This window comes from Scyliorhinus canicula, chromosome 1 (assembly GCF_902713615.1).
Source record: "Scyliorhinus canicula chromosome 1, sScyCan1.1, whole genome shotgun sequence".
In the NCBI taxonomy this organism is placed as follows: Eukaryota; Metazoa; Chordata; class Chondrichthyes; order Carcharhiniformes; family Scyliorhinidae; genus Scyliorhinus; species Scyliorhinus canicula.
Window position 1 is genome coordinate 123,648,519 of NC_052146.1, and position 56,154 is coordinate 123,704,672.

At 48.1% G+C, this 56,154-nt stretch overlaps 1 protein-coding gene across 8 annotated transcripts; it reads left to right on the forward strand.

Moving 5' to 3' along the window:
• Positions 1–9,371: 9,371 nt before the first annotated feature.
• LOC119967100 (fatty acid-binding protein, brain-like) lies at positions 9,372–47,990 on the forward strand. 8 transcript variants are annotated; one of them, XM_038799188.1, is made up of 6 exons: positions 9,372–9,520; positions 10,533–10,705; positions 10,879–10,958; positions 22,265–22,366; positions 40,497–40,581; positions 47,934–47,990. In XM_038799188.1, exons 1-5 carry the CDS (start codon positions 9,451–9,453, stop codon positions 40,573–40,575), a joined length of 504 nt encoding a protein of 167 aa, XP_038655116.1. In that variant the 5' UTR covers positions 9,372–9,450; the 3' UTR covers positions 40,576–40,581; positions 47,934–47,990. The 8 variants fall into 8 exon arrangements, with proteins under 8 accessions (XP_038655116.1, XP_038655106.1, XP_038655125.1 ...); XM_038799178.1 differs by lacking the exon at positions 47,934–47,990 and having other exon boundaries at positions 40,497–40,667; XM_038799197.1 differs by lacking the exons at positions 10,879–10,958; positions 47,934–47,990 and adding an exon at positions 18,162–18,199 and having other exon boundaries at positions 40,497–40,667.
• Positions 47,991–56,154: the final 8,164 nt, after the last annotated feature.

The window sequence follows — 56,154 nt, forward strand, 5'->3', positions numbered from 1 at the left end:
TGGACAGCCATCCAGTGCTGAAAGAGGATGAACAATCTTCTCTTTTCTGTCAGGGTAAGTCACTCTTCTTATCAATCTGAACACACATTTACAGATCCATCACACATCCATGGGGATCTCGCCAGCACAAGGGACACCACCACTCACTCTCCCGCACACACCTTCATCTCCCCTGCAGGTCATTCCTCATCTCACCCATGTCCCCACTCATCATCCCTCATGTCAGGCATCCTCATCATCTGGCCTTGCAGGCATCCTGCTTACACTCACTCCATGTGTCTTCATTCAGGTCAAGCTGGCACACAACAAAAGGGAGAGGTCCCAGATTGGTGGAGGATGAGTTGAACTCTAGACTTTGAAGACAGCTGGCGGGCGATGATGTGTGCTAATGGTGAGGTCAGTGGCACCCAACCAAGTGAGGATCCTGCATTGTTGCAACACACCATATTGCGAATAATGGCTCCTGTTTTACAGACCCCTGCAATGCACTAATGATCTCTCCTTTCTTTCACAGGCACTTTAGGGAAGCTGTCTAGGGGGTCCACAAGCCAGATCCTGGATTCCAGCACCGAGAAGAGCACGAACAAAGAATCCACGCATTGTTGACCCATCACAGTGCTCACCCACTCCTTCCAATAGCGCAGAGACAGACATCTTGGTGGGATCTAGTTCTGGAGTAGCCTCAGGGGTCACAACCTGATGAGAACATCGCACTCTGATCCACAGCATGTGGAGGCAGGCACATCCAAGGGTACCAGTAATTTGAGGATTGCTGCAGGCGAGGAATCTGAGTTGGAGTCAGATGACGAGCCTCTGGACTCAGTAACTCTGGTTTCTGGAGTTCCAAAGGGAAGGTCGGGAAAATCATGACGGGATATATGCTGCACTCCTCAGATTGCAAGACTTGATGGAGGAGTCTGTCCACCTTCAAACTGAAGTGATAGTGCTGGCAGATAAATGCAATGAGATCAAGACTAGTAGGATGGCGGCAGCCAGAGCGACGTTGATCCAAGTTGTCAGTCCTGCACAGTTGCAGGAGTTGCACGGATGGTTGAGGCACTTGCAGGCATCCATCAGTGTCAATGCCGGGGGAGGGTGGGGTTTCTCAAGCTCACTCCAGCTGCCCCTCCCCCTCGTGGAGGCAGCCAGGGGCCGTCGGTCACCCATAGATAGGAGGATCAGCTGATGCACACCTCTGGTCCTGCCCATCCAAATCCCATCTTACTGTGACTTCAGCTCCAGCTCCACAGGCCAAGGAGGCCGATACTGCCAAACAACAGGACCCAGAGTTCAGGCCGGGGCCCTCCACGTCTCAACCCTCCAAAGGACACCCACCAAGGTCATCACAGACAACATGGCTGAGCAGTCAGCGGGCTGCCTCCACCTCCTGTGGATATTGTAGATGCACCAAGACATAGCGGCAGGGTAAGGAAGGTTAAGGAGTTGTAGTTGCACAGTATGGGCACTGGTATTAATCACTTGAACATGATATTCACTTCTGTAAATAAGCTCCCAGTAATTTCACAAGTTCTACGGCTTCTTGTTATGATGAGCTGTATTCCTCTCAGTCTGAAGTGAAAATTTGATTCTTGAACAAGGTAAAGGCAGGGTTTGTAGTCCAGGGCTTCTTCCCTGTGCTTTGTTATGGGGCTGGTTTAGCACAGGGCTAAAGAGCTGGCTTTTAAAGCAGACCAAAGCAGGCCAGCAGCACGGTTCAATCCCCTTACCAGCCTCCCTGAACAGGCGCCGGAATGTGGCAACAAGCTTTTCACAGTAACTTCATTTGAAGCTTACTTGTGACAATAAGCGATTTTCATTTCAACCTTCCCAGGATATTGATCGTGTTTCTTCACAGTGAGTGAACATCAGCCATGCCTATATCTCGATGGGAATTGTAATGTCTGCCAAAATGTACTAGGCTGGTGGCACAGAGTTCATTCAATCTCCCTATGCCTTTTTGAGATGCAGCTATCGGCCTCACCCTTTGCATCAGTTTCTGCCTCCGGTGACACTGTGGTCTTCAAGGGTACAGCTCATGAACAATGCCGTAGGATCAGGAGAGGTTAAATTTTACCCACTGTATTGCCATGATTCATCCTGGTCGTTGAGAGCAAGCAAGCTGTCATCAGCCAGACAGGAGTCAGATATTCAGATAAGGGCCGGGATTCTCCATTCAATACTACAGCGATCTGGATTCCCGAACTTCAGAGAATGGAGCGGCAAGGAAAAAAAAAATCAGGTTTTGCGCCACTCTGATCCCCCGCCGGTGGCCTCAGCAAGCTACCCGCCCCGGGCCAGCGGGAGGATGCAAAGCAAGCATTTAAATAAATGTTGTTTTTCAAAATGTTTTGTTATTGAGTTTTCATATTTTATATCCAACAAATTATAAATTAAAACATATGATCAGAAAAGTAACATGCAAAACCAACTCTTTTATTTACAAGTGAGCATCTTCATAACAACAACTGTGGCCGTGATTTCTCTTTAACCGACATACAGATTTTCCATTCCCCAATATGACCAAGACACATATATACAGGCATTTGTATACAATTTGATTAGGGCTTGAGCTTGTCATTGGACCGGTCCCTTGCGGCTTTGCCCCTGCTGCACGTACCTCGTGTTCCTTTTTGTTTGCCTTCACCCCACCCCACTCCCTCTCCACCAACCCACCCCAGCCCCTCTACTGGTTGCTGGCTACGATCAGGTCTTGAAACAAGTTGGTGATCAGCTTCCACATCCTATGGAAGCCTTCTTCCAATCCGCGGATGTCAAATTTTATTTTCTCCAGCCTGAGAAATTCCACCAGGCTGGACAACCCGTCTGCAGCCTTGGGTGGTGCTGCCGATCGCCAGCCGAGCAGGATTCTCCGGCGGGTGATCAAGGAGGCAAAGACTAAGGTGTCAGCCACCTTCCCCATGAAAAATTCTAGCTAATCTGATACCCCAAAGACTGTCACTTTTGGGCATGGCTCCACCCTCACTTCCGCAAACCTGGACATTGCCTCAAAGAAGGAGGTCCAATACCCGACGAGTCTGGGGAAAGCCCTGAACATGTGGGTGTGGTTGGCCGAGCCTCCCCTGGCACAGTTCGCATTTGTCCTCCACCTCCAGGAAGAACCTGCTCATTAGAGTCCTGGTTAGGTGTTCTCACTACCTTTAGCTGCGTTAGGTGCGAACCAGAGTCCTTCCCTATCTCTATGCCTAGTTCCTCCTCCCATTTTTCCTTGTCTGGTCCACTTCCACTTGCAGTTGCCCGTAAATGTCCCAATAGTTCTCCTCCCCTAGGTCGCCCGCATTCAGCAGTCTTACTACTAGTGAGTGTCCTGGTGTCTGAGGGTACGTCATTGTTTCTTTGCGGGGGGAGTTTTGTGACTTGAATGTATCTCAGGTCATTCCCTCTTGGAAGCTGGAACCTCGCCATGCATTCCCCCAGGGTCACCACTCTATCGTCCGTATACATGTCTCTACCAGTCAGGGTCCCCGCAGCCTGTATCCACCTTTTAAAGGTGCGGCCATTATTGCAGGGGTGAACCTGTGGACACACACACACACACACACACAGGCAGCACATTCATGCTGATCGTCTGTATCCTCCCTGAGAGGGAGAGTGGGAGTGGGCCCCACCTCTGCAGATCCTTTTTAACTTCCTCCACGGACTTGTCAGGTTCCATTTATGGATCTGTGTCCAGTCGTGGGCTATTTGGATCCCCAGGTAGCAGAGTTTGGTCTGGACCAGTTTAAAAGGCAGTCCCTCCAGTTCTGCTCCTCACCTCTGTGGGTTCACATGGAAGATCTCGCTCATACTCAGGGTAAGCTTGTAGACTGAGAAGGCTCAGAAATCCTTTAGGAGTTGCATTATCCCTTCCGTGTTGGTCCGAGGGTTCGAGATGCACAGGAACAGACCATCTGCATAGACTGAGACTCTATGCTCTCTGTCCTCCCCTTTGGATACCTCTCCACCCCTTCGCCGCTCTGAGGGTGATTGCCAAAACAAACAATACTGGGGACAGTGGGCATCCCTGTCTTGTGCCTCTGTGCAGCCAGAAATATCTAAAGCTGGTAAACATACGCTGGCCACGGAAGCACTGTATAGCAGTTTCAAGCAGGAGGTCAATCCTTTAATTATCTTTATTGTCACAAGTAGGCTTACATTAACACTACAATAAAGTCGGGCAGCATGGTGGCGCAGTGGTTAGCACTGCCACCTCACAGCGCCGAGGTCCCAGGTTCGTCCCGGCTCAGGGTCATTGTTAATGTGGAGTTTGCACGTTCTCCCCATGTTTGCGTGTGTTTCGCCCCACAACCCAAAGATGTGCAGGTTAGGTTGAGTGGTCACGCTAAATTGGCCACGCTAAATTGGCCCTTAATTGGAAAAAATGAATTGGGTACTCTAAATTTAAAAAAAACACTGCAATTAAGTTACCGTGGAAAGCCCCTAGTCGCCACATTCCGGCGTCTGTTCGAGTACAGGGAGGGAGAATTCAGAATGTCCAATTCACCTAACAGCACATCTTTGGGAGGAAACCGGAGCACCCGGAGGAAACCCACGCAGACATGAGGAGAGCCTGTAGGCTCCACACAGACACCGGCTCAGGGTCACTGTCCATGTGGAGTTTGCACATTCTCCCTGTGTTTGCATGTGTTTTGCCCCACAACCCAAAGATGTGCAAGTTAGGTGGATTGGCCACGCTAAATTGCACCTTAATTGGAAAAAATGAATTGGATACTCTAAATTTTAAAAAAATACTGCAATTAAGTTACCGTGAAAAACCCCTAGTCGCCACATTCCGGCGCCTGTTCGGGTACACAGAGGGAGAATTCAGAATGTCCAATTCACCCAACAGCATGTCTTTTGGGACTTCTAGGAGGAAACCGGAGCACCCGGAGGAAACCCATGCAGACATGGGGAGAATGTGCAGGCTCCGCACAGACGGTGGGCCAAGCCGGGAATCAAACTTGGGACACTGGAGTGTGAAGCAACAGTGCTAACCACTGTGCTCCCATGCTGCCTGGCTCAAACCATTCTAATACTTCTATGAGGTACTTCCATTCGACCCTGTTGAAAGTCTTTTCTGCGTCCAGGGAGATGATCATTTCTGGTGTTCTCTCCACAGAGGAGGTCACTATCAGGTTCAGCAGGTGCCTGATGTTCGATGTTAGCTGCTTACCCTTGACAAAGCCCGTCTGGTCCTCCGCGACTACCTCTGCCATGCAGCTCTCCAGCCGTCATGCCAGGGCCTTCGCCAAGATCCTTGCGTCCGTGTTAGGGAGTGAGATGGGCCTGGAGGACCTGCACTCCGTCGGGTCGTTGTCTTTTTTGGGTATCAGCGATATTGAGGTTTGGGCCATGGTTGGTGGCAGGGTGCCCCTTACTAGCGAGTTTGTGAATATCTTCCGCAGGTGTGGTGCTAGTGCTGAAGCAAATTTTTTGTAGACATCCGCCAGGAATCCATGTGGCCACGACTCATTCCCCGTCTGCATGCAGATGATACTCTCTATGACTTCTGTCAGTTCTGGTGGTGCTTCCAGGCCTGGTCTCTTTTCTTACCCCACAACCGGCATGCCAGTCGTCGAGGAACTGCTTCATCTCCTAGTCCGCCTCCGGGGATTCAGAGGTGTACAGCCCTCAAAGATAATTCCCACCTTGTAGGTCCAGTGCAGGCCATTACAGATTACTTTAGCATGACCTGCTTTTAACAAATCTATGCTGGCTACCCTTAATTAACTCAAACTTCACCAAGAAGTGAATTTTCAAAGATTTATTGGAGGAAATGAATCAAAAATGAATCAATATAGCACTGACCAATCCGCATACAATCAGTATTGAGTGGAAGTAAAAATATTTGGGATCTTGCATTTAATTCTGTAAATTATACAATTAGAGGGTGGGATTTTCCATCCCTTCCTGTCGGCAAAATTTTCCGGTCATGCTGAAGTTGACCGTACAGCGGGTTCCCCGGCTGCAGGACGGGCAAGTCATGCAAAAAGCCATGGACTTTGGCGGAACTGGAAGATCCTGCTGGTGACCAATTGCGAGTCACCGTCTTTGTGGAAAACCCCCCACGGGAGGTGCTGGAAAATCTGGACAGATAATCACTACAAAAATCAAACAAGTGTGGTTAAAAATCAGCAGACTGTTTTTAAAATAAAAGTTACATTCCAGAAAATGAACACATTCTTTTTAGCCATCAAGTCATGAGGTGGGACTCGAAGACAGAGTTTCTGTGAGTGATTTAAGGACAGTTTATACCATGGGGCAGATGGTAAAGGTAGGGGGATTTCGAAAAGGCAGGGGTGGATAGCAAGATTTGGAAATTGTCAGAGGTATCCTGGTTGGCAATTAACTTGAATTTGCTATTCGACTGTTAGTCTTTTACTTCATGTTTCATAACTCTGAGGGAAAGTGAACAGAGCAAACAAATATATCACATTCCATATATAGAATTCAGAGTTGAAGATTACTTGACAAAATATTCTGACAAAAAACTTCCCAAATTATCATCTGCCTACTTAGAGCATGTCTGTGCTACCCTCAATGAAAAATGTGTGTTACATCTTTCTTGGTTCATGGTAGGCTCTTGAATGTCCATAGCCATGAAGTTAATAGGGGATTAATAATTAATAATCTTCATTGTCACAAGTAGGCTTACATTAACACTACAATGAAGTTATTGTGAAAAGCCCCTAAGTCGTCACATTCCGGCGCTGTTTGGGTACACTGAGGGAGAATTCAGAATGTCCAATTCACCTAACAGCATTGTGGGAGGAAACCAGAGCCCCTGGAGGAAACCCATGCAGACACGGGGAGAACGTACAGACTCCACACAGACAGTGACCCAAGCCATGAATCAAACCTAGGACCCTAGTGCTGTGAAGCAACAGTGCTACCCACTGTGCTACTGTGCTAATTCTGAACATTACTGGATTTTTAAAAAAAGATTTCTAGATTATTATATAATGCTGGAGACAATTACATTTGCTTTGGCAGGCTAATATAGTTCATATAATTAAATTTAAAAATGGATCAATTGAAGATTATTTTAATGCATTGGTTAACTCTACTATTTGTTGGAGAAGCTACATATCATTAAGTTTGCTTTCAATTATGTTCTGAAATATTGCAACATCATCACACCATCTTTGTATAAAAGATGCATGTCAATGATTTTGGGCGCAAAAACAAGCCTAAACTAGCCAAATAGTTCATTAGTATAGATCAGTATTTTTTCAAACTTTTTTTCCGGGGACACATTTTTACCAACCGGCCAACCTTCGGGACCCAACACGGCCGACCTTCGCGACCCACGCCGGCCGACCTTTGCGACCCACGCCAGCCGACCTTTGCGACCCACGCCAGCCGACCTGCGCAATCCAGCATTTTCTCTTACTTGGTTTGCTGCTGACAAAAATGGAGGAAATGGTTTTGAGTCCCTTTGGCCGTCATACACGCTCTTCCAATGGAACCTGCTGAATGAAGGTGAAGCCTTCCGGTGTCGGAAAGTACAGAGTCTCCATCTGTCCAAAGTTCTGCATTTTCTTCCTGTAAAGTTTTATCAAATAAACCCCTCTCCCCCTGAACTTGTAAAATAAAATGAATAAAATAAAATAAAATGAATAAAACCCCCCCCCCCCCCCGAACTTGTAAAAAAAAAAGCTGTGACCGTTTAAAAAGCGGCCTCACTGCTCATGCGTGCCCGTTCACCGGCGGCATGCGCATAGTTTTGCCCATGTGCACCGATGATATGGCACGCATGCGCAGTGCTGCCGCTGTTTTTTAACGTTAGCGGCTGTTTTGAAGGCCGTTTGCAGCCGGCGTTATTAAAAGCCGGCTGTTGTGCGCAGATTTGCGCGATCGGGAGCCCGCAGTGATGCCGCTTTTTTTTACGTTAGCGGCTGTTTTGAAGGCCGTTTGCAGCCGGCGTTATTAAAAGCCGGCTGGTTGTGCGCAGATTTGCGCGATTGGGAGCCCAGGGACAGACGGCTCCGCGACCCTCCCGACACCCGCCCACGGCCCACCTGCGGGTCGTGCCCCCAAGTTTGACAATACCTGGTATAGATATTCCAATCAAATATATTATACTAATTACATTTCAATCACAACTGTGTAATTAAAATTACTGTATCCAGTAAAATCTAGCATAATTCTTATATTACATGCCATATGAGGGGCTGTTATCTTAAATGTCAATTCATAGTCAGTTACACCCACTACCATTGTTATTTACACTCCATTTCTCAGCAGATTTCCTGTCTGTATCAATACTAGATAATATAGCCTGAGGGAAGAAGAGATGTTTCTTTTGCTTGCCCATCATTTTTGAGCATTTACATGTTAATATATTAAGCCTCATTAGGTTCAATCTTAGGAGAAATATTTAATTTCTCACACAGCAGGGAACATTTTGCACTAACCTCAGAAGGACAAATCTTGATGTATTAATGATATGTGTTTTTCAAACTAGTTTCTTTTGGTCTCTCTTACAATTATAATTCTACATAATTATTAAATTAAAGCAAGTTCTGTTTTATGAGCAGTCATTAATTTAAGACAATTAAACTCATTTCACATAAAACAAAGATAGGGCAGAATTTTAAGACGGTGGGATTTTATGGTCCATCAAAGGACATAAATGGCTCGCCACATTTTATGCCTCTGTACCCACCCACAACAGGATCATAAAATTCAATCAGCTGGATAAATTTTAACACAATTCCCAGAAACAAGACCTACTTTTACTTATAAGTGGCAACAGCATTGTTGCTCAAATGTGTCATATTTATGAGCAAAAAGTATTCAATTAGCAGAAAATCTCATGTTCTTTTCATTAGTTTAAACGATCCAAATGATTCACGTGACAGTTTTCAATTTGATCTTCTACTAGACAGAAAACCCTGAGGTTTTGGATCTTCTGCCTATTAGACCAACATCTATAATGCAACCTTCCACACTTCTATTACAATAAAATGAAGGATCATTTTTAACCTTGAAAAAAAAAGCTAAAGTGAGTAAGATTGGAGGAAGGATTGGTTTAAGAACCACTTCTTGAGAAAGGTTTGTAATTGGCAATTAATATCACTTATGGGTTTTATTTTCCAGCAAAGTTCTGCTCCTTTTCCTGTATGGCACTTCACAGTTTCAATCTATTCTGTTTGTATTTGTGCTCTTGAAGAGAGGAAAGGAACGAGGGGATGGGAAGGAGGAAAAGTGTGGGGAGATGTTGGGGGAGGAATAGGAGGGTACTGGAAAGGAGGGGAATGGGGTAGAGGAGGGCTTAAAGAAAGGGTTAGGACGGTTGAAGCAAGGGGTGAGGGAAGTAGAATGGGGCATGGTGGGCATGAGCGTTTGAGAAGAATGATTGGTTGATTGAGTAGATGGTGGGGACCACCCCTCTTTCAATCTATTCCAGTAAGGAGGCAGATCCCGCCCCTCATTTTCTGATGTGGGATCATGGATCCGTTTGTGGGCAACTGGAGGCTGGTCGACACTCAGAATTACGACAATTATATGAGGGAGCTGGGTGAGTGGCGGCAGAAAATCAAACAGATCACGGGGGCAGGGGAGGACTAAATTGCAACGAAGCAAACTGGAATAAATTAGATGTTTGGTCAAAATGCAGCTGATTAGACGCTCCAGACCATGTGTAAACGAATTCCACGAATAACAAAGATTAGATGTACAAAAATAAAAGAAACAAGAATATTGCATCACAGAAAGGTAAAACCCAAACTGCAATCCAAAATAACGATTCTAATGTAAAAGAAAACGACCCATGAGTGACAAATTACCTCAGCCAAGCCATGTCTCTCACTCTCTGTCACGGGAGTTATCATCGACCGGCCACCAGTAAGCGCGGCTCCAACGGTTCTGGCGTTTGCCGCCTCCAGTGGGGGAGGAGACCTTTCGCCTTCTTGTTGCCGAGCATTAACATTAATAACCATCATTCCCGGTAATGCGTGTCAGCAGTCACACATTCTTTTAATTCACGTTCTTCAGTAACACTTGCATAGCATGGTGAATATTTTGCGTTTTAAAATAATATTTCTGCTGCCATTAGTGCTAATTGATCAATGATGATTATTTTACTGATGTCGGATCATTAGTAGCTACATACCGGTTAGTTTTTGAAGTATTAGCTTTATTCAGGGGGTATACATTGAGGATGTACATTGAGTCCAGTGCCAATTGTAGTACACATTAACGTGTTTATTTATGTAATAATTGCTATGTTTATCGGCCTCAATATTTGATTCTCCAGTTTAGGCCTCCCTTTCCTGAGCGCTTATAAGGACTTGCTTCAGCCCTCAACACTGAACTCGTATCTGTGAGCATGTAATGCTTCTGATTAACAGCAATTATTTATTTATAGCTATATTTATGTAAATTATACATACATATGGCTTATGGTTTTCTCCCATAGTTTCAATCTGTCACATATTTATGATACCTGTTTATTTGGGATTATCAGTGCTGTTTCGCACCAGTTTCATTATTGCTATATTTATTGGCATATATCTGCTTCCTGACCTCAGGAGTGGACTTCGCAACCCGACAAGTTGGCAATGTCACTAAACCCAACACAATTATCAAGTTAGATGGTGATAATGTTATTCTACAAACCAAGAGCACCTACAGAAACACAGAAATTATCTTCCAACTTGACAAACCATTCAATGAGCATACCTCCGACAATAGAGACTGCAAGGTAAGATTTGCCGTGGAGAGTATGCTGTTTACTCCCCATTCGTCGCCGTGTACTATTTCATGGTCAAAAAATGAACATTATGCACTTGCAGAGATTTTTTTTACTTACTGTAGTTCAATCAAGTTCATGAAAGTAAAATATTTAGTTGTAAGTTGTAATCTTGGCATATTTAGGGAGGAAGGCAGTGGCATAATGGTAATGTCACCGGACTAGAGGCCCAGGCGAACGCCACCACGGCGGAATTTAAATTCAGGTAATAAATATGGAATTAAAAAGCTAGTCTCAGTAATAGTGACCATGAAAACATTGTTAGTTGTCGTAAAAACCCATCTGGTTCATCTGCTATCATTACCTGGTCTGGCCTGCATGTGATTCCAGACTCACGGCAATGTGGTTGTCTATTAAATGGCCTAGCAAGTCACTCAGTTGTATTAAACTGCTACATAAGGAATGAAACCGGACGGTCACCTTGCATCGAACCGGGCACTGGAAACGACGATGGCAAACCAAGCCCTCCCGACCTTCTTGTTACTAGCATCAGGGGCCTTGTGCCAAAATTGGGGAGCTGTCCCACAGACTAGCCAAGCCTGACTGAACTGCCGAGTCCTGAAGGACATAGCTACTTAACTGGGTCTGTGGCAAGTTGTGAGGGATCCAACAAGAGAGAAAAACATACCTCCCAAACCCCCCTGGCGCAGATGATCATCTGTTGATGATCATATTGGTAGGCAAAACCACCGCACAGTCCTTGGGGAGATGAAGTCCCATCTTCACCCTGAGGATACCCCCCCCCCCCCCCCCCCCCCCCATTGTGTTGTGTGGCACTATCACTATGCTGAATGGGATAGAAAATCTAGCATCGCAAAATTGGGCATCCATGAGTCACTGTGTGCCATCTGTAGCAGCAAATATGTATACGACCACAATCTGTAACCTTATTACCTGGTAAATGCTCCACTCTACCTTTACCATTGAACCAGGGGATTGATACTGGGTTAAATGAAGAGTACAGGAAGGCATACTAGGAATAACAGGCATATTTAAAAATGAGGTGTCAACCTCATGAAGCTATAACACAGTCCTACTTCCATGCCAAACAACGAAAGCAGCATGCGATCCCACTGCTAACGGATCAGATCTAAGCTCTGCTGCCACATTCAGTTGTGAATGGTGGTGGACACTTAAACAACAAACAGGAATAGGCTTCATAAATTGCCCCATCCTCAATGATGGGTGAGCCCAGCACATCCGTGCAAAAGCCAAGACTAAAGTGTTCACATACATCTTCGGCCAGAAGTGTCAAGTGTTGATCCCTAGGTGGAGTGCTCTTTCAAAGGGTTGGTGCAGACTCAATGGGCCGAATGGCCTCCTACACTGTAGAGATTCTATGATTTGATTCTACCTCTGCCTCCTCCTGAGGTCTGCCAGTTTTCAGCCAATTCAATTCACTCCACATGATATCAAGAAACGACTGATGGTACTGTATACTGCAAATGCTGACAACATTCCAGCAACAGTAATGAAGACTTGTGCTCCAGAGCTAGTTGTGCCCATAGCCACACTGCTCCAGTACAGCTACAATGCTGGCATCAATCCAGCAATGTGGAAAATTGCCTAGCTATGTCCCGTCCAAAAAAAGCAGGACAGATCAACTCAACCAGTTACCTCCTAACCAGTCTGCTCTCAATTACCAGCAAGATATGGAAGCGATAATCAACAATGCTATCAATACACAGCAATAACCTGATCACTGATCCTCAGTTTGAGCCACGCAACCCCTGATCTCATTACAGCCTAAATCCAAATATGAACAAAGGAGCTGAACTCAAGGTGAAATGAGAGTAACTGCCTTTGACATCAAGGCAGCATTTGACCAAGCGTGATATCTAGGAGCCCTTTGGGAATCCGGGCAAACCACTGTTTGGAGTCATAAGAAGCTCAGAAGGAAGATGGTTGTGGTTGTTGGAGGTCAATCATCTCAGCTCCAGGGCATCACTGCAGGAGCTCCTCAAATCTAGTGTCCTAGGCCCAGCCTTCAGCTGATTATTCATTGATCTCCCCTCCAATATAAGGTCAGAAGTGGGGATGTTTGCTGATAATTGCACATTGCACAATGTTCAGCAGCATTTGCGACTCCTCAGATACTGAAGCAGTTTGTGCCCATACACATGAAAACCTGAGCAACTGGCTAGGTCATAGATGGCAGAGAGTAGCAATGGAAGGGTGCTTTTCTGATTGGAGGGCTGTGACGATTGGTGTTCCGCAGGGATCAGTGCTGGGACCTTTGCTGTTCGTAGTATATATAAATGATTTGGAGGAAATTTTAACTGGTCTGATGAGTAAGTTTGCAGAAGAAACAAAGGTTGGTGGAATTGCGGATAGCGATGAGGACTGTCAGAGGATACAGCAGGATTTAGATCATTTGGAGACTTACATAGAACATATAACTTGGGCAGAGAGATGGCAGATGGAGTTTAATTCTGACAAATGTGAGGTAATGCATTTTGGAAGGTCTAATACAGGTAGGGAATATACAGTGAATTGTAGAACCCTCAAGAATATTGACAGTCAGAGAGATCTAGGTGTACAGGTCCACAGGTCGACGAAAGGGGCAAACACAGGTGGAGAAGGTAGTCAGGAAGGCATATGGCATTCTTGCCTTCATTGGCTGGGGCATTGAGTATAAAAATTGACAAGTCATGTTGCAGCTGTATAGAACCTTAGTTAGGCAACACTTGGAGTATAGTGTTGAATTCTGGTCACCACACTGTGGAGGCTTTAGAGAGGGTGCAGTAGAGATTTACCAGGATGTTGCCTGGTATTGAGTGCATTAGCTATGTGGAGAGGTTGAATAAACTTGGTTTGTTCTCACTGGAACAGCAGAGGTTGAGGGGCGGCCTGATAGAGGTATACAAAATTATGAGGGGCAGAGACAGAATGGATGATCAGAGACTTTTTCCCAGGGTGGAGGGGTCAATTGCTAGGGGGCATAGGTTTACGATACGAGGGGCAAGGTTTAGAGGAGATGTACAAGGCAAGTTTTTTACATAGAGGGTAGTGGGTGTCTGGAACTCGCTACCGGAGGAGGTGGTGGAAGCAGGGACGATAGTGACATTTAAGGAGCATCTTGACAAATACATGAATAGGATGGGAATAGAGGGATACGGTCCCCAGAAGTGTAGAAGATTTTAGTTTAGACGGGCAGCATTGTCGTCGCAGGCTTGGAGGGCCGAAGGTCTTGTTCCTGTGCTGTACTTTTCTTTGTTCTTTGAACATTCAGGCTTGGGCCGACAACTGGCAAATAACACAAGTACCAGGTAATAAACACTACCAAAATCTGGCGGTTGCCATTGACCAGATACTGAACTGGATCAGCCATATAAACATTGTCGTTACAAGAGCACGTCAGAACCTGTAAAATCTGCAGAGTAACTACCCCTTGACTCGCCAGAGCCTGTCCACTATCAACAAGGCTAAGTCAGGAATGTGATGGAATACCCTTCATTCGCCTGGACAATCCAACAACATTCAAAAGCTTGACACCATCAAGGTCAAAAAGCCTGCTCATTGGCATCTATCCACCACCTTCAATATTCACTCCCTCTACCACCAATACACATCTGCAAGCTGCACTGCAGCAACTCACCAAGGCTCCTTCAAAAGCACCTTCCAAACCCATAACCTTGACCACTTAGAAAGACACGGGCAGAGGATGTATGGAAAACACCGCCAGCATCTGCAAGTTCCCATACAAGCCACACACCATCCTGACTTGGAAATATATCATAATTTCTTCACTCGCTGGGTCAAAATCTCAGCACTCCCTCCCTAGCAGCACTGTGGGTGTACCTATACCAGGGTTTTTCAAAGTGCGAGTCGCGCCCTGGGTGGGTTGCGAGCGGGTGTCGGAAGGGTTGCGGAGCGATCAGTCGCAGCCTTCCCATGTTGGTCCCGATCATGGAAGAAGTGCCCAATGGCAGCTCCTGGCATATTTATTGAAAATGGCTTGAGCTGCACTGTTCAAGCCAGGGTCTGTCTTCAGTCTCATCACTTCCCTGTTCCTGAGCAGAGGTTGCACCAACAAACCTTCATGCGTTGAAGCAATTACTGATCTTTCACGTGCTGAGTTCAGAAGATGACAGTCGTGATGAAGGATCAATTCAGCATGTACCAGAGGAGGTTAGTTTCCTGGCACCCCTAAAGCAAGGGGCAGATGGGCCTCCAGACTGTGCAGCATGTTGTCTGAAACACCTGACAAAGTTCTGCAGCATCAGGTAGAGTGAGCCAATGGGACTCTGGAAGAAACAGAAGTTCAAGCAAGTGTTAGCGAAAGGACTAAACTGTCACTTTATGTCGGAGGCAGCTAACGTTAAGCATAGCACAACTGAAGAGCATGGCCCAGACTCTACAACAGATGATAGAACATGATGATGGAGGAAGGTTCTATGATACTCCAGAAGATCATGCAGATGAATATCGGTCACAGGAGAACAGCCCAACTCCCAATAGCAATGGGATGTCATGTCACAAGCATATGTGTCAGGACATGGAGTTGGAATATTACACTCCCGGAGTCAACAAGATTGCATGAGCAAACAGGAGACAGTTAATGTGGTCTGTTTAGATGCAAAATCAAGCCAGGCTCTGTTTTGGAACAAGGATGCTGGATCTGATCCCTCAAAGCTCCATCTAACTATTTTTTGGAGATAACCTGTGGAACCAAATGTTAATTCTGTAAATGCCAGTGGTTTCTGGATCATTTGCGGGACAGTCCTGCTGGTTACCGGTGAGTCATGCTGATTACCAGAGTATTCTGAAACGGTTGATATAATTGCCTTCCCTTGTGTGCACGCACATTTCTCCAGATTATAAAACCGAACTCACTCACCACATCACCAAAAACTTAATGTACAGAAATTCAACAGGAAACCAGCTTAGAGTTAAGAAATTTAGATGTAGTTATTTCCATCCATTTGCATGCTAAATTTTTGTCATCATTTTTAATTTTGTAGTCTGTATTGAGCTGATTTGCAGATTCAAATCTGGCCATTGTATGAAATTCATGCACTGGTTCCAACACTGGGGGCAGTGGAATAGGAGCATAAGAGAGAGTTATTGCACAGCTTGTGTTTGTGAGAGAAAGTTTTTTTTTTGAGAATGTTTTTATTAGAGTCTTTTCTTTTTGCACAACAAAAATAAACATAAACAAATCTGTACAAAACTGTTCCAATTTTTGCCCGCATTTGAATTAGCCCCTTAACTCCAACTCCCCCGAGACCTCTCCCCCTTCTTGCTACTGCCGTGTTTCTTTATTCATCGGTCCTGTACATAGTGGGGTAGTATAGCGATACATATCTTGCATTGTGGTAGATTGGTGATAGAGTTATGAAACAAGGTCAGCCAGCATGGGTCGTGAAGGTCAGCCGGTTGGCAAAAGCAGGTCCCGGGAAAAAACGTTTGAGAAAAACACTGACCTATACCATGTGGACTGCAGCAGTTCAAAAAGGCAGCTCACCATTACCTTCTCAAGGGCAATTAGAGATGGGCAATACAAATGCTGACCTATCCAGCGATGTCCACGTCCCATGAAAGAATAAAAATGTAGTATTATTTTGCTTGATACACAAATAATTAAGACGCATTTGATTCATCTGGACCTATGGCATGCAACATGATCTTTAGTGAAATGACGAATGCATGCATTAGTGCAGGCATTGTCAAACTTGGGGGCGCGATCCGCGGACGGGTGTCAGGAGGGTTGCGGAGCCGTCCGTCGTGGCACTCCCGATCGTGCAAATCTGCGCGCAGCAGCCGGCTGTTAATAAAGCCGGAAGCAAGCAGCCTTCAAAATGGCTGCGAACATGTAAACAAAATGCGGCTGTACTGATCGGGCACGCATGCGCAGTGTGGCCGCTTTTTTTAAACGGTCGCAACTTTTTGTTTTACAAGTTCGGGGGGGTTTTATTCATTTTATTCATTTATTTATTCATGTAATTTATTCATTTTATTTTTATTGTTTTACAAGCTCGGTGGGGGGGGGCGGTTTATTTGGTAAAGTTTTACAGGAAGGAAATGCAGAACTTTGGACAGATGAAGGCTCCATACTTTTCGACACCGGATGGCTTCACCTTCATCCAACAGGTTCCATTGGAGGAGCGTATACGAGGGCCAAAGGGACCCAAAACTATTTCTTCCACTTTTGTCAGCAGCAAACAAGGTAAGCGAAAATGATGAGTCGCGAAGGTCGGCTGGCGTGGGTTGCGAAGGTCAGCCGGGTTGGGTCCCGAAGGTTGGCCGGTTGGTAAAAATAGGTCCCCGGAAAAACAGTTTGAAGAACACTGGACTAGTGGGACACAATTTCCATATTTCTCTTTAATTTATTCTGTATAATTTATTTCAGCAGCTTTGAAGTCTAAAAGCTCTACTTTATGCTAATGTGCTCAAATATTTTTATATTGGAAAAAATACAATAGTCTGGTTTGACTTTAAAGTAGTAGTTTTCTAAGTTGTTTGCTGCTAGGCTGCCTCACCTGCACATTCTGGAATGACTATTCGAAACAGTCAGGGGCATGACTTGGGATTGCTATACTAGTTGCTGTGGAGCCAATTGAAACCTGGCATCCATACTGTAGGCTGGGAGTGCAGTGTATTTCAAAGATTGTTTTTCTTACCAATGCAAGATGACCACTGATACACATCTGTGCACACACGCTGCTTCGTACACACACAAATTAAATTATGCCATTACTAACAAGCCTTAAATTAAGAAATTTTTCAAAATTGTATTTTAACCTGTTATAGTAACAGAGAAAGACATGGGCAATACAGTACATGTAATATATCGAGATTTCCATAAAGAACCAAACAATATACTCCAATAAGCCCAGAGCGTACAAAATACGGAAACAAGTAGCAACTTAGCTTAGCAACTAGCTGGCTGCAAGACAGAAGGTAGATAGAGGGATAAAGTGTGTTCATAGTGGCAGTAAATGGGAAGCAGAGTCCCACACTGAGGAGGACTGCACAATTTACAAGAATACATTAATAAACTTGCAGAATGGAATACAACTGACAAATTACATCAGAGGTAAGTAAAAGATGTTATATTTTGGTAAGAAAAATAAGGAAACATCTATTACTTTGAAAATAAAATAATTAAATGGAGTAGAGGGGCAAAGACATCTTGGAGTATTAATACACAAAATACTGAAAATTGTAATTCAGGTTCATAAGTACATAACAAAGAGCAAATCAAGCACCAGGGTTTAGTTACATAGGGATGAAGTTGGAGAAAAAAGCACGTTGTGCTAAATTTGTATCAAACCTTAGTTGGAACACAGTTGGAGAACTGCGAAGAATTCTGGACTCCATATTTAAAATTGCATATAGAGGTATTCCAGGGGTGCAAAAAAGACTTACAAGTATGATATCAAAACTGTGACATTGTACCTTTCAGAAAAGGATGAACAGCCTGGATCTTTCTGTGCTTAAAAGGTATGGTGAGGGGATGATCTAATAGAGATGTATAAAATTATAAAAGGGGACGGCATGGCGTAGTGGTTAGCATTGCTGCCTACGGCGCTGAGGACCCGGGTTCGATCACTGTCTGTTGAATTTGCATGTTCTCCCTGTGTCTGTGGGTTTCACCCCCACAACCCAAAGATGTGCAGGTTAGGTGAATTGGCCACACTAAAATTGCCCCTTAATTGGAAAAAAATAATTGGGTACTCAAAATTTATTTTTTAAAAAGTTATAAAAGGTTTTTATAGGTGGGAATCATACATTCCATGTGTGTGCATGGCATTCCAGCCCCGTTTTCTGGACCTGCACAAGAGCAATTAGGAAGGAGTCCACCCCACTTAACCAATAAGGCCTTGGTAGAGGTGACAGCTGAGGTTAGCGGACATGACCTAGTCCAGCGCACCTGGATACTGTGCCACAAAAGGTTCAGTGACCGTCTGTGCTCAACAAGGGTGAGTTCTGAGTTGGCATTGTCCAGTGTGGAGATTCAGGGAGTCCCAGAACACATCTTTGCCCGTGCATGTTAATGCTGGAGAGAAGATCTGAAACGCTGGGTCCATCAAAGGGTAAGTTGCACAAAGAAGAAAGTCTGTCCACATGCCTCGCGAGGGTCAAGTGGAGTGGGGGATATGATGCTGCAAGTGGAAGGTTGAGTACTGAATGGAGATTTGCACTTCCTTACAGGAGAAAGGTAGCCAGAACAACATCTGCCACTGGAGGTGGGACGGATAACTTGGCAATCCTCATCAGTCATGAGCTGAGAACTGTGGAACTCGAGTGTGAGCGAAGAGGAAGGTCCACAGTTGCAGAGAAGCAGGCCTCCCTAAGTGCCCCATGGGCTGAAGCGACACAGATGGAGAGATAAAATAATGTCTGAGCGTCTCATTCCTCATAAGGGCTTCAGTGATGCACCAATCGCTTAGCCACTGTGATGCCATTGCTATCACTCACACTGGGCCTCATATCATGGATATTGACTCAGTACTGACCGATTGTTTTCATCCTCCAGATGAGCCATCCACCAGAGTGAACCAGGAAGCGATGACTCCATTGCCACCGAAGCAAGAACCAATGGCAGATGCTTCCACAACTCATCCTCTCTCAGCATCGAGCACCAGTGCAGATAATGACACATTGGTCGGCAATAACGCGTCAGCTCAGTTGGTGGTGCACAGCAGTGAGGGCACATCATGCTCGTGAACAGTGGTGGAGGCCTCTGGAGTTGTCAATCAAGCGTCAAATACTGGCTGACCAACTGAGTTCGCAGGGCGATCTGGCAGAGATTCCTGAGCGTCTGCAGTGCCATTGTCTCTGTCATGGAGGGTCCATGTGGAGCATGAACACTGCGTTGTCCTTGAAATACAAGTGCATAGCCTCATCCATTGAGAGAGTGGCGACTCCCCATGGAAAGGCAGCTCCAGGGACAGAAGGAGGTTTTGTGGGTTTGGGATTGGACCTCCAAACCTTCTCGTAGGCAATAGCCTGTGTGAGGGCTTGGCAGTGTGGGAGAAGGGTGCAGCACCCAGTGTCTCCGATGGGTACCCATACATCAATGGTGAACAGGGAGGTCCAGACATACCTCATAGTGGAGCTGCCTTTCGTCTCTTAGCTCTTCTCGCAACGCCCGGGGCTAGGGCAACAGCTCCTCTACCTCTGTGCCAATTACTGTGCCATCTTCAAGAGTCCATGGTGACTGAAGAGTGCTCAGCCATGTTTCTCTCAGCAGAGCCTACTCCAGCCCCGCCAGCCAGAGGATGAGTGTCAAGGTCACCTTTGCCACCAGGGCACCACATTGAGCTTATGGCATGATAATAATAACCTTTGCTATTGTCACAAGTAGGTTTATGAAGTTACTGTGAAATGCGTAAGACGTTTGGGAAGGAGTCTTCGACGAAAGGCAAGCATTGGTAACTTAGCTGAAAGAACGCTGAATCAGTGACCTCCTTGGTATCCGTGCCTCCCTGAATGCTTGAAACTTAATTTGAAAACACCCACTCATGAGCTGGTTGAGGGGCTGGTTTAGCTCACAAGGCTAAATTGCTGGCTTTTAAAGCAGATCAAGCAGGCCAGCAGCACGGTTCGATTCCCGTACCAGCCTCCCCAGACAGGCGCCGGAATGTGGCGACTAGGGGCTTTTCACAGTAACTTCATTGAAGCCTACTCGTGACAATAAGCGATTTTCATTTCATGATTTTACATAGAATTTACAGTGCAGAAGGAGGCCATTCGGCCCATCGAGTCTGCACCGGCTCCTGGAAAGAGCACCCTACCCAAGGTTAACACCTCCACCCTATCCCCATAACCCAGTAACCCCACCCAGCACTAAGGGCAATTTTGGACACTAAGGGCAATTTATCATGGCCAATCCACCTAACCTGCACATCTTTGGACTATGGGAGGAAACCGGAGCACCCGGAGGAAACCCACGCACACACGGGGAGGATGTGCAGACTCCGCACAGACAGTGACCCAAGCCGGAATCGAACCTGGGACCCTGGAGCTGTGAAGCGATTGTGCTATCCACAATGCTACCGTGCTGCCCCTAATGATGATGTACATCTATGTAACAGCGTTAGATTTGCATTTTCCATTCGTGTTTGAGATTTGTGAAATCAAGGCGCAAAGCTGTGCTTCAGATTGGTGTCCATTGTTTCTTTGAAATTAAAATTCTGATTTTACTGCCAAAATACTAATTTATGGTATCTGGAATACTGATTTATGTTGGAAAAGACTGGGAGCCCTGCTGCACACTGGCAGCTGGATAGTGGCATCTTCTGGGGGGGACCTCTTCCTTGCCTTCCCTCCCGGCCCAGAGCATCCTGTGATAGCACCTGTCTTCTGAGTTGATGTCTGCACCCAATTAGCCTTCTCTCTTTGTTCCATCTTCCTCGGAGGAGGACATGCTCATTGCTGAGTAGACAAGACCATAAGCAGAGAAGCAAATGGGGCTGATCCATGCCAAAGGGTTGCAAGTCTGCGATGTCACTCCTGAAAACTGCAGACTAGGTGCGCAAATCTCCAAGAAAGCAGTGAAAATGTTCACAATACAGTACTCCAAACTAAACCCTCACCAAACTCTCAATACCTCCTACAAACAAAGCCTGCCATTGCTCCAGCCCCCTTTTATCCTGCCCTTGGATGACAAATGGCAAAAACCCTTTGTCCTCCTGCCTGTGTTGTCTGTGCACTGACCTAAAAATCGCACGAGCAACATAATATTCTGGTCAATTACACTTTAAACCCTCTGAATGAACTTCCTAATTGTCGTCAGGACACATCCGATTCATGCTCACACCTGCTGACCGAAATATTGTGAGAGTGTGCAGCGGCATCAGGATGCACGCCCAACGTATTCTTGTGTGATTTCCTGTGCTGCCGGGTCAGGTGGGCGCCCACCCTGACAACATAAAACTCCAGATTAGAGTAGATACAGAAAGGGGAAATTTACCACCTTGGCCCGGATTCTCCGCCGGCATGATTCTCCGTTATGCCGGCTCCTGGGGGGGGGGGGGGGGGGGGGGGGGGGGCGTTCCTGACAGTGTGGGGCTGCCCCACAATGGGAAACCCCATTGACCGGCTGCCGTAACGGAGAATCCCGCCGGCCGGTCAGGGCTGAAATGTGGCCCTTGTCTCTGATCATGGGGCAGCCAAGGTCAATTTATGATTTGCTGAACTGTGAATATTTAGCAAAAAATCCAGAAATCATGGCAATACCTTGATAAAGAATGGGGTCGTTGTTTTTAATTTAATTTAGATCACAATGAACATTTATTTAAAAATGCTTGTTCAATAAACTAGCCTGATTATTGATCAAAGAGAACCTGATTAAATAAAGCTAAAAGTTATTCCTGTCACAACTACTGTGTGGGTAGTTTTGAGAGGAGTTGTATGTGAGTAAGAATTAGATCCTGAATTACGTAAGAATTCTGAAGTTAGAAATATTAGACACTAAGGTTGGAGAACCTTTCTGGCGTGTGGAGGACCAGACCTCCATTTATCAACTGCAGAAAAATAATATGCTGACTGTTGTTGTTCCAGACAGTTATATCATTGGAAGGTGAAAAATTGGTCCAGATTCAGAAGTGGGATGGAAAGCAAACAACACTTACCCGAGAAATCAAGGATGATAAACTCATATTGGTACGTTTAAGAAAAGAGAAAGTTTTGCATGTAAATAGCAACTTACTACATTAGGTTTATATTCAGTGTTGTGATGAAGCTGGGTCATGAATTTCAAGAATGATTGGTGGGGTTAAGCGCCCCTAATTCAAGGGGTGAAGCCCCTTCTTTTCAATCCCAGTGATGTGTTTTAACAACAACCTCTGAACTACAAACTGGCATTTAATGAATTCTGTGCTCATCAAAGTGAACACCGGCAAGCAGAAGCTGATGTCAGTATGATGCACTCCAGGTATAGACCGGTTAGAATAAAGAATCCCTTACTAAATTTCAGTGTTCCTGAAATGTTAATCTAGTTCCTAGTGCACAAATATAAAACAATTTCATTTTCCACATTATCCATCCAGTTTGTCTCTATTAGGATTATTAATTTGCAGCCCATTCAGGCCTGTTTTGTTTTGCTGGTTCATGCCCTCTTACTGATTTGCAAGAATTCTTTCTGAGCTGAGAGAAATGCGCTTTATATAACTTTGCATTTAAGCTGATGTGCACACTCAATTCACCGATTATTGTTTTCTGACAGGTCATATTGTTTTTCTTTTCTAGACTCTTGTCTTAAATGATGTGGTCTCTGTTCGTTCATACGAGAGGGAAAGTAAATGAGGAAGTTCCTTTCTTCAGTCTCATGTCATTTGACACATCTCCTTGTGTAACAACTTTACATGAAAAAGAAATGACTGCCTTAAAATATGTGCCCTAAAACAATTGTTTATTATGAATTATGAGATAAGCCTGAATTTTTTTTTCATGACTTCAACTTTCATCATGGGTTTTGGTGGCATGAAATTAAATCAGGCCATTTAGCTGAACATTCCCACGAACAGAGTCTATACACTGTGTCCTGTATTCTCCCAATGTATTTACTAATGTCCTTTAGAGAGGGAAACCTGTCATCCTTGCCTGATCTGGCCTACATGCGACTCTCATGTATTTGTGTGGTTGACTCTGAAAATGCCCCCTGAACTGCACTCAGTTCAAAAGCAGTTAGGGATTGACAATAATGCTGGCTCAACTAGTGATACCCACATCCCTAAAATGAGTAAAATGTATTCTTAAGCCCCAGAACTATTAATACTACTTTCCCAGCACCTTCTCCAGAAAATCCTTTGAAGTAAGATGCTTACAATTGCAGTCCAATTGTAGGCTGACTGTGATGGGGTTTCATTTCCACCTAGTCCATGAAGTGCGCTAAATTAATTTTTAAAAATGGGACTAAAATATCCATGTGTATACTCAGTAGGCTTACGATGAGGCTGAATGCATAACAGCACCCTACTCAACCCCACCTTCAAATCCCATTAACCCGTGAACCTAACCTTCACATCTTTGGACACCAAGGGGCAATTTCACATGGCTAATCCAGCTAACCTGCACATCTTTGATCTGTGGGAGGAAACCGGAGCACCCAGAGGAAATCCACGCAGTGGTCAGCACTGCTGCCTCACGGTGCTGAGGTTCCAGATTCGATCCCGGCTGCTGGTCATTGTCCGTGTGGAATTTGCACATTCTCCCTGTGTTTCTGTGGGTTTAGTCCCCACAACGGAAAGATGTGCAGCGCAGGTGGATTGGGCACACTAAATTGTCCCTTTACCAGAAAAAATGAATTGCGTACTCAAAATGTTTTTAAAAAGTCAGTGAACCAACCAACTTGGACCCCCCCCCCCCCACCTTCAAATCAAAATCATCCCCCTCACTCATTGGCAACGAGACCCCTTTTGTCACTTAACACAAATCCTCGAGTCGGGAACAGATGGAGGTGGGCGGTTAGTGGCGTGAAGCAGACTGGAGATCGTCACTTCCTTGTTGAGTGCCGAAGGGTCACAGACTTCAGTGCTGATCCCCAGTAGTAGATTAATCTCCTCGGTCTTCATTTTGGACTCTGCATCTTCATCGTCAAGGGGAACGGCTCTTGGGTTTCCCATAGGCTGAGTCAGAGGTAGTTGCAATGGGCGTCAAGGACGCGTCTCTGCTGAAATTGCCTCTGCTGGAGTGGATTCCCTGCTTTTTAGGTGGTCTAGGTGTTTGTTCATGGTCTTTCCTTTGACTTTGTAAGAAACCGGGGCCAGTCTTTTCCAGCATGACTCCTTGGATCCATAGGGAACCATCTCCAAAGTTCTGCACAGAGATGGCAGTTCATATCCTGAGGTCCTTTCAGGTCTTCAGGTGTCATAATTGTTTTGTTGGGTGTCCTGCTTTGACACAAACTCCAACCCCCATCGCCCCCACCCCCCAAAAGCTGGGAAGTAGTAGGTTGAGCCTGGTGCGTAGCCATCATCCCATTAACAATTCCCCTGGTGTGACTCCCGTATAGTGTGGTGTGATTCTATAATCGAAGATGAACCGGGCCAATTTCATATCCAGGTTGTTTCTTCATTCCAGTTTTGAATGTTTGAATTGCCAGGCCATTAGACAATGACTTTTACGGTGTAATTCCATCAGGATTGGGCACTGACCTGCACGGGAGACACTACTTGTGCTCCCCACAGGAAGATGCTATCTTCTATACTCAGCCCTAGTCGTTTAGTGAGAAAGGGCTTCATGTCATTTGTGGGGTGTCCTCAGATTCCGCCACTGAGGATCGTGTGGTGCGATTTTGCCAGTGTGGGGTCCTTACAGGTCCACGCTTTGCTTCTCGAATACTGGCAAAGTATCCAGGAATTTCAAGGTCATGATAACCTCTTCCAAAACTGGCAGAGGGGCTGAGCTTTTGGACAGCGGGAGGTGACCTTGCCAATGTGTATTCATGGGCGGTGCTTGAGAGAGTATTCATAGGCTGCTCACAATAATGCCCAACATTGGATCTGAGCAGGGTGATAGGGGGAATCATTTTATCTGCTTTGAAAAGGCCCAGCAAGGGTTTATCATCTTCACTATTGTGAAATGTCGGCCGTAGACATATGGGTGGAATTTCTTCACCCCAAAGTAACAATTCTTCCTTTTCAGTCTGTGAATAGCGTCTTTCCACATCAGCCAAGTTTCTGGATGCATATGCATGGAACACATTTTTCTCATTTGAGACGGACAACTGCATCAATAATTTGTCTCAAAACCTCTTCTATGTCTTCATGGTCCCTGTCATTATTAAGTCATCTACGTATATTGCCTCCTTAAATAGCCCTTGAGAATGTTCTCCCTTGCATATTGACAAATGGCGCATGCTGATGAGACTGAACAGCAGGGTGTATATTCGTATAAATCCTTATGGGTGTTAATCGTCACATACGTACAATTTACAGTGCAGAAGGAGGCCATTCGGCCCATCGAGTCTGCACCGGCTCCTGGAAAGAGCACCCTACCCAAAGTTAACACCTCCACCCTATCCCCATAACCCAGTAACCCCACCCAACACTAAGGGCAATTTTGGACACTAAGGGCAATTTTATCATGGCCAGTCCACCTAACCTGCACATCTTTGGACTGTGGGAGGAAACCGGAGCACCCGGAGGAAACCCACGCACACACGGGGAGGATGTGCAGATTCCGCACAGACAGTGACCCAAGCCGGAATCGAACCTAGGACCCTGGAGCTGTGAAGCGATTGTGCTATCCACAATGCTACCGTGCTGCCCTCACATATGTCACATACGTCCTGGATGAGTCACCTAGTTCTAGCTGGAGGTAGGCATGGCTCCTATCTAGTTTGGTGAAGGTTTGATCACCTGACAGTTTGGCATATAGATCTTCTATGCATGGTATGGGGTATCGATCTAAACGTGATATTTTATTAATTGTTAGTTTATGGTCCCCGCAAGCGTGGACTGACTTTTCAGGCTTGAGGACTGGGATGACCGGTGCAGCCCACACCGCAAACAGTGCTGGTCATATCCCAAGGCTCTACAACTGCTCAAGTTTGGTCTCTTTGCTAAGTAAAGCACATGTGACCGGCCATGTTCTGAAATGTTTGGCAAGCCTCCCCCCCCCCCCCCCCCCCCCCCCCCCCCCCCCCCCGGCCTGAGAACACTACTGCTCCTCGTTCCTTCGAGTTCTTGGGTCCCTTCCTTGGCATTCAATAGCCCTTTTGAGATCTAGGATGGGTCTGCCAACAATTGGTTTTATATTGCGACATTATGATCCACACACTAGCCAGTCATGTAGCATTTAGATTAGGGATGGGCCAAACTCACAGTATTCGACCAGCTTCCTTAATCTAGAATCTTAAGCCAGAAATTCTATCATAGGTTCCGCAGGGGTCCTCCTAGTTGTGTTGAATCAGAAACGCTGGAGGATTACAGGCGGCTTTGGGTTTTAATGGTTCTTTACTCGATCCGCAAGCTTGGTGAACATTTTGGTGTCAGGGGCTGCAGGATAAGTTAAACATTTTTTTGAAAATATTTTATTAAGGCATATGTAAAATGTTAACAGTTTTCAAGAGGAAAAAACAACAAAGCAAATAACACCCAACCAAACAACAACTAAACCCAGACAACATGGCTTACATACACAATTCCCCAGTCCCCCTTTCCCACTAGCTACTCCCCACCTCACCCAGCCCCCCCATGCCTCCCTCTTTCCCTGTACCCCGCCCCCTTCTTCTTACAGCTTAATTCTTCCCAAAGAAATCGATAAATGACTGCCAATTTCAGGCGAACCCTAGCATCGATCCTCTCAGGGCGAACTTGATCTTCCCGAGCCTGAGAAACTCGGCCATGTCACTAACTCATACCCCTGATTTCTGGGGCTCTGAGTCCCTCGACGCCAACAAGATCCGTCTCCGGGCTACCAGGGAGGCAAAGGCCAAGACATTGGCCGTTCTCGCCCCCTGGACACCCGGGTTTTCCGACACACCAAAAATTGCCATCTCTAGACTCTGAACCACCCATAGTTTCAATACCTTAGACATGACATCGGCAGATCCCTGCCAAAATCCCCTGTGGACATGATTTGCGGACCCTCCCGTCCACACCTAACCTCCACCCCTTCAAAGAACCTACTTATACGGGCCACAGTCATATGCGCCCCGTGGACCGCCTTAAATCGTATGAGGCTAAGCCTGCCACACGACGAGGACGCGTTGACTACTCAGGGCATCCTCTCACAATCTCGCCTCTAATTCCCTGCCCAATTCTTCTTCCCCACTTTTGCTTCACCTCCCCTATTGGGCCCCTCCTGCGGAAAGATTGAAACCTGCCTCCAGGATACATTAAGCTCTTAATAATGCTAAACGTCGGCACCGCATGCTGTCAAAAGATGTACTTTATCTGTCATCCTCTTCTATGCCGTTTGTGTGGAAGAAGTAGTGCATGCATTCGGCGTGCTGGGGCCAGGCCTCCACGTCTGCATCATGAGGCTTGAGCTTCCCAAACAAGAGCATTTCTGGGTTTTTTGTTTGCTTTGTTTCTTACTGGAATTGTCATCGGGGTGTTTCAAAAATACTGCCCAGAATCCTGTGCTTGATCCTCGTTGCCAGTGTAAAAATTTCAGGAGGCGCAGAGTGAAAGCCAAACTGATTTATTTTAAACTGGAAATAAAGCCTGCACCATGGCTCAAAAAACTAGCGTTCCAGCCCAGGACTATTGGGAACTGCCAGTCAATGTCTGGGAGGTATATTCAAAGGTCTTGCTAACGAGCCTCAGCTGGGCGGACCTCCACTTGCTCACCACGAGAACTAGTATTCTACAAAACCCACTGGGAGATCAATCGCCAAAATCTCCCGTGCATGAGGGTTATCACAATGATATTAGTGTATGACTGTTTAAAGTGTTAATAAGAAATTCCTTTTTTCTTTGTGCAGCCTTTTAAAGATATTAGTTCATTTAAAATTAGCAGTTTCAGGGGTCACGTGATGAGTGCGGGAGCGCTGCATTTTCACGAGCTCTGGCTCTACTTGTCTTTTCAACCTTCATTTTATTCTGCACATCCTATAATTACTTATTTTTTGTATATCTTGTACTATGTCCCTGGAAGATCCTGGCTAAATTTTAGCAATGAGAATCTGAGTTGAATCCAAAAACCCTTATTTGATTGAGGCGCTCGAGGAGGCTAGGGTAGGGTCCAGCTTGCTGTGCGGCTCTGTTGGTGAGTGGGCCTACACCTCGGCAATGCTGTCGGCATCAAGGTGATGGCTGCCATTGAGACCGTGACTGATGTTCTGAACAATGACCTTGCGTCCGTGGTGCAGGTTCTTGGGGCTCACTTTGATCAGCTGTGAAATACTTATGAGAGAGTGGTGCAGTGGAGAAGAGAACCCTGTTATTTGATACAGCAATTTCCCTGGTTGGGGCTCGCCTTCGGTCCTGGGAAATCCAGATGCATGGTGTGTTGCTTATCCTGACCGAATTAGGATTGAAGGCTGAACTGAGTGTCTGTGTGCCCACTCTTTCGTGGAGTAGGGAACAAATCCTCCACCGATTTTTGAGAGTTGGCTGCTACACTTTCACAAACTCAACTTCCACAAACTCAACTTCAAGGCTGGTCATTTCAGGTTCGTCGAAGCACATTGTATCTGGTCTTTGGGGCCTGGGGTCAGTCGGAGACCCAAGCCACTAGCTCTATGTTGTCTTGTCCTCTCTGCTCGTCATGAGAGGTTGGAGGCGGTGTGTCGGGTCATCCCCTCTGCTGGGGCCAAGGTTCCTTGCTGCCTGGGCATCGGGAGGACGGTGCGGCGGAGGTGAATGTGCTTCATTCAATGGAACTTTGGAGGGATCCTGAATGTTGCACAAAGATCCTGTCATGGCTTCAGCATTTCCAAGCACCATAGGTTCAATAATCCTGAACTTTATTCCCTTGTGATTATGCTGCCAATTTCATGTTATTGTTTTTCTTCCTGACAGGGGTGTGCAATATATGGACACAGAGGTGAGGGTCGCCTGTAATCCTGTTTTGGCAAAATCCATCCTGGGTCGGTAATGTGGCACATGGCTTGTGCCAAGTCTTGCCCTTTTTCATGTGCTGTAATTCTTGCATTTTCAAAGAGCGAGTACATTTTAGACACCCCTCACCTCGTTTAAATAAAGGATGTGTAGAACCATGGCAGCGTGGTGAATGGATGGTTAGTGTGGTGGTGGGTAGTAAGGTTAGGTAAGTACTCACTTGGATTGAGGAAAACCCCCAGTTAGAGCTGTCTGTACTTTGTACCTTTGTTAATTTGAATCTTAAGAATCCATGCTTATCTCCTACAAACCATGGACAGATCTTGTATCCCAGCGAGGACTAGGTTGCTTGTGATTCTTCTTTGTGGTTGGCATCTCTGGCATTGTAGGTGTTGGAGGAACTGTGTGGTGGCACTTAGCTGGGTGTGGTCAGTTAATCCTTGGTCGATTTGTTGGAGTGAGGGTCTGTATGCCGTGCATCTGCGTTGTTGGAGCCCTTCTTTGGTTTGAGGGTAGTCTAGGTGGAGGAGATAAGTCCCTCCTCCTAGTGGTCTTTTTTGGTAGCTTCCTGAGTTTCCTCGTTGTAGTCGGTCGGATCTTCCATGGGGCAGCAGTATTTTTGTCTGTGTGGAGGCAGCGCTGCTTTGCCACCAGTATACTCTGCAATGGTGTAAAATGCTGGTCTGTGTTTGACATTCATTAGTTAATCTGGGTGTTCCTCCTTTATGGGGGTTTCTTCTCCTTATCTCGGTAGGCAGTATGCTGTTGCAAGTCCTAATTTGGTCTACTGGATTATGGGGGGTTTCTCATCGCATCAGGGAGTAGAGGATTGGCCTTCTCCCAAGACGCCCAATTGACAAGTATCTTGACAATTATTCTTCTCCTCGGTGGTGATGTCTCCTCGGTTGAGGATGACTTGTCTTTTCTACTGTCGGTGGGGCTGGTGCACTTTTTTTTTAGTGAGGTCGGTTGGATGGTGAGTCTTAGCATGTGCTGGGTATCCTGTGGGTGCAGACTCCTATGTGCAAGATTGTGCCGGACTAGGCTAGGTCCAGCTTAATAGCTGGTATCCTGTTGCCCCATTATGTTTGGGCCATTCCTTCTCGAAGGCGCTTAATAGGAATGTCCTGAGAGTCTAGTCTTTATATGTTCTGAGTATTCTTGGTTTGTTGACTCCTAAGTGAGTGAGGCTGTGGGGCTGGGTCAGGTCTTGTTCTGTGGTTGGCATCCTGTTGCCCCTTTATGTTTGGGACCTTCCTTCTTAGGCCGGATGTTATGAGAGGATGGGTGAGGTTTGAATAAGCAGATTTATTTTCTTCTTTGTCATGCGGTGAGGTGCTTGCGCGAGAGGATCATGGGCTTATGGTTGTGTCCTGGTCCTTTATATCCTGAGACCCTCGACTGCTGGTAGTTTTATTTGTTAATCCTGTCTCAGTGAGTTGGTTGGGAGGCGCTGACCGCACTGACTATAATCAGAACCTATTGTGTGAATATTTGCTGGTCCTCTCTGTATAAATATGTGGAATGATGATCATTCCATACTGTGCCTGAGTTTGGCATTTTGTTGCATCATATATATATGTAAAATATCCTTTTAGAACTGGTGTCCTCGCGAATTTCTTTTTTCTCTCATTTTTTAATTTCTGTTATTGTGGGGGTTAAGGAATCCATGATTGGTTCTAGCAAGGATACACACAGGTCTGATATCTGAGAGGAGGATGATAACTGCATTTTATTGGTCCTCTGGTGTTATTGTAATTGAGGGAGATATGTTCTGGTATGTGCCTGAACATAGCGCGAAGTTCACATTCTGAATTCTCTTGGTTGTTGCGAGTCAACTAAGTAAGTTGAAGCGCCATTTTAATAAAAAACACCATTTGCTCTCCAGCAAGGATACACTGCACTTCACACATGCGAGAGAACGAAACGTAAAACAAAATCAATGTATGATGGAGGGTGTGTGTGGGTTTCAGATAATGTTACTTGGTGGCTGAGCTCAGAAAAATTGAAGAACCCGCACACCGTTGCCAAAACCTAATTCTGCCGTCATGCAAAGGGATTGTGAGTAATGCTGGGAGCTGTTGCTGCTTTAGAAAGTGATGAAGCTCCTGTTTCTGATAATGCCATCAAACAGTGTATTGATGAAATGTCAGTTGATATTGAATAGGTGCTTCAGGAGAAATTTGAAGAGAAGGTTGAATGCTACTTCCCCTCCAAGAGTATGGAAGACTTTCACTGGGTACGTGATCCATTTAGTTCAATTTCTGTTGACTCATCCGAGACATTCTCATTAAAAGCAAGAGGAATTCGTAGAGCTCAGGATGGATTGCATACTGTGAAACTGACTTTTGCAGAGATGCCTCTGGACACATTTTGATTCCTTGAGGAACAAGAATATCTATCTGTTTCCGATCTCACTGTAGCAGTACTTTTGCCGTTTCACACAGTAAGTAAAAAATCAGAAGGAGTGAGCACCTGTCAGTGGAGCAAGACCTGCAAGTTGCCCTGTCATCTGTTCCTCCCAGATTTATAAACTCTACTCACATGTACATCCAGGTGTCACATTAACATTGTCGGTTAGATGCTGCTCAGTATTTCCTTCATTTATGAATGTTCACATTGAGAACTGTGGACTTTAAATGTTTCAATTGTTTTAGTGGGTAACATTTTTAAATTATGTTCATTGTCAATATAAGATTTTCTACCAGATTCTCCATTGATGCCAGGGCAGGATTAGTGGACTTCTACGACAGCAAAACTGCCGCCGCACCTGGACCGATTCATGTACTGTTGAGGGGCTAGTACCGGTGCCACATGGAACACAATCGATTCCAATCAGAAACAGTGCCAGATACCCTACCCCCCCCCCCCCCCCCATGTACAACCGCTGAGAGCAGAAGACTGGAGTGGGACTGCCGAACCTGTGGCCCCATCACCCCAACAGAACAGAGGCACTGGATGTACGGTGGGCCCGAGGAAAGGGCAGTCGCCGGAGCGGAGGTCGACATCGGGCCAGGAAGTGAGACCCCGCTGAGCTGCAGTTCACCATGGCACATGTGTCAGTCCTACCACCACCACCAAGCCCCTCCGCACACACACATCCTCTCCCCACACACACACACCTCCCCCACAACCCCAAATGCAATCATGCGACTTGCAGGAGCTGCTGGTGATGACGTGGGCCCTTCTTGTTTCCCCCGACTCTGATCCCAGCCACAACCTGAACCCAGTGTATCGACCAGCGACAAAGACGAAACCGACATGGACGAGAGCCCTCGACCCACACCCAGAGACACCCGGAGCTCGAGTCCAGGGAAGACACTGACTTCCCGTCACAGCTGTCTTCAACACCCTCCACCATCCCAGAGACACTCCCCTCAGTTGGGCACTTTAGTGAAGAGGCTTCTGGGCTCTATCTGGTACCCATCACATGCATGCTGCAGTACAGCAGGTGGAGGTAGGAACTCCCGAGGGAGCGGATGCTTGGAGGGCGGCCTGACCCAAGGGACTAGCTGCCGTCTAGACTGGTTTTGGGCTTCTGGAACAGATGGTCCCATCAATTGTCAAGATGTAGTCACAGGGCCAGGACCTGCATGAGGTGTTGTTGGCAAGCATCCAGCACGTGCAGGTGCAGTTGGAAGAGTCCAATCGCATGCAGAAGCAGGAGATGGTGCCAACCATGCGTGTCACTCTGGTCTTAACCGCACGGGTGAAGTCCCCAGTGGAGGCCTTGGGGCGAAGGTTTCGGTCATGGGTCAACATGTTCAAAGCCTGGGGCAATCTTTGCAGGCGGTAGCTGTGGTGGCCCAGGACAGGGCAGTCCTATCACAGACAGCCATGCCCCAGAGCCAACAGGACATTGCAACGCCGTTCCTAAGCCCAGCCACAGCGAGCAAAGGCTAAGAGCATTGGCGGCATTGTGCAGGTGCTGGCCGACATGGCACAGACATAGAGGTACATGGCCCAGTCCCAGAGGGAGATGGCGCAGTCACTGGCTGATGTGACACAGATCCAGAAGATGTTGGCACAGTTACAGCGTGATGTGGCGCAGTTGCAGACAGAGGTGGTCCACTTCCTGTGCTCCATGGCCGCGAGCATGCACACCCTGGTTGAGACAAGAGCGGGCCTCCAGGACTGGCAGTGCCAGGTGGCCGGGCAGCCTCGGAGGTTAGCTCCGCTCGAACCCCTGTCCTTTGGAGCAGCCCGGGGCCATTGGGCATCCCAAGGGAGGGGGAGGTGATACGCCCATCCCGGGAGGTGTCAGAAAAGCGCAGCGCCTAGGAACCCCCCTCCTGTCACATCGGCAGCAGACGGAACAGGATGGCACCACGCGCCCTGGGCCACCTGAGCAGCAGCCAGGCTGATCCGGGTCATTCCAGAAGATGGCCAGCAAAAGTCCCAGGTCACACGGCGGAAATTGCAGCAGGCCGCCTCCACTCCTGCTGTACCGTCTGGATATCCACCTAGATGTAGCGATAGGGCCCGTAAGGCCAGAAAAATAGATACTAGTTAAATTGGCACGGTTGCAAGGCACAGTACAGCGTTAGGGTCCAGGGCACAATCCTGTATATATTTGTTCACATCAGACACCTGTGCACGTTACAAACTCCTCGGTGCTCTGTCAGAAGATGTGAGAGGTCGGCTGGTCTTGGCCGACTGCAGATGGGGGTGATATGGTTAAACTTTGTGGGTGGGATTGGCCCAGGGACCACTCTGGTATCCCACCCCCATCCCACTCCACCCCCCCTCCTCACCCCTGCCTCCGTCACCCAAGGGATTCGTTGGGACTGCGTGATAGAATGGTCAGCTCTCGTGCAGGGATCACCCCAGTGGACAGTGCTACCGTGGGCAGGAGTTAGACATTTTCAAACGATGCGGAGCACCAGAGCTCATCCCAGAGCACGTTGTCATCATACTCCATCCCATAGGCCAGACCCGCTGTTTATGCCAACCCATGGCCTGCGTAACCACTCCCCTCCCCCAGCCCTGGCATGGCCCTCTCCCCGCAGGAAGCATGGCCAGTGTCCGATCCGGGAGCACGCAGTTCCAACATGCCACCTCCTACCTCCTCTCAGCCAGCAGGCCAGGTTCATGATTTTTTATACCACATTAGAAACAAGTGAGGCAGGTAGATATCACGGCGGGATTACTGGCCATCATTGTTGGCTGAATTCCAATATCCACTGTCTGCAGGGGGTAAAAGGCAGGCACGTTAGCATGGTGCATATCCCTGTGCCCAACCACGTCCAATGGGCTTCATGGTGGGCCCTGTTGACGTTGTGAACCTGTCCCCGCATGTCCCCTCGGCTTCCTGGCACCTCAGCACCGGTGGGGGCTGAACTGGGGTGCGGGAGGAGTGGGGTGGGGGCTGGGGTGCAGGAGTGGTGGGGGGTGGGGGTTGGGGAACGGGAGAGGTGCGTGAATAGTGGGGTGGAGAGTGGGGGCTGCCGTGCGGGAATAGTGGGGTGGCGAGTGGGGGCTGGCGTGCGGGAATAGTGGGGTGGAGAGTGGATCTGGGGTGCGGGAGGAGTGGGGTGCAGGGGTGTTGGGTGGAGAGTGGGGGCTTGGGTGGGGGGTGGGGTGGGGACGGGTGCAGGAGGAGTGGAGTGCAGGGGTGTTGGGGTGGAGAGTGGGGGCTCGGGTGCGGGAGCAGTGGGGTGGAGAGTGGGGGCTGGGGTGCGGGAGGAGTGGGGTGCAGGGGTGTTGGGGTGGGGGCTGGGTTGTGGGAGGAGTGTTGTGCAGGGGTGTTGGGGTGGAGAGTGGGGGCTCGGGTGCGGGAGCAGTGGGGTGGAGAGTGGGGGCTGGGGTGCGGGAATAGTGGGGTGGAGAGTGTATCTGGGGTGCGGGAGGAGTGGGTGCAGGGGTGTTGGGGTGGAGAGTGGGGGCTCGGGTGCGGGAGCAGTGGGGTGGAGAGTGGGGGCTGGGGTGCGGGAATAGTGGGGTGGAGAGTGGATCTGGGGTGCAGGGGTGTTGGGTGGAGAGTGGGGGCTCGGGTGGGGTGCGGGAGGAGTGGAGTGCAGGGGTGTTAGGGTGGAGAATGGGGGCTCGGGTGCGGGAGCAGTGGGGTGGGGGCTGGGGTGCGGGAGGAGTGGGGTGCAGGGGTGTTGGAGTGGGGGCTGGGGTGCGGGAGGAGTGGTGTGCAGGGGTGTTGGGGTGGAGAGTGGGGGCTCGGGTGCGGGAGCAGTGGGGTGGAGAGTTGGGGCTGAGGTGCGGGAGGAGTGGGGTGCAGGGGTGATGAGTGGGGGCTCTGGTGCGGGAGTAGTGGGGTGGGGGTACCAATACAGCTGGTGGCACTCTGCAGAACCATGAGCCACAGTGGGTGGTCAGTGGGCTGCGCAGCTAGATGGCTGCCTTGCAGGCCGCTGTCTGGACACCGCCGAATCGGCATTCTCCGAATGCCTAAAAACGAAGGAATCGTGGCGCCCGGCCCGGAAGTACAGTATTCATCTCATTATCCATTGTGACGACTAATTCTCTGGGGCCTCAGCAATTCTGCGACTTGGATGGGCCGAATTCCAGATGGCGTGTTTCTATTGCTGGCTGAGAGAGGAGGTAGGAGGTGGCATGTTGGAACTGCGTGCTTCCGGATCGGACACTGGCCATGCTTCCTGCGGGGAGAGGGCCCTGCCAGGGCCGGGGGAGGGGAGTGGTTACACAGTCCACCCACTGGGCCTCACTCGTCAACCACCCCTCACTCCCATTGGCCATCACTGACCACCCCACCCCAAAGCTATCAGACGGAGCACAGAGGCTGGTTTTAATGGTGTGAACATGTGTTTCTTTTGAACAGATATATGGAGTCTGTTCCCTAGCCCCTATATTTAAGCTGTGCCCTGGACGCATGCCAACTTAACTGGTGTCTAACTTTCTTACCTTACGGCCCCAGATTGTACAGCAGGAGTGGAGGCGGACCACCGTGACTCCTGCCCTGCGACGAGAGTCCCCCTGGCGCACGTCACCTGTGGTGGCCCAGCCTACATGGGCTCGGGCTGCTCCTCGGGCGTCCTGAGTGGCGTGATGCTGTCCTGTTCTGCCCGATGCCCACAAGTTACACCGGGGGGGGGGGGGGGGGGGGGAGTCTGAGGTGCCGCGGTGTTCCGGCACCTCCCCTGCAGGAATCACCGGCACGGGCCCCAGCACCACCCCCTCCCTCGGGAAGCCCGATGGCCCCTGAGCTTCTCCATGGGACGGGGTGCAAGTGGAGCCATCCTCAGAGCCCCCCCCCCCCCCCCCCCCCGACCACCTTGCACTGCCAGTCTTGGAGGCCCTCTTGGTGTCGACAAGGGTCTGACCTTTAGCGGCCATGGAGCACAGGGAGTGGCCCATCTCCATCTGGGACCGCAAAACATCACTTTGCGACTGTGCCACCACCCTGAGGGTCTGTGCCATAGCAGCCAGTGAGTGGGCCGCGTCACTCAGAGTGTGGGCCACATCGGCCAGTGAGTGGGCACCTCCTTCTGGGACTCGATCACCTCCTGTCTCTGCACCACGTCGGCCTGCACCTGGGCATTGCCGCCGACGCTCTCAGCAATGGCCACCTGTGACTGGGCCACACTGAGGAGCATCACTGCAATCTCCTGCTGGCTCCGGCACATGGTTGCCTGTGAGAGGGCAGACCTGTCCTGGGCCTTGGCCTCTGCCTGCACAGAATGCCCCAGGCCATGCAACTGCTGACCCATGTCCAACACTGTCACTGGCATGTATGGTTAGACAACCGGACAGAGTCGTGATGGGCTGAGGTGGGGGTGGGGGGGGGGGGGGGGGGGCTGGGGTTTCGGGTGATAGGGGTTGGGGTCTGGGGTGAGGGGGGTTGGGGTGGGCACACATTTGCCGTGAAGAACTGCGACCAGTCAGGGGGTCTCACTTCATCGCACGCCGTCGACTTCCACCTCGGCGACCTCCCTCTCCTCCGGGCCGCCGACCACGTCCAATGCCCTCTGCTCTGCCATGGTTAGGGGCAGCAGGTCTGGTGGTCCCCCTCCAGTCTTCTCCTGCTCAAGGTGGTTGTGCGCGGCCTTGTCCTGAGGGGCGGGGGGGGAGCAAAACACAAACGGCAGTCTTAGACAGTCCGGCGCATGCAGACCTGGGGTTGGGTAGCTGATGGCATCAGTGGCCAGGGCAACTGGCCATTGCGGCTGGCATAGGTGCTCGCATGTGGGAAGGTGGGGTCCAGCTGTCCCCCGGAGGGGGGGGGGGGGGGGGTCATCGATGGCGGCTCCCACCTCCGCCTAGGCACGGCAAATGGTGGCACCTGAGGACCTCCCTCCCGGGCCGGGGTACAGCATCAGCCTCCTCTCCTCCACGGAGTCAAGGTGCGTCTCCAGCACACCGCTGCTCTCTTTGCAGCCATGTTGGCTGCAACGCTTGTCATGGGAGGGGGAGAATCCCTTAAATCCAGCCACAGCTGTGCAACAATCACGGAATCGGCCGCTATTCCATTCCCAGAGTGTGGCGTTCCTCGTGATGCCTGTGCTAGCCCCCTTTAGGAGCAGTTGAATAGCTACAGCTGTGGAGCGATTTCGCTGCCGTGCAGTTCCACAGTTTTCATAACAGCATAAAACACTTAGTCTCAAGAATGGAAAATCCAGCCCGAGATCTGTTAATATGTGTCTAATGCCAACTGAAGCAGTTTGACACCTAACTCATGGAGTGCATTCACAATTGGGGAAACATTTGTTTTGGTCTGATTGCCACATGTATATAATTAATAATCTTTATTGTCACAAGTAGGCTTATATTGACACTGCAATGAAGTTACTGTGAAAAGCCCCTCGCCGCCACATTCTGGCAGCTGTTCGGGTACATAGAGGCAGAATTCAGAATGTCCAATTTATCTAACAACATGTTTTTCGGGACTTGTGGGAGGAAAACGGAGCACCCAGAGGAAACCCACGCAAACACAGGGAGAACGTGCAGACTCCACACAGACAGTGACCCAAGCCGGGAATCGAACCTGAGACCCTGTAGCTGTGAAGCAACAGTGCCAATCACTATGCTACCGTGCCGCCCAAAATGAAAGCATGTAAAGAGAGAAAGGGCCGCAAACTCTTCGTCATCAGCATTAAGCTCATAAAACGGCACCAATTAATCATTTCAGTGGTCATGTCTTGCAAGTCACAATGCTTCCAGTCATGAAATTGGAGCAAAGCTAGTTTAGTTTCAGGCTAAAGGAGGCAGACTGACAGGAGTCTGACTGAGGGTGAAAGCACATGGCTGTATTTATCATGTTCAAAGCCCCTGAATGAATGCACCGTCATAGAACAGTACAGCACAGAACAGGCCCTTCGGCCCTCAATGTTGTGCCGAGCCATGATCACCCTACTCAAACCCACGTATCCACCCTATACCCGTAACCCAACAACCCCCCCCACTTAACCTTACTTTTATTAGGACACTACGGGCAATTTAGCATGGCCAATCCACCTAACCCGCACATCTTTGGACTGTGGGAGGAAACCGGAGCACCCGGAGGAAACCCACGCACACAGGGGGAGGACGTGCAGACTCCACACAGACAGTGACCCAGCCGGGAATCGAACCTGGGACCCTGGAGCTGTGAAGCATTTATGCTAACCACCATGCTACCCTGCTGCCCTGCATGTCAGAGGGGTATGCTTAGCCATGTGAGTATTCAGAATGTGCTAAAGTTCCAAGGAGTAGCCTGAGAGTTACGTGTCAGGAATGAGAGCTGTTTTATGGTTCCAAACTGATCGTGGTGTGCTGATTGAGGGAGGGTATTCCAGGTAAGGTGCGATAATCGCTCCGTTCTATTTTTCCTCCGATCCAAGGAGGAGTGTAAAATGCAGGCTGCAAGCAATGCTGCCTCCTTGATAACTTTGATACAAATGTGAAAAAAAAGGGCCCGTTGCTGTAGGACACAGCTCAAAGACAAATGTCACCTTGAAGATCGCGAGGCATCAGGGGCCAAGGAAGACTGATGCTGCCAGGGAGGAACCACATCCACGACGTGACCAAGAGACTACAGAAGATGTCTACCATACATGCAGATGAACGAGAAACAGTGCCATTGATGCATGCAATTGTTAAGGGATGTGGTGGATCATTTCTGCCACATTCTTCATGAGGATCTTAGTCTGCATGGACTGAGAGACCATCCAATGCTGGTCATGCTGAATGTGACTACCGCTCTCAATTAGTATTTTTATTGGAATTTTCCATTTTTACAGAAATTGCATTAGGTATCTGCAGAGACACAAGGCAAGATCTGGGATTCAAATCCTACCATGTTGGATGGCAAAATTTGTAGTGTGCCACGTTACTGAAAAGGTTGGGAACCACTGTCATAAGATATTGGTCTGAGCATGAAGCAGTTTAGCATACTGTGCATGACAACGGGAAGAATCAGCTGGCTTAGCCAAGAGGGGGAATTGTTTGTGAGCACAGTAGCATATTTTGAGATGTTCAAGCAGAAGGAGATGTAATGGTGTGTTCTGTTCTGACTTAAGAATGGTACAGGAGTGTGGAAAGTGCAACTAAAGTATGAAGGAAATTCTTATCCTGGCAAGCCGGGTGATGTCCTGACCAGTAGAAAGATCCCAGAAACAATTCTTGGAGGATTTTCAAACTTCCATTACTTTGGAAATACTTGTCTGGGAAACTGCCACCCATTGAAGGGGAAGAGGACTTCCTTCTTGTTATTCTTGTTATTCACCTCGTCCAATAGCCCCTACACTGTTAGCAAATTTGATACAACTGTTGGTGTCTTGTTACCTGCTGCTCCCGAGCATTGTTATCACTCGACACCATTGCAAAACACACTTTCCCTTGAAGGTGCTTTAAAAGTGACAAACTTACAAAGTTCCTGCTTTCCCAGCTGGAGAACTGTTAAGGGGAGGATGCTAAGTGTTAGCAGCCCGGCTACTTTAAATTAGGCTCAGTTATGAAAACGTCGCAGGCCCACTTCCCTGCCCCACTACTTCAATCAGGCCAGTTTAGCATAAACTCTAACTACTATCCAGCTAATAATACATGTCACACCAAAAAGCAAAAAGCTCCCCCAGTGTAGCATATCATGAACCTAAAACAATACAATGAATTACAATTGGAAATCAAAACTTAAATCCTGACATTCAATGCCTGGAAAAACAGACTTCTCTGAATTTATTCGTCACTGATATGCTTTCTTTTTCCATTCTGTCACTTAGAGCTGTACATGTAATTGAAGATGACCATCAATGGTCAAAGTCCTCCTCCGTTTTAATAAATAATTTACTGGAGAGTTTATCCACTTTTTAAAATGTTGATGATCTGAACCGTTGCAGGCCTCTCTTGTTCTTCCTACTGAGCGAGACCAGTGAGATTGGTTATGCCAAACCACTTCCTGGCTGCAGCTGCTTTTAAAATAAAGTAAGTTCTGGCTTGATCCCAGTCTTGCGAATGGTCTGAGGTTAATCACTCAACTATTGACATGCCAACTCTCAGATGTAAGAGCGTGTTCCTATCAATTAAGGCTGTTAATTGCTTTCAATTTGTGTACATTAAGAATATTGACAGTGTTGTTCAGAAAGTTCATTCAAGTTAAGTCCGTACGGAAATTTGGACCTTGCTGCCCCATACATATTTGTTTTTTTCTTTTTTTTAAAAATAAACATTTTATTGAGGTATTTATTTGGCATTGTAACAGCAACAAAATAAACAATGTACATAACAAGGAAAATATTAACATAGTGCAAATACCACCTCACTCTCCCACTGGTCCCACCATTACTTACCCCCCTAATCTACGCTAGCCTAACCTCTCCCACCCCACCCGTTCTGCTGACGGTTAATTCTCTGCGGAGAAGTCGACGAATGATTGCCACCTCCTGGTAAACCCTAACAGAGACGCTCTCATGGCGAACTTAATTTTCTCCAGGAAGAGGAAGTCAGCCATGTCCGATAGCCAGGTCTCCGATTTCGGGGGCTTCGAGTCCCTCCATGCTAGTAATACCCGCCTCCAGGCTACCAGGGAAGCAAAGACCAGAACAGCTGCCTCTTTCTCCTGGATTCCCGGATCCTGCGACACCCCGAAAATCGCCACCTCTGGACTCATTGCCACCCTTGTATTTAATACCTTGGACAAGACGTCAGCAAACCCCTGCCAAAATTCCCTCAGCCTCGGACATGTCCAGAACATATGCACATGGTTCGCTGGCCCCCTCGCACATTTTGCACACCTGTCCTCCGCCCCGAAGAATCTGCTCATCCGGGCCACTATCATGTGAGCCCGGTGAATGACCTTAAATTGGATCAGGCTGAGCCTGGCACATGTTGCGGTTGCGTTGATCCTACTCAGCGCGTCTGCCCAAAGGCCCTCCTCTAACTCTCCCCCCAGCTTCTCCTCCCACTTTTGCTTCAGCTCCTCGGTCTGCGTCTCCTCTGATCCCATAAGCTCTTTATATATGTCCGAGATGCTCCCCTCTCCTATCCATCCTCCAGAAACCACCCTTTCCTGAATCCCCCTTAATGCCAGGAGTGGGAACGTTGGTTCCTGCTTCCGCAAAAAGTCCCACACCTGCAGATATCGGAATTAATTTCCCCCCGCCAATGCAAACTTCTCCTCCAGCGCCCTCATACTCGGGAAGCTTCCTTCTGTAAACAAGTCCCCCATCCTCTCAATCCCTGCTATCCGCCAAATTCAGAACACCCCGTCCATCTCCCCCGGGGCAAACCGGTAATTATCGCAGATTGGGGACCATACCGATGCCCCCTCTGCTCCCACATGTCTCCTCCACTGCCTCCAGACTCTCAGGGCCGCCACCACCACTGGACTGGTAGAGAACCGCGCCGGCAGGAATGGCAGAGGCGCTGTTACCAATGCCCCCCCAGACTTGTGCCCTTGCAAGAACTTGTGCCCTTGCAAGAAGCCACCTCCATGCACACCCATGCCAGCTGCTCCCCCCCCCCACCAGACACCTCCTCACCATGACTATATTAGCCACCCAGTAATTGCTGAAATTCGGCAGCGCCAGCCCACCATCCCCCCAACTCCGTTCGAGCATTGCGCTCTTCACTCACGGGGACTTGCCCCCCCCCCCCCCCCCCCCCCCCCCCCACACACACACACAAAGCCCACAATAGCTTTATTGACACGCTTAAAAAAAGGACCGCGGGATGAAGATGAGGAGGCATTGAAAAACGAATAGGAATCTTGGGAGGACTGTCATTTTTACTGTTTGAACTCTGCCCGCCAGAGACAACGGGAGCGCATCCCATCTCCGGAAATCCTCCTTCATCTGATCCACCAGCCGGGCCAAATTCACTTCATGAAGCCTGTCCCAATCCCTCGGCGATAATCACCGGTTTCCCCCGGGGAGGATGGGCGGGGGGTTCCGAATTTGGTGGAGAGCGGGGATTGAGAGGATGGGGGACTCATTTACAGAAGGAAGCGTCCCGAGTATGAGGGCACTGGAGGAGAAGTTTGCATTGGCGGGGTAATGAATTTCGATATCTGCAGGTGCAGGACATTTTGCGGAAGCAGGAACCAACCTTCCCACTCCTGCCGTTAAGGGGGATTCAGGATAGGGTGGTTTCTAGAGGATGGATAGGAGAGGGGAGCGTCTTGGACATATATAACGAGCTTATGGTACCTGAAACCATCCCTTACCACTCTGAATGGCAGTTCCCCCAGTCGCCTCTTCTGATCCCTCACCTGCAACTGTACATGACCCTGGTGAGACCACACTTGGTGTATTGTGTGCAGTTCTGGTCACCTCATTATAGGAAGGATGTGGAAGCATTGGAAAGGGTGCAAAGGAGATTTACAAGGATGCTGCCTGCTTTGCAGGATAGGTTTTATGAGGAAAGGTTGAGGGAGCTAGGGCTTTTCTCTTTGGAGCGGAGGAGGATGAAAGGCGACTTAATAGAGGTTTATAAGAAGATGAGGGGGATAGAGTGGACGTTCAGAGACTATTTCCTCGGGTGGATGTAGCTGTTACAAGGGGACATAACTATAGGCTTCAGGGTGGGAGATATAGGAGGGATGTCCGAGGTAGATTCTTTACTCAGAGAGTGGTTAGGATGTGGTACGGACTGCCTGCTGTGATAGTGGAGTCGGACACTTTAGGAACTGTCAAGCGGTTATTGGATCGGCACATGGAGCACACCAGAATGACAGGGAGTGGGATAGTTTGATCTTGGTTTCGGACAATGCTCGGCACAACATGAAGGGCCTGTTCTGTGCTGTACTGTTCTATGGACCACAAACATCTCGCTCTTCCCCATATTGAGCTTATATCCTGAAAACCGGCCGAATTCCCCTAAAATTCACATAATTTCTTCCATCCCCTCCATTGGGTCTCAGACACACAAAAGCAAATCATCCGCATACAGCGAGACCTGTGCTTCACCCCCCTCCCCAGGACCAGACCCTTGTGGCCCTCAGAGCATTTGCCAGCGACTCTATTGCCAGCGCAAACAGCAGTGGGGAGAGGGGGCATCCCTGTCTCGACCTCCGGTGCAGTCTAAAATAGTCCAAAGTGTTCCTGTTCGTCCGTACACTTGCAACCCGGTACAGCAACCTAACCCAGTCAATAAAGCCCCTCCCAAATCCGAACCGCTCCAGCACCTCCCATAAATAATCCCACTCAATCCGGTCAAAAGTTTTCTCTGCATCCATCGCGACCACTACCTCCACCTCCCTGCTCTCCGGGGGCATCATGATTACATTGGCCACCAGCTGCCTGCCCTGAACGAACCCCATCTGATCCTCCACAATAACGTCCGGTACACAATCCTCAATCCTGGAGGCCAAAATTTGGCCAGCAGTTTGGCATCTACATTCAACAAGGAAATCAGCCTGTATGACCCACATAGCTCCGGGTCCTTGTCCCATTTCAGGATAAGCGAGATCATGGCCTGTGACATTGTCTGAGGCAGAACCCCTCTTTCCCTAGCCTCATTAAAGACTTTCATCAGCAACGGTCCCAATATTCCGGAGAACTTTTTACAGAACTCGACTGGGTACCCATCCGGTCCCGGGGCCTTACCCAACTGCATGGCCTTAAAACCCTCCACTATCCTCCAGCCTGATCGGGCCCCCCAGCCCTTCTACCAGCTCCCCGTCTACCCTTGGGAAAGTCAGCCCCTCCAGAAAGTGCCTCATCCCCTCCGGCCCCGCAGGGGGTTCCGACCTAAAGAACCTGCTATCAAAGTCCCGGAAGGCCTTGCTCACCCCTGCCGAGTCTCCAACTAAGTTCTCATCCCCATCAATAACTTTCCCTATTTTTCTAGCTGCCTCCCTCTTTCTGAGCTGCTGTGCAAGCCTTTCTGAGCTGTTCCACTGCCCTCCCTGTGGTTAACAAGCCAAATTCTACCTGTAGCCTCCGGCATTCCCTTAACAGCCCTACCTCTGGAGCCTCCGCATACCTCCTATCAACTTGTGGAATCTATTTTACCAGTCGGTCCGTCTCTGCCCTATCCGTCCTGTCCCTGTGAGCCCGGATCAAAATCAGCTCACCACTCACCACTGCCTTCAGCGCTTCCCAGACCACCGCAGCTGAGACCTCCCCCATATCATTCACCTGCAGGTAGTTCCAGCATACAATTCCTCAGCCTCTCGCACGCCACTTCGTCCGCCAATAACCCTACATCCAACTTCCATTGCGGGCGCTGCTTGCTATCCATACTAACCTGCAGGTCCACCCAGTGCGGAGCATGGTCCGAGATCGTGATCACCGAGTACCCCGTACTGCCTAGATCTCCATGGATCCACCCCCCCCCCCCCCCCCCCCCCCCCATCTGCTCCATGAACCTTTTCAGCTCCTTTGCCATTGCTGGCACCCTGCCCGTTCTTGAGCATGACCGATCCAGGCCAGGATCAATACCTGTATTAAAATCCCCTCCCATGATCAGCTTGTGCGAGTCCAAGTCCGGAATCTTCCCTAGCACCCTTTTTATAAAATCCCCGTTGTCCCAATGTGGCGCATATACATTGACCAGCACTACCTTCATCCCCTGCAGCTTACCACTGACCATGATATATCGACCTCCCACATCCGAGACTATTACCACCTCAAATGTCACCCGCTTATTAACCAAGATCGCAACCCCTTTAGTCTTTTTACCCAGCCCTGAGAGAAAATACTGACTAATCCAGCCTTTCCTCAATGTGACCTTGTCTAAGGTGCATCTTCTGCAACATTACCACATTTGACTTCAGTCCCCTCTGTCATGTGAGAGTACCTTTAAGAAATGGATGTTTAAGCAATGTACGTTGAAGAAAATAGTGATGTCAGAGAGTGGGTGGAGCTGAGCTCACGTCTGCCTTTTGGGAGTTTTAGTTTCAGTCTGAAGAAAGCTTGGGTGGCTGTGAGCTGCATTGCTGGTGATCTCTGCCATGATGGACTATCTCTTAAAACTTTGGTGAAATCGGAATTGTAAAAAGGTCTCAGTATTGAATATAAATCTAATGTGCTTCTGTTTGAAGTATTTGTTAAGTCTTTTGGATGTGTAAAGGAACAGTTTGCAGGATTGGGTACTGTATTATTTTCGGGGTTATCATTGAAGTAAAGGGTGTTAAGAGATCCAATGTTTATTTAAAAGGTTAATTGGAGTTCGTGGAATAAACATTGTTTTGTTTTAAAAACCACGTGTCCATAATTGTAATACTACACCTGGGGAACAAGCCGTGTGCTTCAAAAGCAACAATCCATTAAAGGTGGGGGTTGGTTGAACTCCATTATACATTTTGGGGTTCTGAAAACACCTCTCCCACAACACCTCAGTTGCGCAAACATACGTGCCCTCTTTACCGGCTCATTTAGCCCCCGAACATTCCAGGTGATCAGCCTTGTTGGGGGGGGGGCAAAATGGCCCTCCCCCGTCGATCAGCCATCCCCTTTCTTGGGCCCACCTCCAGCCCCTGCGCTGCACCTCCTCCAGTCCACCCCACGGCGGCCCCCACCCACGACCTCCTCACTATCCCTCCACCGAAGTCCCTCCCTCATAAGCAGAACCAATCCCCCCTCGCAACACTACTCTAATACTTGACCCATCTAGTAAACTAAACGTATGCACCCCCCCCCCCCAACTATGCTTCTGTGAGCTAGGTCACCCAGCTAGCTTGGTGGCCCTCGCCCCCGGTGCCAAGAAGTCTCCCACCTATTGTTCCCTTGCTTCCCCCCCCCCCGGCTTGGACAAACAAATTCCTTCATCTAACAATCCCGAGACAAACACCCCACAACAAGAAAACACAAAACAAAAGCACCACCTACTGAAACTCAAACAGGCACGTCTCCATCCCACAAAAGTGCACATCAATAAAAACATAAGGGACATTGCCAACATCCACCGAGAAAAGAACCCATAAACGAAAAATCGACTCCCCCCCCCACCCCTCTTTCTTAAACAGAACCCCAAAAACAGAAACGAAACAGTAAGAGGAGGCATAACCAATTTAAAACAGGAAAACAAAACCAAAAACCAGGGGAAAAGGGCCCAATATAGGCCAACATGTTGTCTCAAAGTTCGAGAGTTCTCAGACCCCCACCAGTCCTTTTCTTTTAGCAAAGTCCAGCACCTCGTCGGGCGACTCAAAATATTGATGCTGGTCCTCATATGTGACCCAAAGACGAGCCGAATACAGCAGACCGAACTTCACCTGCTTCTTGAAGAAGATAGACTTGACTTGGTTAAAGCCTGCCCTCTTCGTCACCACCTCCACGCTCAGGTCCTGGTACACCCGCAGGATACTGTTGTCCCACTTACAACTCCACGTTCGTTTGGCCCACCGAAGAATGCATTCCTTGTCCAGGAACCTATGGAATATCACCACCATTGCCCTCGGAGGGTCCCCCACTCGCGGCTCCCTTGCAAGCGCTCTGTACACCCTGTCCACCTCCAACGGTCGGGGGAATGCCTCCTCCCCCAGCAGTTTTTCGAACATACCCGCTACGTATGCCCCAGCGTCTGCTCCCTCAGCCCCCTCCGGGAGCCCGACAATTCTTAAGTTCTGTCAGTGGGACCGATTCTCAAGGTCCTCCACCTTCTCCAAGAGCGTTTTCTGCTGGTCCCGAAGCATCCCCACCTCCAGCTCCACCGCTGTTTGATGCTCCTCCTGCTCAGCCAGTGCCTCCTCAACCTTTTGGATCGCCCGATCCTGGGCATCCAATCTATGCTCTAACGGATCAATTGATTCTTTAATCAGGTCCAAACATTCCCGCTTCTGCTTGGCAAAACCATCCTGGATGGCCTGCATCACCTGTTCCGTTGGTCGCTGCGCCGCCACCCCAGGGGTCCGGTCCTCGGCCATACTGTCTCCTGCTGCAACTTCAACACAGCTCTTGGCTAATTTTTTATTTCTGTTTTTTCGTACACTTCTGGTTATTTGCTCCATACACTAAATGTGGAAACAGTGCCCAATTGCCTCAGCCTTCGAATTCACCGTTTAAAACCAGAAAAAAGTCCGGGGGAAAGGTCCAGAAATCCGACCAGAGCGGGAGCCACCAAATGAGCGACTTATTCCTTCATAGCCGCCACCGGAAGTTCCCACATTTGTTTTTTCAATATAACTTTTCAGAGATGGGATGAAGCTCAGAACTGCATCCGTTTGATGGTTAAAAGGATGAATTGAAAATATTGTGGAAATCAGATCAAAATGTAATGTTTGGAGCCTAAAGTTTTTTATTCAGTCATTTTCTTTGGAGGTAAGTTCATATTAAACATATTAAACAAAAGCATATCAGTGATGAATAAATTCACAGAGAAGTCTGTTTTTCCAGGCATTGAATGTCAGGATTCTCTTATAGGAAGAAAACATATTTCACAGTTATCAGGAATTTGAGGAATCAGAAAGTGAGAAGTTGGGAGTCAGTGTTTAAGGTAATGTTCTTATATCATTTTTATAGGTATCCTCGGTGGATTTTTAATTCACGGTTGTTGATTAACTCACAGCAGCCAGTGGGTTGCAGAACCTGCTTCATTATTGTTGGGCGGCGATGATGGGAAGGAGAAGGGGTAGACTGGGTTAGGATGAAAAAGGAATCTTGTAAGGGGTCTAGTTTGAGGGCTATGGTGACAGCAGCGTTGCCAATGGCTTAGAGTAGGTATTCAGAGAGCCCGGTGGTGCAGTCCACGGTGAAGATATGGAATCAGTTGAGGAGGCATTTTAGGGTGGAAGGGATGCCGGTGTTAACGCTGCTGTGCAAGAAACATGGGTTTGAGCCGGGGGAATGGATACTATGGATAGAGGTGGAGGGAAGTGGGGGTTTCAAGGTGGGCGATCTGTATTTGGAGGAAGGGTTCGCCAGTCTGGAGGAGCTAAGCAAGAGGATAGAGCTGCCGAGGGGGAGAGTTCAGGTATCTGCAGGTTAGGGACTTTGCGCAAAAGGTCTGGAGGCGGTTCCCTAGGTTGTCGGGATACACCCTGCTGAAGTGACTGGTGCTTCTGGATGTGGCAGGGGAGTGAAGAATTGGGGATATATACAAGTGTCTGGGGAACAGGGAGGTGAGCAGGTGGTGAAGATCAAAGAGAAATGGGAAGCGGAGTTGGGAGAGGAGATGAATTGGGGAGTATGGAGTAAGGTACTGCGCAGGGTAAACGGGACCTCCTCTTGTGCAAAGATGAGCCTAATACAGTTTAAGATAGTGCACAGGGGCATATACTCTGGGGAAAATAAGTGGGTTCTTTCAGGGGGTAGCACCATGAGTGTGAAAGGTGTGGGCAGGGGAGAGCAAATCACGTACACATATTTTGGGTTAGCGAAAAATTGGAAATTTCTGAGCTTGAGTCTTCGCGGTCCTAGCCAGCATAGCAGGGGAGGAGATGGTCCCGGAACCTATAGTGGTGATATTTGGGGTTTCAAAGAAGCCGCCGCAGCTCATGGAGAGGAGGAAGGCTGATGTCATGGCCTTCGCCTCTCTGATTCCGCGGCGGCTGGTCAGAGTCACCATCGGGGGGATAGCGGCTTGGTTGGGTGACCTGTACAACTTCCTGCAGTTGGAGAAGATAAAGTATGAGTTAAGGGGCTCTACATAGGGGTTTGAGAAAAGGTGGGAAGGTGGGGGATGTTTGTGACCATGTCTAACACGGGGGTGGGTGGGGGGGGAAATTGTACAGACTGTATAGTTGATTGCTGGGAAGCATGCTTCCCAGGGTGTTTATTTGTTATAACCTAGTCTGATACATGTTTGTAATAAAGTACATTAGCCAGTAAATTAGACATTAAGATATCCAAATTTTGCCTGGAGATACCTGATGGCCACTGAAATTGTGTTCAATGTCCATCATGGTGACTAGACCAGTCAGTTTAACTTCAGTGGTGGGCATGCTTCTAGAAACATTTGTTCAGGATACAATTAGTAGTCACATGGGGTAGAATTTTATGTCCTGGAAGTCTGTTCAATAGCTTGTGATGATGCCATTGCGCCCTCACACGATAATTTGCTAGGCGGGCGCAGATGTGTGCTGTGTTCTGTGATCCCACCGTTGTAATGACGTACACAGAACATCTAGTTGTTTAACTAGAAAGATTATTTATTAACAAACACGTGGAAAGATAACGAACAGATTACTATACAGCCAAAGTTACTGAATGAATTCTGTGAATTCTCCTGGAGCTACTCTAAGTGGGCTTCTGGGCAGTACGGTAGCACAGTGGTTAGTACAGTTGTTCCATAGCTCCAGGGTCCCAAGTTCGATTCTCGGCTTGGGTCACTGTCTGTGCGGAGTCTGCACGTTCTCCCCATATCTGCGTGGGTTTCCTCTGGGTGCTCCGGTTTCCTCCCACAGTCCAACGATGTGCAGGGGTAGGTGAATTGGCTATGCTCAATTGCCCTTAGTGTCCAAAAAAGGTTGGGTGGGGTTACTGGGTTACGAGGATAGGTTGGAGGTGTGGGCTTAAGTGGGCCGAATGGCCTCCTTCTGCACTGTAAATTCTTTGATGTCTATGATATCCTGTTGTACGTCCCGAGTCACATGATGGATGTCTGACGACACCTGTTGGCCGGTTGTCGTACCTATGTGTGCTGATATACAACCATGTACATTTATATGTGCATGCATATCACCACAGTGTGGACTGGCCATGTGCCCGGCCTTAGTTAGAGAAGTGGTTAATCGACCAGAATTTAACGGTTTCTGTGTGATTTTAAACTCATCAATTATTATTGTGAAGTGGTTGATGTAGAAGGTTAGATAAGACAATTTAAGTTTTAAGTAAACATACATTTCATGTAATTAAAAGCCATGCAGCTTGGTGGTTATACAGAGTATAAATCGCAACATTTACATAATATCCCAAAAGATAACCCATTCTTACTTCTATGAGAGAATCGCAAATGTAAAATTTCACTTCATACAACTACGAGACTTTATTTTTTTAATATACATTTGGAGTACCCAATTCTTTTTTTCCAATTAAGGGGCAATTTAGCGTGGCCAATCCACCTAGCCTGCATATCTTTGGGTTATGGAGGTGAAACCCATGTAAACACGGGGAGAATGTGCAAACTCCACATGAACAGTGACCCGGGGCTGGGATCGACCTGGGTCCTCAGCACCGTGAGGCAACAGTGCTAACCACTGCACCACCATGCTACCCTAACTACTAGACTTTGAGAGAAGTCCGATAACCATCAAGATCAATATATATTACCTTGACCCTGAGAGTGTGAGATTTGTTAGGATGGATCTCATGTGGAAGTGACCTTGACCGCACTCTCCCCTGAGAAGTCTGATAATGCAAATTACAATAGAGAACAAAGAGAATAAAGAACATTACAGAACAGACCCTCCAGCCCACCAAGCCTGCGCCGATCCAGATTCCTTCTTTAGACCTACTACTTATTGCCCAAACGATCTGTATCCCTCCATTCCCCACCTGTTCATATGTCTATCGAGATACATCTTAAAGTTGCTATCGTACCTGCCTCCAACCCTTCCACTGGAAATAGGTTCCAGGCACCTACCACCCTCTGCATGAAAAATGTTCCCCGCACATCTCCCCAAAACTTTCCACTTCTCCCCTTGAACCTGTGCCCCCTTGTAATTGAGTCTTCCACCCTGGGAAAAAGCTCATGCTATTCACCTGTCTATACCTCTCGTAATTTTGTAGACCTCAATCAGGTCTCCCCTCAGCCTCCGTCTTTCAATCCGAGTTTGTTCAAACTCTCCTCATAGCTAACACCCTCCACACCAGGCAAAATCCTGCTAAACCTTCTTTGCACTCTCTCCAAAGCATCCACGTCCTTCTGGTAGTGTGGTGACCTGAACAGCGCACAATATTCCAAATGTGGCCAAACTAAAGTTTTATACAACTGTAACATGACCTGCCAACTCTTGTACTCAATGCACCGGCCGATGAAGGCAAGCATGCCATATGCCTTTTTGACCAGCATATCCACCTGCATTTCCACTTTCATGGAACTATGGACCTGAACCCCAGATCCCTCTGTATGTCAATGCTCCTAAGGGTTTTACCATTTACTGCATAATTCAACTGAATTTGATCTTCCAAAATGCATCACCTCGCATTTGTCTGGATTGAACTCCAACTGCCATTTCTCTGCCCAACTCTCCAATCTATCAATATTCTGCTTCATTCTCTGACAGTCCCCTTCACTATCTGCAACTCCACCTATCTTAGTGTCACCTACAAACTTGCTAATCCGACCATCTATGTTTTCCTCCAGATCACATATATATATATATATATATGAGACAAACAACAGTGGTCCCAGCACTTATCCTTGTGGAGCACCACTAGTTACATATCTCCATTCTGAAAAAATCCCTTCCACTGTTACTCCTGTCTCCTGTTGCCAAGCCAGTTCTTTATCCATCTAGCTAGCACACCCTGAATCCCATACAACTTTACCTTTTATACCAGTCTACCATGAGGGACCTTGTCAAATGCCATACTAAAGCACATGTAGACCACATCCAAATCCTTTCCCTCATCAATTACTTTTGTCACCTCCTCAAAGATCTTTATCAAGTTGGTAAGACATGACCTTCCCCGCATAAAACCATGTTGTCTATCACAAACAGGTCTATTCATTTCCAAATGTGAATAAATCCTGTCTCTCAGTATCTTCTACAATAGCGTCCTCACCGCTGATGTCAGGATCACCGGCATATAATTACCTGCATTATCCCTGCTTCTCTTATTAAACAAAGGGACAACATTGGCTATTCTCCAGTCCTCTGGAACTTCGCCTGTAGTCAAAGATGATGCAAAGATATCTGTTAAGGCTCCAACTATTTCCTCTCTTCCCTTCCACAGTAACCTGTGATATATCCCATCCAGCCCAGGGAACTTGTCTATTTTAATGCATTTTAACATATCTAACACTTCCTCCTTCATAATGCTGACATGCCCTAGAGTATTCACACACCCATCCCTAACCTCCACATCCATCATGGGCAGCACGGTGGTACAGTGGTTAGCACTGCTGCCTCACAGCTCCAAGGTCCTGGGTTCAATTCCGGTTTTGGGTGACTGCCTGTGTGGAGTTTATACTTTCGCCCCGTGTCTGCGTGGGTTTCCTCTGAGTGTTCTGGTTCCCCCCCCCCCCCCCCCCCCCCCCCCCAACAGTCCAAAGATGTGTGGGTTAGGTGGATTGGCCCTGCTAAATTTCCCCTTAGTGTCCAAATGTTTCGGTGGGGTTACTGAGTTACGGGGACAGGGTGGAGACATGGGTTAAGTAGGGTGCTATTTTCAAGGGTCGGTGTAGACCTAATGGGCCAAATGGCCTCCTTCTGCATTGTAAATTCTATGAAACTCTGTGCCCCTCTCCTTGGTGAATACCGATGCAATAGATTATCATAGAATTTACAGTGCAGAAGGAGGCCATTTGGCCCATCGAGTCTGCACCGGCTCCTGGAAAGAGCACCCTACCCAAGGTCAACATCTCCACCCTATCCCCATAACCCAGTAACCCCACCCAACACTAAGGGCAATTTATCATGGCCAATCCACCTAACCTGCACATCTTTGGACTGTGGGAGGAAACCGGAGCACCCGGAGGAAACCCACGCACACACGGGGAGGATGTGCAGACTCCGCACAGACAGTGACCCAAGCCGGAATCGAACCTGGGACCCTGGAGCTGTGAAGCAATTGTGCTATCCACAATGCTACCGTGCTTCATTAAGGATCTCACCTGCTTCCTCTGACTCCACGCATAACATCCCTCCTGTGTCCTTGAGTGGGCTTATTCTTTCCGTAGCTACCCTCTTGCTCCTTATATCTGTATAAAAGCCCTTGTGATGACCCTGCTTGCCAATGACGTTTTGAGGCCTCTTTTAGCCCTCCTAACTCCCCGTTTGAGTTTGTTCCTACTTTTCCCATATTCTACAAAAGCTTTGTCTGTTTTTAGCTGCCTAGACCTTAAGTATGCTTCATTTTTCTTTATGACTAGTTCCACAATTTCCCCCGTCCTCCATTGTTCCCCAATCCTGCCATTTTTGTCCTTCATTTTCGCAGAGACATGCCTGTCCTGAACTCTAATCAACTGCTCTTTAAAAGACTCCCACACATCAAATGTGAATTTACCCTCAAATAGCCACTCCCAATCCACATTTTCCAGCTCTTGCAAAATTCTGCTGTAGTTAGCTTCCCCCAATTTAGCACCCTCACTGGAGAACCATTCTTGTCCTTATCCATGAGCATTCAAAACTTGCGAAATTCTTATCACTATTCGCAAAATGTTCCCCTACTGAAACTATGGTCACCTGGCCAGGCTTATTCCCCAATACTAAGTCAGTGAGGCCCCCTCCCTGGGTGGACTGTCACCATACTGTTTCCAAAAAATCCTCTTGGATGCACCTAACAAATTGCTCTCCATCTGGACCTAAGGGAATCCCAGTCAATATGGGGGAAATTAAAATCAACCACCCCAACAACCCTGTTTTTTCACATCTTTCCAGAATCTGACTACACATCTGTCCTCTGTATCCCACTGGCTTTTGGGAGGCCTATAGTACAGCCCCAACATTGTGACTGCACCCTTCCTATTTGTGAAATTCTACCCATAATGCCACACTGCAGGATCCCTCCAAGATATCCTCCCTCATCACAGCTGTGATATGTTCCCTCACCAGTAATGCAACTCCCCCACCTTTTCTGCTACCTCCTCTATCTCGTCGAAAACATCAATATCCCAGAACATTAAGCTGCCAATCCTATCCCTCCTTTAAAAAAAATATATTTTTGATGAAGGCATTTGTATATATAGTAAATACAAACAAAAACGAGCAAGAATAAACAGGAATATCATAATAAATAACTAGCTAACCAACATTCCAATCCCCCTGCCGTTCACCCCTCCTGTCTTGTCTTCCCCATTGTAACCCCTGTATCGCCAGCAAAATCTGTCTCCAGGCTACCATGGAGGCAAAGGCCAGGACATCAGCCTCTCTCACCCCCTGGACTCACGGATCTTCCGACTGTTGCCACCTCTGGAGCTGGGACCACCTACTTTCATCACCAACACCTCAGACATTACATCGCGAACCCCTGCCAGAACCCCTTCAGTTTTGGACATATCCAAAACCTGTGAACATGGTTTACGAGCTTCCCCACGGACCGCCCACATCTGTCCTCTACCCCCTCAAACAAACTGCTCATCCTAGCCACCATGATGTGCGCCCTATGAACTATCTTAAACAGGATAAGGCACTCGGTGAGGACATAGTCACCCTCCTCAGGGCCTCATCCCACATCCTGGCCTCCACTCACTCCTCCCTCCCCCAGTTCCTCCACCCATTTCAGTTTGACTTCCCCTATCGGGGCTCCCTCCCTATCCATTAGCTCCTTATAGATCTCGGACACCTTACCCTCACTCACTCCTTCACTCGGTAGCACCTTATCCTGCAATCCCAAAGGCAACAAAACGGGAAAGGACCAGCTTCCTCACAATGTTTCAAACCTGTAGGTATCTAAATCAATTATTCCTTCAAGTCCTCTAAACCCGCAAGGCTTCCCCCACAAAAGGTCCCCAAACCACTCGATCCCTGCCTGTCGCCACCCTGAAACTTCCCCCCCCCCCATCCCTCCAGTGCAAGCCTGTGAATGTCACAAATTGTGTCCACACTGAGGCACCTTCCAACCTCAGATGTTGCCACCGCTGCCCCCATACCCTCTGGTTCGCCAACACCACTGGGCTCGTGGAGTACCTGGCCGGCGAGAACGGCAAAGGTGCCATTAACAATGCCCCTAAAGTCATTCCCCTGAAAAATGCAGCCTCCATCCGCCCCCACGCCAACCCCTCCCCCATTACCCACTTCCTCACCATTAGTGATGTTTGCTGCCCAGTAATAATTCATTATATTTGGCAAAGCCTGCCCGCCCACAACCTTGCCTCCGTTCCAACAACACCTTCTTAACCCGTGGAGTTATCCTCGCCCACACAAACCCCAAGATCAAAGTGCTGACTTTCTCAAAGAATGATTTTGGGACGAAGATTGGGAGGTTCTGAAAGACAAATAAGAGCCTTGGCAGCACCGTAATTTTCACTGTCTGCACCCACCCCTCTGCAAGTGCTCTATTGCCTTCTCTGTGGACACCAGCCCAAACTCCATCTGTAGCTTCTGCCTCTCCTTCAACAATCCTGCCGCCGGGCCTCCAAATACCTCCTCTCCACCCGCAGAATCTCATCCACCAGTCTTGTCTTCGCTGCTCACTCCTCCTTTTCTGTGTGCCTGGATCGATATAAACTCCCCCCTAACCACTGCCTTGAGCGCCTCCCACATCATGGTGTCCGAGACCTCACCCGTATCATTCAGTTTCACATATCCCCGGATGGCAGCCCTCACCCGCTCACACAGTGCTCATGCATATCATCACAGACCCTGTGACAGCGAAGGATAAGGGGGAAACCTTTTAGGACTGAGGTTTCTATGTATGTTCCCTCCCATTTTCAATACTTTGGTATCTGATAAAGAAAAGCTCAAAGAAAATGGCAAAAAAAAACAATCTTTTAAAATATCGCTGTGATGTA

Coding starts and splice junctions, on each gene's coding strand:
- LOC119967100 (XM_038799188.1), top strand. CDS start 9,451: ATGGATCCGTTTGTGGGCAACTGGAGGCTGGTCGACACTCAGAATTAC. Junction 9,521..10,532: donor CAATTATATGAGGGAGCTGG/GTGAGTGGCGGC, acceptor TCCTGACCTCAG/GAGTGGACTTCGCAACCCGA. Junction 10,706..10,878: donor CCGACAATAGAGACTGCAAG/GTAAGATTTGCC, acceptor TGGCATATTTAG/GGAGGAAGGCAGTGGCATAA.